This window comes from Argiope bruennichi, chromosome 10 (assembly GCF_947563725.1).
Source record: "Argiope bruennichi chromosome 10, qqArgBrue1.1, whole genome shotgun sequence".
Lineage (NCBI taxonomy): Eukaryota > Metazoa > Arthropoda > Arachnida > Araneae > Araneidae > Argiope > Argiope bruennichi.
The window spans coordinates 113,558,086-113,622,626 of record NC_079160.1 but is presented as its reverse complement, the minus strand read 5'-3'; the positions used below and the strand labels follow the sequence as shown (position 1 = coordinate 113,622,626).

Genomic DNA, 64,541 nt, shown 5'->3' with positions numbered 1-64,541 from the left:
AATTACATGAAAAGAATACGAAGAAGAAAAGAAATGGCGATAGCTCAATTAATACAGTGAAATTTCAACACTTAATGAAATAGAGAGATTAATAGTCGATAGCTAACTTAAATATTTATTAGGTTTTATGGCCGCTTACACCTAATGCTAATAATATCACATGTAACTCCATGTTTCAGGTAATCAACAAGTTCGAAAGGCTTTAGCAAAAATAATCTTTTGTATTCACGATTTAGAATAAATACTATGATATTTACATAAATAATTTACACTTACCAAGTTTCTTGAAATGATGGCACGCGTTTCTCGTTGAATTCCAAAATCCAATACAAGCCAAGTGATTCATGGGAAAGCCCTAAAATATATTCGCATAGCGCCACCTGGGAAAAGCGACTTTCCAGACATCGAGGCGATTATGGGCCGATTAATTGGAACAGGTCGTTTTCACAAAGTCGCCTTGGGAGGTCGCCCCGATGAAAAAGAGTCCTCCAGAGGCGACAGAAAAAAATATGGTCAGAATCCAATGACGAGTCAATGCAAAGGCGGCATTGGCGAAATACGGACGAGTTATAGTCGACTGTTCCGACCAATGGAAAATCATTTGGCGACCACTCTTGCAACTTGGGATTGGACGAAACCACGTTCTGCTAATAATATTAATTAAATTTCTCCGTTTCGAGCGATCTCAGACATTTAAAAAGCTCAGAAATGATTCTTATTTTAATACACGCATTTTAGGAGAAATAATTACATTCTGTTCTCTGTATTCCTACCTCCGCCGTTTCAGCTTTCAAGGCGTTTGATCAATGGTATCTACTGGAGCAGAGTGGCGCCGTAAAAGCTTGCTGGGCCCATAACGCAGAGGTCCGTATATCAAAAAGTCGCTCTGATAATAATTTTTATTAAATCTCTCTGTTTCGTGATATCTCAGATATTTAAATAGCTCAGTATACATTCTTCTTTTATAACATGCATTTTAGGAGAAAAACTTACATTCTGCTTTCTCCACTTCCTCCTTCGCCTTTTCACTTTTCAAGACGCCTGATTGTAAATCGTCTTGAAATTGAATTGTCGGAGTAGAGTGGCGCAGTGGAAGCGTGCTGGGCAAATAGCTCAGACGTCGTGAATCAAAACTAACATCAGCCGACAACTTTTATTAAACGTCTCCATGTCGTGATATCTCAAATATTTAATAACTCAGTATTGATTCTTATTTTATCGCAGGATTTAAGGAGAAAAAATTACATTCCTCTCTCGGTATTCTCGTTTCCTCCTTTTGATCTTTCAAGCCGTTTGGTTATATATTCATTCCAGAGAAGATTGGAGAAGTGGAAGCAAGTTGGACCCCTAGACCAGAGGTCCGTGGATCAAACCAAGTTTTGCTAAAAATTTCTATTAAATATTTCCTTTAAGTGAGATCTCCTACATTTAAATAGCTCAATATTGACACTTATTTTATTACATGCATTTTAGGTGAAAAAATTGCATTCTGCTCTCTGTATTCCAGCCTCCGTCTTTTGATATTTCAAAACGTTTGATTGGCAAGGTCTTCCAGAGCAGAGTGGCGCAGTGGACGCGTGGTGGACACATAGTCAAGAGGTCCGTGGTTCGAAAACATTCTCTCTTAATAGTTTTTAATAAATGTCTCCGTTACCTGAGATCTGAGACATTATCAATAGCTCAGTATTGATTCTTATTTTATAATAACAATTTTTTGAGCAAAAATTGCATCCTTCTTTCTCTAATCCCTCCTTAGATTTTTCAACTTTAAAGACGCTTTATTGTCAATCTCTAACAGAGAAAAGTGACGCACTGGAGGTTTTCTGGGTCCAGAGGTCAGAGGTTCAAAAACCTTCGCTGCGAATAAATTTTATTAAATTTATCCGTTTCGTGCGATCTCAGACATATAAATACCTAAATATTGATTCTTATTTTATTATAACCATTTCAGGAGAAAAATTTGTATTAAGCTCTGTCTAGTCCCGCATTTCGATTTTTCAACTTTCAAAACGCTTGATTGTCAACCTCGTTCCGTGCAGAATGGCGTAGTGGAAGCGTGCTGGGCCCATAACCCAGAGGTCCGTGGATCGAAACCACGCTCTGCTAATTAATTTTATTAATTGTCTCCGTTTCGTGCGATGTCAGAAATTTAAATAACTCGGTATTAATTCTTCCTTCATTATATCCATTTTAGGAGAAAATATTTTAAGGCACTCTCTCTATTCCCGTCTTCGATTTTTCAATTTTCAAGACGCTTGATTGTCAATCGCTTCGCGAGCAGAGTGGCGCAGTGGAAGCGTGCTGGGCCCATAACCCAGAGGTCCGTGGATCGAAACCACGCTCTGCTAATTAATTTTATTAAATGTCTCCGTTTCGTGCGATGTCAGAAATTTAAATAACTCGGTATTAACTCTTCCTTCATTATAACCATTTTAGGAGAAAATGTTGTAATACACTCTCTCTATTCCCGTCTTCGATTTTTCAATTTTCAAGACGCTTGATTGTCAGTCGCTTCGCGAGCAGAGTGGCGCAGTGGAAGCGTGCTGGGCCCATAACCCAGAGGTCCGTGGATCGAAACCACGCTCTGCTAATTAATTTTATTAATTGTCTCCGTTTCGTGCGATGTCAGAAATTTAAATAACTCGGTATTAATTCTTCCTTCATTATATCCATTTTAGGAGAAAATATTTTAAGACACTCTCTCTATTCCCGTCTTCGATTTTTCAATTTTCAAGACGCTTGATTGTCAATCGCTTCGCGAGCAGAGTGGCGCAGTGAAAGCGTGCTAGGCCCATAACCCAGAGGTCCATGGATCGAAACCACGCTCTGCTATTTAATTTTATTAAATGTCTCCGTTTCGTGCGATGTCAGAAATTTAAAAAAACTCGGTATTAATTCTTCCTTCATTATAACCATTTTAGGAGAAAATATTGTAATACACTCTCTCTATTCCCGTCTTCGATTTTTCAATTTTCAAGACGCTTGATTGTCAGTCGCTTCGCGAGCAGAGTGGCGCAGTGGAAGCGTGCTGGGCCCATAACCCAGAGGTCCGTGGATCGAAACCACGCTCTGCTAATTAATTTTATTAATTGTCTCCGTTTCGTGCGATGTCAGAAATTTAAATAACTCGGTATTAATTCTTCCTTCATTATAACCATTTTAGGAGAAAATATTGTAATACACTCTCTCTATTCCCGTCTTCGATTTTTCAATTTTCAAGACGCTTGATTGTCAGTCGCTTCGCGAGCAGAGTGGCGCAGTGGAAGCGTGCTGGGCCCATAACCCAGAGGTCCGTGGATCGAAACCACGCTCTGCTAATTAATTTTCTTAAATGTCTCCGTTTCGTGCGATGTCAGAAATTTAAATAACTCGGTATTAATTCTTCCTTCATTATATCAATTTTAGGAGAAAATATTGTAATACACTCTCTCTATTCCCGTCTTCGATTTTTCAATTTTCAAGACGCTTGATTGTCAATCGCTTCGCGAGCAGAGTGGCGCAGTGGAAGCGTGCTGGGCCCATAACCCAGAGGTCCGTGGATCGAAACCACGCTCTGCTAATTAATTTTATTAAATGTCTCCGTTTTGTGCGATGTCAGAAATTTAAATAACTCGGTATTAATTCTTCGTTCAATATATCCATTTTAGGAGAAAATATTTTAAGACACTCTCTCTATTCCCGTCTTCTATTTTTCAATTTTCAAGACGCTTGATTGTCAATCGCTTCGCGAGCAGAGTGGCGCAGTGGAAGCGTGCTGGGCCCATAACCCAGAGGTCCGTGGATCGAAACCACGCTCTGCTAATTAATTTTATTAAATGTCTCCGTTTCGTGCGATGTCAGAAATTTAAATAACTCGGTATTAACTCTTCCTTCATTATAACCATTTTAGGAGAAAATATTGTAATACACTCTCTATTCCCGTCTTCGATTTTTCAATTTTCAAGACGCTTGATTGTCAATCGCTTCGCGAGCAGAGTGGCGCAGTGGAAGCGTGCTGGGCCCATAACCCAGAGGTCCGTGGATCGAAACCACGCTCTGCTAATTAATTTTATTAAATGTCTCCGTTTCGTGCGATGTCAGAAATTTAAATAACTCGGTATTAATTCTTCCTTCATTATATCCATTTTAGGAGAAAATATTTTAAGACACTCTCTCTATTCCCGTCTTCGATTTTTCAATTTTCAAGACGCTTGATTGTCAATCGCTTCGCGAGCAGAGTGGCGCAGTGGAAGCGTGCTGGGCCCATAACCCAGAGGTCCGTGGATCGAAACCACGCTCTGCTAATTAATTTTATTAATTGTCTCCGTTTCGTGCGATGTCAGAAATTTAAATAACTCGGTATTAATTCTTCCTTCATTATAACCATTTTAGGAGAAAATATTGTAATACACTCTCTCTATTCCCGTCTTCGATTTTTCAATTTTCAAGACGCTTGATTGTCAGTCGCTTCGCGAGCAGAGTGGCGCAGTGGAAGCGTGCTGGGCCCATAACCCAGAGGTCCGTGGATCGAAACCACGCTCTGCTAATTAATTTTCTTAAATGTCTCCGTTTCGTGCGATGTCAGAAATTTAAATAACTCGGTATTAATTCTTCCTTCATTATATCAATTTTAGGAGAAAATATTGTAATACACTCTCTCTATTCCCGTCTTCGATTTTTCAATTTTCAAGACGCTTGATTGTCAATCGCTTCGCGAGCAGAGTGGCGCAGTGGAAGCGTGCTGGGCCCATAACCCAGAGGTCCGTGGATCGAAACCACGCTCTGCTAATTAATTTTATTAAATGTCTCCATTTTGTGCGATGTCAGAAATTTAAATAACTCGGTATTAATTCTTCGTTCAATATATCCATTTTAGGAGAAAATATTTTAAGACACTCTCTCTATTCCCGTCTTCTATTTTTCAATTTTCAAGACGCTTGATTGTCAATCGCTTCGCGAGCAGAGTGGCGCAGTGGAAGCGTGCTGGGCCCATAACCCAGAGGTCCGTGGATCGAAACCACGCTCTGCTAATTAATTTTATTAAATGTCTCCGTTTCGTGCGATGTCAGAAATTTAAATAACTCGGTATTAACTCTTCCTTCATTATAACCATTTTAGGAGAAAATATTGTAATACACTCTCTCTATTCCCGTCTTCGATTTTTCAATTTTCAAGACGCTTGATTGTCAGTCGCTTCGCGAGCAGAGTGGCGCAGTGGAAGCGTGCTGGGCTCTTAACCCAGAGGTCCGTGGATCGAAACCACGCTCTGCTAATTAATTTTATTAATTGTCTCCGTTTCGTGCGATGTCAGAAATTTAAATAACTCGGTATTAATTCTTCCTTCATTATATCCATTTTAGGAGAAAATATTTTAAGACACTCTCTCTATTCCCGTCTTCGATTTTTCAATTTTCAAGACGCTTGATTGTCAATCGCTTCGCGAGCAGAGTGGCGCAGTGAAAGCGTGCTGGGCCCATAACCCAGAGGTCCGTGGATCGAAACCACGCTCTGCTAATTAATTTTATTAAATGTCTCCGTTTCGTGCGATGTCAGAAATTTAAATAACTCGGTATTAACTCTTCCTTCATTATAACCATTTTAGGAGAAAATATTGTAATACACTCTCTCTATTCCCGTCTTCGATTTTTATATTTTCAAGACGCTTGATTGTCAGTCGCTTCGCGAGCAGAGTGGCGCAGTGGAAGCGTGCTGGGCCCATAACCCAGAGGTCCGTGGATCGAAACCACGCTCTGCTAATTAATTTTATTAATTGTCTCCGTTTCGTGCGATGTCAGAAATTTAAATAACTCGGTATTAATTCTTCCTTCATTATATCCATTTTAGGAGAAAATATTTTAAGACACTCTCTCTATTCCCGTCTTCGATTTTTTAATTTTCAAGACGCTTGATTGTCAATCGCTTCGCGAGCAGAGTGGCGCAGTGGAAGCGTGCTGGGCCCATAACCCAGAGGTCCGTGGATCGAAACCACGCTCTGCTAATTAATTTTATTAAATGTCTCCGTTTCGTGCGATGTCAGAAATTTAAATAACTCGGTATTAACTCTTCCTTCATTATAACCATTTTAGGAGAAAATATTGTAATACACTCTCTCTATTCCCGTCTTCGATTTTTCAATTTTCAAGACGCTTGATTGTCAATCGCTTCGCGAGCAGAGTGGCGCAGTGGAAGCGTGATGGGCCCATAACCCTGAGGTCCGTGGATCGAAACCACGCTCTGCTAATTAATTTTATTAATTGTCTCCGTTTCGTGCGATGTCAGAAATTTAAATAACTCGGTATTAATTCTTCCTTCATTATATCCATTTTAGGAGAAAATATTTTAAGGCACTCTCTCTATTCCCGTCTTCGATTTTTCAATTTTCAAGACGCTTGATTGTCAATCGCTTCGCGAGCAGAGTGGCGCAGTGGAAGCGTGCTGGGCCCATAACCCAGAGGTCCGTGGATCGAAACCACGCTCTGCTAATTAATTTTATTAAATGTCTCCGTTTCGTGCGATGTCAGAAATTTAAATAACTCGGTATTAACTCTTCCTTCATTATAACCATTTTAGGAGAAAATATTGTAATACACTCTCTCTATTCCCGTCTTCGATTTTTCAATTTTCAAGACGCTTGATTGTCAGTCGCTTCGCGAGCAGAGTGGCGCAGTGGAAGCGTGCTGGGCCCATAACCCAGAGGTCCGTGGATCGAAACCACGCTCTGCTAATTAATTTTATTAATTGTCTCCGTTTCGTGCGATGTCAGAAATTTAAATAACTCGGTATTAATTCTTAATTCATTATATCCATTTTAGGAGAAAATATTTTAAGACACTCTCTCTATTCCCGTCTTCGATTTTTCAATTTTCAAGACGCTTGATTGTCAATCGCTTCGCGAGCAGAGTGGCGCAGTGAAAGCGTGCTGGGCCCATAACCCAGAGGTCCATGGATCGAAACCACGCTCTGCTATTTAATTTTATTAAATGTCTCCGTTTCGTGCGATGTCAGAAATTTAAAAAAACTCGGTATTAATTCTTCCTTCATTATAACCATTTTAGGAGAAAATATTGTAATACACTCTCTCTATTCCCGTCTTCGATTTTTCAATTTTCAAGACGCTTGATTGTCAGTCGCTTCGCGAGCAGAGTGGCGCTGTGGAAGCGTGCTGGGCCCATAACCCAGAGGTCCGTGGATCGAAACCACGCTCTGCTAATTAATTTTATTAATTGTCTCCGTTTCGTGCGATGCCAGAAATTTAAATAACTCGGTATTAATTCTTCCTTCATTATAACCATTTTAGGAGAAAATATTGTAATACACTCTCTCTATTCCCGTCTTCGATTTTTCAATTTTCAAGACGCTTGATTGTCAGTCGCTTCGCGAGCAGAGTGGCGCAGTGGAAGCGTGCTGGGCCCATAACCCAGAGGTCCGTGGATCGAAACCACGCTCTGCTAATTAATTTTCTTAAATGTCTCCGTTTCGTGCGATGTCAGAAATTTAAATAACTCGGTATTAATTCTTCCTTCATTATATCAATTTTAGGAGAAAATATTGTAATACACTCTCTCTATTCCCGTCTTCGATTTTTCAATTTTCAAGACGCTTGATTGTCAATCGCTTCGCGAGCAGAGTGGCGCAGTGGAAGCGTGCTGGGCCCATAACCCAGAGGTCCGTGGATCGAAACCACGCTCTGCTAATTAATTTTATTAAATGTCTCCGTTTTGTGCGATGTCAGAAATTTAAATAACTCGGTATTAATTCTTCGTTCAATATATCCATTTTAGGAGAAAATATTTTAAGACACTCTCTCTATTCCCGTCTTCTATTTTTCAATTTTCAAGACGCTTGATTGTCAATCGCTTCGCGAGCAGAGTGGCGCAGTGGAAGCGTGCTGGGCCCATAACCCAGAGGTCCGTGGATCGAAACCACGCTCTGCTAATTAATTTTATTAAATGTCTCCGTTTCGTGCGATGTCAGAAATTTAAATAACTCGGTATTAACTCTTCCTTCATTATAACCATTTTAGGAGAAAATATTGTAATACACTCTCTCTATTCCCGTCTTCGATTTTTCAATTTTCAAGACGCTTGATTGTCAGTCGCTTCGCGAGCAGAGTGGCGCAGTGGAAGCGTGCTGGGCCCATAACCCAGAGGTCCGTGGATCGAAACCACGCTCTGCTAATTAATTTTATTAATTGTCTCCGTTTCGTGCGATGTCAGAAATTTAAATAACTCGGTATTAATTCTTCCTTCATTATATCCATTTTAGGAGAAAATATTGTAATACACTCTCTATTCCCGTCTTCGATTTTTCAATTTTCAAGACGCTTGATTGTCAATCGCTTCGCGAGCAGAGTGGCGCAGTGGAAGCGTGCTGGGCCCATAACCCAGAGGTCCGTGGATCGAAACCACGCTCTGCTAATTAATTTTATTAAATGTCTCCGTTTCGTGCGATGTCAGAAATTTAAATAACTCGGTATTAATTCTTCCTTCATTATATCCATTTTAGGAGAAAATATTTTAAGACACTCTCTCTATTCCCGTCTTCGATTTTTCAATTTTCAAGACGCTTGATTGTCAATCGCTTCGCGAGCAGAGTGGCGCAGTGGAAGCGTGCTGGGCCCATAACCCAGAGGTCCGTGGATCGAAACCACGCTCTGCTAATTAATTTTATTAATTGTCTCCGTTTCGTGCGATGTCAGAAATTTAAATAACTCGGTATTAATTCTTCCTTCATTATAACCATTTTAGGAGAAAATATTGTAATACACTCTCTCTATTCCCGTCTTCGATTTTTCAATTTTCAAGACGCTTGATTGTCAGTCGCTTCGCGAGCAGAGTGGCGCAGTGGAAGCGTGCTGGGCCCATAACCCAGAGGTCCGTGGATCGAAACCACGCTCTGCTAATTAATTTTCTTAAATGTCTCCGTTTCGTGCGATGTCAGAAATTTAAATAACTCGGTATTAATTCTTCCTTCATTATATCAATTTTAGGAGAAAATATTGTAATACACTCTCTCTATTCCCGTCTTCGATTTTTCAATTTTCAAGACGCTTGATTGTCAATCGCTTCGCGAGCAGAGTGGCGCAGTGGAAGCGTGCTGGGCCCATAACCCAGAGGTCCGTGGATCGAAACCACGCTCTGCTAATTAATTTTATTAAATGTCTCCGTTTTGTGCGATGTCAGAAATTTAAATAACTCGGTATTAATTCTTCGTTCAATATATCCATTTTAGGAGAAAATATTTTAAGACACTCTCTCTATTCCCGTCTTCTATTTTTCAATTTTCAAGACGCTTGATTGTCAATCGCTTCGCGAGCAGAGTGGCGCAGTGGAAGCGTGCTGGGCCCATAACCCAGAGGTCCGTGGATCGAAACCACGCTCTGCTAATTAATTTTATTAAATGTCTCCGTTTCGTGCGATGTCAGAAATTTAAATAACTCGGTATTAACTCTTCCTTCATTATAACCATTTTAGGAGAAAATATTGTAATACACTCTCTCTATTCCCGTCTTCGATTTTTCAATTTTCAAGACGCTTGATTGTCAGTCGCTTCGCGAGCAGAGTGGCGCAGTGGAAGCGTGCTGGGCCCATAACCCAGAGGTCCGTGGATCGAAACCACGCTCTGCTAATTAATTTTCTTAAATGTCTCCGTTTCGTGCGATGTCAGAAATTTAAATAACTCGGTATTAATTCTTCCTTCATTATATCAATTTTAGGAGAAAATATTGTAATACACTCTCTCTATTCCCGTCTTCGATTTTTCAATTTTCAAGACGCTTGATTGTCAATCGCTTCGCGAGCAGAGTGGCGCAGTGGAAGCGTGCTGGGCCCATAACCCAGAGGTCCGTGGATCGAAACCACGCTCTGCTAATTAATTTTATTAAATGTCTCCGTTTTGTGCGATGTCAGAAATTTAAATAACTCGGTATTAATTCTTCGTTCAATATATCCATTTTAGGAGAAAATATTTTAAGACACTCTCTCTATTCCCGTCTTCTATTTTTCAATTTTCAAGACGCTTGATTGTCAATCGCTTCGCGAGCAGAGTGGCGCAGTGGAAGCGTGCTGGGCCCATAACCCAGAGGTCCGTGGATCGAAACCACGCTCTGCTAATTAATTTTATTAAATGTCTCCGTTTCGTGCGATGTCAGAAATTTAAATAACTCGGTATTAACTCTTCCTTCATTATAACCATTTTAGGAGAAAATATTGTAATACACTCTCTATTCCCGTCTTCTATTTTTCAATTTTCAAGACGCTTGATTGTCAATCGCTTCGCGAGCAGAGTGGCGCAGTGGAAGCGTGCTGGGCCCATAACCCAGAGGTCCGTGGATCGAAACCACGCTCTGCTAATTAATTTTATTAAATGTCTCCGTTTCGTGCGATGTCAGAAATTTAAATAACTCGGTATTAATTCTTCCTTCATTATATCCATTTTAGGAGAAAATATTTTAAGACACTCTCTCTATTCCCGTCTTCGATTTTTCAATTTTCAAGACGCTTGATTGTCAATCGCTTCGCGAGCAGAGTGGCGCAGTGGAAGCGTGCTGGGCCCATAACCCAGAGGTCCGTGGATCGAAACCACGCTCTGCTAATTAATTTTATTAAATGTCTCCATTTTGTGCGATGTCAGAAATTTAAATAACTCGGTATTAATTCTTCGTTCAATATATCCATTTTAGGAGAAAATATTTTAAGACACTCTCTCTATTCCCGTCTTCTATTTTTCAATTTTCAAGACGCTTGATTGTCAATCGCTTCGCGAGCAGAGTGGCGCAGTGGAAGCGTGCTGGGCCCATAACCCAGAGGTCCGTGGATCGAAACCACGCTCTGCTAATTAATTTTATTAAATGTCTCCGTTTTGTGCGATGTCAGAAATTTAAATAACTCGGTATTAATTCTTCGTTCAATATATCCATTTTAGGAGAAAATATTTTAAGACACTCTCTCTATTCCCGTCTTCTATTTTTCAATTTTCAAGACGCTTGATTGTCAATCGCTTCGCGAGCAGAGTGGCGCAGTGGAAGCGTGCTGGGCCCATAACCCAGAGGTCCGTGGATCGAAACCACGCTCTGCTAATTAATTTTATTAAATGTCTCCGTTTCGTGCGATGTCAGAAATTTAAATAACTCGGTATTAACTCTTCCTTCATTATAACCATTTTAGGAGAAAATATTGTAATACACTCTCTCTATTCCCGTCTTCGATTTTTCAATTTTCAAGACGCTTGATTGTCAGTCGCTTCGCGAGCAGAGTGGCGCAGTGGAAGCGTGCTGGGCCCATAACCCAGAGGTCCGTGGATCGAAACCACGCTCTGCTAATTAATTTTATTAATTGTCTCCGTTTCGTGCGATGTCAGAAATTTAAATAACTCGGTATTAATTCTTCCTTCATTATATCCATTTTAGGAGAAAATATTGTAATACACTCTCTATTCCCGTCTTCGATTTTTCAATTTTCAAGACGCTTGATTGTCAATCGCTTCGCGAGCAGAGTGGCGCAGTGGAAGCGTGCTGGGCCCATAACCCAGAGGTCCGTGGATCGAAACCACGCTCTGCTAATTAATTTTATTAAATGTCTCCGTTTCGTGCGATGTCAGAAATTTAAATAACTCGGTATTAATTCTTCCTTCATTATATCCATTTTAGGAGAAAATATTTTAAGACACTCTCTCTATTCCCGTCTTCGATTTTTCAATTTTCAAGACGCTTGATTGTCAATCGCTTCGCGAGCAGAGTGGCGCAGTGGAAGCGTGCTGGGCCCATAACCCAGAGGTCCGTGGATCGAAACCACGCTCTGCTAATTAATTTTATTAATTGTCTCCGTTTCGTGCGATGTCAGAAATTTAAATAACTCGGTATTAATTCTTCCTTCATTATAACCATTTTAGGAGAAAATATTGTAATACACTCTCTCTATTCCCGTCTTCGATTTTTCAATTTTCAAGACGCTTGATTGTCAGTCGCTTCGCGAGCAGAGTGGCGCAGTGGAAGCGTGCTGGGCCCATAACCCAGAGGTCCGTGGATCGAAACCACGCTCTGCTAATTAATTTTCTTAAATGTCTCCGTTTCGTGCGATGTCAGAAATTTAAATAACTCGGTATTAATTCTTCCTTCATTATATCAATTTTAGGAGAAAATATTGTAATACACTCTCTCTATTCCCGTCTTCGATTTTTCAATTTTCAAGACGCTTGATTGTCAATCGCTTCGCGAGCAGAGTGGCGCAGTGGAAGCGTGCTGGGCCCATAACCCAGAGGTCCGTGGATCGAAACCACGCTCTGCTAATTAATTTTATTAAATGTCTCCGTTTTGTGCGATGTCAGAAATTTAAATAACTCGGTATTAATTCTTCGTTCAATATATCCATTTTAGGAGAAAATATTTTAAGACACTCTCTCTATTCCCGTCTTCTATTTTTCAATTTTCAAGACGCTTGATTGTCAATCGCTTCGCGAGCAGAGTGGCGCAGTGGAAGCGTGCTGGGCCCATAACCCAGAGGTCCGTGGATCGAAACCACGCTCTGCTAATTAATTTTATTAAATGTCTCCGTTTCGTGCGATGTCAGAAATTTAAATAACTCGGTATTAACTCTTCCTTCATTATAACCATTTTAGGAGAAAATATTGTAATACACTCTCTCTATTCCCGTCTTCGATTTTTCAATTTTCAAGACGCTTGATTGTCAGTCGCTTCGCGAGCAGAGTGGCGCAGTGGAAGCGTGCTGGGCCCATAACCCAGAGGTCCGTGGATCGAAACCACGCTCTGCTAATTAATTTTCTTAAATGTCTCCGTTTCGTGCGATGTCAGAAATTTAAATAACTCGGTATTAATTCTTCCTTCATTATATCAATTTTAGGAGAAAATATTGTAATACACTCTCTCTATTCCCGTCTTCGATTTTTCAATTTTCAAGACGCTTGATTGTCAATCGCTTCGCGAGCAGAGTGGCGCAGTGGAAGCGTGCTGGGCCCATAACCCAGAGGTCCGTGGATCGAAACCACGCTCTGCTAATTAATTTTATTAAATGTCTCCGTTTTGTGCGATGTCAGAAATTTAAATAACTCGGTATTAATTCTTCGTTCAATATATCCATTTTAGGAGAAAATATTTTAAGACACTCTCTCTATTCCCGTCTTCTATTTTTCAATTTTCAAGACGCTTGATTGTCAATCGCTTCGCGAGCAGAGTGGCGCAGTGGAAGCGTGCTGGGCCCATAACCCAGAGGTCCGTGGATCGAAACCACGCTCTGCTAATTAATTTTATTAAATGTCTCCGTTTCGTGCGATGTCAGAAATTTAAATAACTCGGTATTAACTCTTCCTTCATTATAACCATTTTAGGAGAAAATATTGTAATACACTCTCTATTCCCGTCTTCTATTTTTCAATTTTCAAGACGCTTGATTGTCAATCGCTTCGCGAGCAGAGTGGCGCAGTGGAAGCGTGCTGGGCCCATAACCCAGAGGTCCGTGGATCGAAACCACGCTCTGCTAATTAATTTTATTAAATGTCTCCGTTTCGTGCGATGTCAGAAATTTAAATAACTCGGTATTAATTCTTCCTTCATTATATCCATTTTAGGAGAAAATATTTTAAGACACTCTCTCTATTCCCGTCTTCGATTTTTCAATTTTCAAGACGCTTGATTGTCAATCGCTTCGCGAGCAGAGTGGCGCAGTGGAAGCGTGCTGGGCCCATAACCCAGAGTTCCGTGGATCGAAACCACGCTCTGCTAATTAATTTTATTAATTGTCTCCGTTTCGTGCGATGTCAGAAATTTAAATAACTCGGTATTAATTCTTCCTTCATTATAACCATTTTAGGAGAAAATATTGTAATACACTCTCTCTATTCCCGTCTTCGATTTTTCAATTTTCAAGACGCTTGATTGTCAGTCGCTTCGCGAGCAGAGTGGCGCAGTGGAAGCGTGCTGGGCCCATAACCCAGAGGTCCGTGGATCGAAACCACGCTCTGCTAATTAATTTTCTTAAATGTCTCCGTTTCGTGCGATGTCAGAAATTTAAATAACTCGGTATTAATTCTTCCTTCATTATATCAATTTTAGGAGAAAATATTGTAATACACTCTCTCTATTCCCGTCTTCGATTTTTCAATTTTCAAGACGCTTGATTGTCAATCGCTTCGCGAGCAGAGTGGCGCAGTGGAAGCGTGCTGGGCCCATAACCCAGAGGTCCGTGGATCGAAACCACGCTCTGCTAATTAATTTTATTAAATGTCTCCATTTTGTGCGATGTCAGAAATTTAAATAACTCGGTATTAATTCTTCGTTCAATATATCCATTTTAGGAGAAAATATTTTAAGACACTCTCTCTATTCCCGTCTTCTATTTTTCAATTTTCAAGACGCTTGATTGTCAATCGCTTCGCGAGCAGAGTGGCGCAGTGGAAGCGTGCTGGGCCCATAACCCAGAGGTCCGTGGATCGAAACCACGCTCTGCTAATTAATTTTATTAAATGTCTCCGTTTCGTGCGATGTCAGAAATTTAAATAACTCGGTATTAACTCTTCCTTCATTATAACCATTTTAGGAGAAAATATTGTAATACACTCTCTCTATTCCCGTCTTCGATTTTTCAATTTTCAAGACGCTTGATTGTCAGTCGCTTCGCGAGCAGAGTGGCGCAGTGGAAGCGTGCTGGGCCCATAACCCAGAGGTCCGTGGATCGAAACCACGCTCTGCTAATTAATTTTATTAATTGTCTCCGTTTCGTGCGATGTCAGAAATTTAAATAACTCGGTATTAATTCTTCCTTCATTATATCCATTTTAGGAGAAAATATTTTAAGACACTCTCTCTATTCCCGTCTTCGATTTTTCAATTTTCAAGACGCTTGATTGTCAATCGCTTCGCGAGCAGAGTGGCGCAGTGGAAGCGTGCTGGGCCCATAACCCAGAGGTCCGTGGATCGAAACCACGCTCTGCTTATTAATTTTATTAAATGTCTCCGTTTCGTGCGATGTCAGAAATTTAAATAACTCGGTATTAACTCTTCCTTCATTATAACCATTTTAGCAGAAAATATTGTAATACACTCTCTCTATTCCCGTCTTCGATTTTTATATTTTCAAGACGCTTGATTGTCAGTCGCTTCGCGAGCAGAGTGGCGCAGTGGAAGCGTGCTGGGCCCATAACCCAGAGGTCCGTGGATCGAAACCACGCTCTGCTAATTAATTTTATTAATTGTCTCCGTTTCGTGCGATGTCAGAAATTTAAATAACTCGGTATTAATTCTTCCTTCATTATATCCATTTTAGGAGAAAATATTTTAAGACACTCTCTCTATTCCCGTCTTCGATTTTTTAATTTTCAAGACGCTTGATTGTCAATCGCTTCGCGAGCAGAGTGGCGCAGTGGAAGCGTGCTGGGCCCATAACCCAGAGGTCCGTGGATCGAAACCACGCTCTGCTAATTAATTTTATTAAATGTCTCCGTTTCGTGCGATGTCAGAAATTTAAATAACTCGGTATTAACTCTTCCTTCATTATAACCATTTTAGGAGAAAATATTGTAATACACTCTCTCTATTCCCGTCTTCGATTTTTCAATTTTCAAGACGCTTGATTGTCAATCGCTTCGCGAGCAGAGTGGCGCAGTGGAAGCGTGATGGGCCCATAACCCTGAGGTCCGTGGATCGAAACCACGCTCTGCTAATTAATTTTATTAATTGTCTCCGTTTCGTGCGATGTCAGAAATTTAAATAACTCGGTATTAATTCTTCCTTCATTTTATCCATTTTAGGAGAAAATATTTTAAGGCACTCTCTCTATTCCCGTCTTCGATTTTTCAATTTTCAAGACGCTTGATTGTCAATCGCTTCGCGAGCAGAGTGGCGCAGTGGAAGCGTGCTGGGCCCATAACCCAGAGGTCCGTGGATCGAAACCACGCTCTGCTAATTAATTTTATTAAATGTCTCCGTTTCGTGCGATGTCAGAAATTTAAATAACTCGGTATTAACTCTTCCTTCATTATAACCATTTTAGGAGAAAATATTGTAATACACTCTCTCTATTCCCGTCTTCGATTTTTCAATTTTCAAGACGCTTGATTGTCAGTCGCTTCGCGAGCAGAGTGGCGCAGTGGAAGCGTGCTGGGCCCATAACCCAGAGGTCCGTGGATCGAAACCACGCTCTGCTAATTAATTTTATTAATTGTCTCCGTTTCGTGCGATGTCAGAAATTTAAATAACTCGGTATTAATTCTTAATTCATTATATCCATTTTAGGAGAAAATATTTTAAGACACTCTCTCTATTCCCGTCTTCGATTTTTCAATTTTCAAGACGCTTGATTGTCAATCGCTTCGCGAGCAGAGTGGCGCAGTGAAAGCGTGCTGGGCCCATAACCCAGAGGTCCATGGATCGAAACCACGCTCTGCTATTTAATTTTATTAAATGTCTCCGTTTCGTGCGATGTCAGAAATTTAAAAAAACTCGGTATTAATTCTTCCTTCATTATAACCATTTTAGGAGAAAATATTGTAATACACTCTCTCTATTCCCGTCTTCGATTTTTCAATTTTCAAGACGCTTGATTGTCAGTCGCTTCGCGAGCAGAGTGGCGCAGTGGAAGCGTGCTGGGCCCATAACCCAGAGGTCCGTGGATCGAAACCACGCTCTGCTAATTAATTTTATTAATTGTCTCCGTTTCGTGCGATGTCAGAAATTTAAATAACTCGGTATTAATTCTTCCTTCATTATAACCATTTTAGGAGAAAATATTGTAATACACTCTCTCTATTCCCGTCTTCGATTTTTCAATTTTCAAGACGCTTGATTGTCAGTCGCTTCTCGAGCAGAGTGGCGCAGTGGAAGCGTGCTGGGCCCATAACCCAGAGGTCCGTGGATCGAAACCACGCTCTGCTAATTAATTTTTTTAAATGTCTCCGTTTCGTGCGATGTCAGAAATTTAAATAACTCGGTATTAATTCTTCGTTCATTATATCAATTTTAGGAGAAAATATTGTAATACACTCTCTCTATTCCCGTCTTCGATTTTTCAATTTTCAAGACGCTTGATTGTCAATCGCTTCGCGAGCAGAGTGGCGCAGTGGAAGCGTGCTGGGCCCATAACCCAGAGGTCCGTGGATCGAAACCACGCTCTGCTAATTAATTTTATTAAATGTCTCCGTTTTGTGCGATGTCAGAAATTTAAATAACTCGGTATTAATTCTTCGTTCAATATATCCATTTTAGGAGAAAATATTTTAAGACACTCTCTCTATTCCCGTCTTCTATTTTTCAATTTTCAAGACGCTTGATTGTCAATCGCTTCGCGAGCAGAGTGGCGCAGTGGAAGCGTGCTGGGCCCATAACCCAGAGGTCCGTGGATCGAAACCACGCTCTGCTAATTAATTTTATTAAATGTCTCCGTTTCGTGCGATGTCAGAAATTTAAATAACTCGGTATTAACTCTTCCTTCATTATAACCATTTTAGGAGAAAATATTGTAATACACTCTCTCTATTCCCGTCTTCGATTTTTCAATTTTCAAGACGCTTGATTGTCAATCGCTTCGCGAGCAGAGTGGCGCAGTGGAAGCGTGCTGGGCCCATAACCCAGAGGTCCGTGGATCGAAACCACGCTCTGCTAATTAATTTTATTAAATGTCTCCGTTTCGTGCGATGTCAGAAATTTAAATAACTCGGTATTAATTCTTCCTTCATTATATCCATTTTAGGAGAAAATATTTTAAGACACTCTCTCTATTCCCGTCTTCGATTTTTCAATTTTCAAGACGCTTGATTGTCAATCGCTTCGCGAGCAGAGTGGCGCAGTGGAAGCGTGCTGGGCCCATAACCCAGAGGTCCGTGGATCGAAACCACGCTCTGCTAATTAATTTTATTAATTGTCTCCGTTTCGTGCGATGTCAGAAATTTAAATAACTCGGTATTAATTCTTCCTTCATTATAACCATTTTAGGAGAAAATATTGTAATACACTCTCTCTATTCCCGTCTTCGATTTTTCAATTTTCAAGACTCTTGATTGTCAGTCGTTTCGCGAGCAGAGTGGCGCAGTGGAAGCGTGCTGGGCCCATAACCCAGAGGTCCGTGGATCGAAACCACGCTCTGCTAATTAATTTTCTTAAATGTCTCCGTTTCGTGCGATGTCAGAAATTTAAATAACTCGGTATTAATTCTTCCTTCATTATATCAATTTTAGGAGAAAATATTGTAATACACTCTCTCTATTCCCGTCTTCGATTTTTCAATTTTCAAGACGCTTGATTGTCAATCGCTTCGCGAGCAGAGTGGCGCAGTGGAAGCGTGCTGGGCCCATAACCCAGAGGTCCGTGGATCGAAACCACGCTCTGCTAATTAATTTTATTAAATGTCTCCGTTTTGTGCGATGTCAGAAATTTAAATAACTCGGTATTAATTCTTCGTTCAATATATCCATTTTAGGAGAAAATATTTTAAGACACTCTCTCTATTCCCGTCTTCTATTTTTCAATTTTCAAGACGCTTGATTGTCAATCGCTTCGCGAGCAGAGTGGCGCAGTGGAAGCGTGCTGGGCCCATAACCCAGAGGTCCGTGGATCGAAACCACGCTCTGCTAATTAATTTTATTAAATGTCTCCGTTTCGTGCGATGTCAGAAATTTAAATAACTCGGTATTAACTCTTCCTTCATTATAACCATTTTAGGAGAAAATATTGTAATACACTCTCTCTATTCCCGTCTTCGATTTTTCAATTTTCAAGACGCTTGATTGTCAGTCGCTTCGCGAGCAGAGTGGCGCAGTGGAAGCGTGCTGGGCCCATAACCCAGAGGTCCGTGGATCGAAACCACGCTCTGCTAATTAATTTTATTAATTGTCTCCGTTTCGTGCGATGTCAGAAATTTAAATAACTCGGTATTAATTCTTCCTTCATTATATCCATTTTAGGAGAAAATATTTTAAGACACTCTCTCTATTCCCGTCTTCGATTTTTCAATTTTCAAGACGCTTGATTGTCAATCGCTTCGCGAGCAGAGTGGCGCAGTGGAAGCGTGCTGGGCCCATAACCCAGAGGTCCGTGGATCGAAACCACGCTCTGCTAATTAATTTTATTAAATGTCTCCGTTTCGTGCGATGTCAGAAATTTAAATAACTCGGTATTAACTCTTCCTTCATTATAACCATTTTAGGAGAAAATATTGTAATACACTCTCTCTATTCCCGTCTTCGATTTTTATATTTTCAAGACGCTTGATTGTCAGTCGCTTCGCGAGCAGAGTGGCGCAGTGGAAGCGTGCTGGGCCCATAACCCAGAGGTCCGTGGAACGAAACCACGCTCTACTAATTAATTTTATTAATTGTCTCCGTTTCGTGCGATGTCAGAAATTTAAATAACTCGGTATTAATTCTTCGTTCAATATATCCATTTTAGGAGAAAATATTTTAAGACACTCTCTCTATTCCCGTCTTCTATTTTTCAATTTTCAAGACGCTTGATTGTCAATCGCTTCTCGAGCAGAGTGGCGCAGTGGAAGCGTGCTGGGCCCATAACCCAGAGGTCCGTGGATCGAAACCACGCTCTGCTAATTAATTTTATTAAATGTCTCCGTTTCGTGCGATGTCAGAAATTTAAATAACTCGGTATTAACTCTTCCTTCATTATAACCATTTTAGGAGAAAATATTGTAATACACTCTCTCTATTCCCGTCTTCGATTTTTCAATTTTCAAGACGCTTGATTGTCAATCGCTTCGCGAGCAGAGTGGCGCAGTGGAAGCGTGCTGGGCCCATAACCCAGAGGTCCGTGGATCGAAACCACGCTCTGCTAATTAATTTTATTAAATGTCTCCGTTTCGTGCGATGTCAGAAATTTAAATAACTCGGTATTAACTCTTCCTTCATTATAACCATTTTAGGAGAAAATATTGTAATACACTCTCTCTATTCCCGTCTTCGATTTTTCAATTTTCAAGACGCTTGATTGTCAATCGCTTCGCGAGCAGAGTGGCGCAGTGGAAGCGTGCTGGGCCCATAACCCAGAGGTCCGTGGATCGAAACCACGCTCTGCTAATTAATTTTATTAAATGTCTCCGTTTCGTGCGATGTCAGAAATTTAAATAACTCGGTATTAACTCTTCCTTCATTATAACCATTTTAGGAGAAAATATTGTAATACACTCTCTCTATTCCCGTCTTCGATTTTTATATTTTCAAGACGCTTGATTGTCAGTCGCTTCGCGAGCAGAGTGGCGCAGTGGAAGCGTGCTGGGCCCATAACCCAGAGGTCCGTGGATCGAAACCACGCTCTGCTAATTAATTTTATTAATTGTCTTCGTTTCGTGCGATGTCAGAAATTTAAATAACTCGGTATTAATTCTTCGTTCAATATATCCATTTTAGGAGAAAATATTTTAAGACACTCTCTCTATTCCCGTCTTCTATTTTTCAATTTTCAAGACGCTTGATTGTCAATCGCTTCGCGAGCAGAGTGGCGCAGTGGAAGCGTGCTGGGCCCATAACCCAGAGGTCCGTGGATCGAAACCACGCTCTGCTAATTAATTTTATTAAATGTCTCCGTTTCGTGCGATGTCAGAAATTTAAATAACTCGGTATTAACTCTTCCTTCATTATAACCATTTTAGGAGAAAATATTGTAATACACTCTCTCTATTCCCGTCTTCGATTTTTCAATTTTCAAGACGCTTGATTGTCAGTCGCTTCGCGAGCAGAGTGGCGCAGTGGAAGCGTGCTGGGCCCATAACCCAGAGTTCCGTGGATCGAAACCACGCTCTGCTAATTAATTTTATTAATTGTCTCCGTTTCGTGCGATGTCAGAAATTTAAATAACTCGGTATTAATTCTTCCTTCATTATATCCATTTTAGGAGAAAATATTTTAAGACACTCTCTCTATTCCCGTCTTCGATTTTTCAATTTTCAAGACGCTTGATTGTCAATCGCTTCGCGAGCAGAGTGGCGCAGTGGAAGCGTGCTGGGCCCATAACCCAGAGGTCCGTGGATCGAAACCACGCTCTGCTAATTAATTTTATTAAATGTCTCCGTTTCGTGCGATGTCAGAAATTTAAATAACTCGGTATTAATTCTTCCTTCATTATAACCATTTTAGGAGAAAATATTGTAATACACTCTCTCTATTCCCGTCTTCGATTTTTATATTTTCAAGACGCTTGATTGTCAGTCGCTTCGCGAGCAGAGTGGCGCAGTGGAAGCGTGCTGGGCCCATAACCCAGAGGTCCGTGGATCGAAACCACGCTCTGCTAATTAATTTTATTAATTGTCTCCGTTTCGTGCGATGTCAGAAATTTAAATAACTCGGTATTAATTCTTCCTTCATTATATCCATTTTAGGAGAAAATATTTTAAGACACTCTCTCTATTCCCGTCTTCGATTTTTCAATTTTCAAGACGCTTGATTGTCAATCGCTTCGCGAGCAGAGTGGCGCAGTGGAAGCGTGCTGGGCCCATAACCCAGAGGTCCGTGGATCGAAACCACGCTCTGCTAATTAATTTTATTAAATGTCTCCGTTTCGTGCGATGTCAGAAATTTAAATAACTCGGTATTAACTCTTCCTTCATTATAACCATTTTAGGAGAAAATATTGTAATACACTCTCTCTATTCCCGTCTTCGATTTTTCAATTTTCAAGACGCTTGATTGTCAATCGCTTCGCGAGCAGAGTGGCGCAGTGGAAGCGTGATGGGCCCATAACCCTGAGGTCCGTGGATCGAAACCACGCTCTGCTAATTAATTTTATTAATTGTCTCCGTTTCGTGCGATGTCAGAAATTTAAATAACTCGGTATTAATTCTTACTTCATTATATCCATTTTAGGAGAAAATATTGTAATACACTCTCTCTATTCCCGTCTTCGATTTTTCAATTTTCAAGACGCTTGATTGTCAATCGCTTCGCGAGCAGAGTGGCGCAGTGGAAGCGTGATGGGCCCATAACCCTGAGGTCCGTGGATCGAAACCATGCTCTGCTAATTAATTTTATTAATTGTCTCCGTTTCGTGCGATGTCAGAAATTTAAATAACTCGGTATTAATTCTTCCTTCATTATATCCATTTTAGGAGAAAATATTTTAAGACACTCTCTCTATTCCGGTCTTCGATTTTTCAATTTTCAAGACGCTTGATTGTCAATCGCTTCGCGAGCAGAGTGGCGCAGTGGAAGCGTGCTGGGCCCAAAACCCAGAGGTCCGTGGATCGAAACCACGCTCTGCTAACTAATTTTATTAAATGTCTCCGTTTCGTGCGATGTCAGAAATTTAAATAACTCGGTATTAACTCTTCCTTCATTATAACCATTTTAGGAGAAAATATTGTAATACACTCTCTCTATTCCCGTCTTCGATTTTTCAATTTTCAAGACGCTTGATTGTCAGTCGCTTCGCGAGCAGAGTGGCGCAGTGGAAGCGTGCTGGGCCCATAACCCAGAGGTCCGTGGATCGAAACCACGCTCTGCTAATTAATTTTATTAATTGTCTCCGTTTCGTGCGATGTCAGAAATTTAAATAACTCGGTATTAATTCTTCCTTCATTATATCCATTTTAGGAGAAAATATTTTAAGACACTCTCTCTATTCCCGTCTTCGATTTTTCAATTTTCAAGACGCTTGATTGTCAATCGCTTCGCGAGCAGAGTGGCGCAGTGGAAGCGTGCTGGGCCCATAACGCAGAGGTCCGTGGATCGAAACCACGCTCTGCTAATTAATTTTATTAAATGTCTCCGTTTCGTGCGATGTCAGAAATTTAAATAACTCGGTATTAACTCTTCCTTCATTATAACCATTTTAGGAGAAAATATTGTAATACACTCTCTCTATTCCCGTCTTCGATTTTTCAATTTTCAAGACGCTTGATTGTCAGTCGCTTCGCGAGCAGAGTGGCGCAGTGGAAGCGTGCTGGGCCCATAACCCAGAGGTCCGTGGATCGAAACCACGCTCTGCTAATTAATTTTATTAATTGTCTCCGTTTCGTGCGATGTCAGAAATTTAAATAACTCGGTATTAATTCTTCCTTCATTATATCCATTTTAGGAGAAAATATTTTAAGACACTCTCTCTATTCCCGTCTTCGATTTTTCAATTTTCAAGACGCTTGATTGTCAATCGCTTCGTGAGCAGAGTGGCGCAGTGGAAGCGTGCTTGGCCCATAACCCAGAGGTCCGTGGATCGAAACCACGCTCTGCTAATTAATTTTCTTAAATGTCTCCGTTTCGTGCGATGTCAGAACTTTAAATAACTCGGTATTAACTCTTCCTTCATTATAACCATTTTAGGAGAAAATATTGTAATACACTCTCTCTATTCCCGTCTTCGATTTTTATATTTTCAAGACGCTTGATTGTCAGTCGCTTCGCGAGCAGAGTGGCGCAGTGGAAGCGTGCTGGGCCCATAACCCAGAGGTCCGTGGATCGAAACCATGCTCTGCTAATTAATTTTATTAATTGTCTCCGTTTCGTGCGATGTCAGAAATTTAAATAACTCGGTATTAATTCTTCCTTCATTATATCCATTTTAGGAGAAAATATTTTAAGACACTCTCTCTATTCCCGTCTTCGATTTTTCAATTTTCAAGACGCTTGATTGTCAATCGCTTCGCGAGCAGAGTGGCGCAGTGGAAGCGTGCTGGGCCCATAACCCAGAGGTCCGTGGATCGAAACCACGCTCTGCTAATTAATTTTATTAATTGTCTCCGTTTCGTGCGATGTCAGAAATTTAAATAACTCGGTATTAATTCTTCCTTCATTATATCCATTTTAGGAGAAAATATTTTAAGACACTCTCTCTATTCCCGTCTTCGATTTTTCAATTTTCAAGACGCTTGATTGTCAATCGCTTCGCGAGCAGAGTGGCGCAGTGAAAGCGTGCTGGGCCCATAACCCAGAGGTCAATGGATCGAAACCACGCTCTGCTAATTAATTTTATTAAATGTCTCCGTTTCGTGCGATGTCAGAAATTTAAAAAAACTCGGTATTAATTCTTCCTTCATTATAACCATTTTAGGAGAAAATATTGTAATACACTCTCTCTATTCCCGTCTTCGATTTTTCAATTTTCAAGACGCTTGATTGTCAGTCGCTTCGCGAGCAGAGTGGCGCAGTGGAAGCGTGCTGGGCAAATAACACAGAGGTCCGTGGATCGAAACCACGCTCTGCTAATTAATTTTATTAATTGTCTCCGTTTCGTGCGATGTCAGAAATTTAAATAACTCGGTATTAATTCTTCCTTCATTATAACCATTTTAGGAGAAAATATTGTAATACACTCTCTCTATTCCCGTCTTCGATTTTTCAATTTTCAAGACGCTTGATTGTCAGTCGCTTCGCGAGCAGAGTGGCGCAGTGGAAGCGTGCTGGGCCCATAACCCAGAGGTCCGTGGATCGAAACCACGCTCTGCTAATTAATTTTATTAATTGTCTCCGTTTCGTGCGATGTCAGAAATTTAAATAACTCGGTATTAATTCTTCCTTCATTATATCCATTTTAGGAGAAAATATTTTAAGACACTCTCTCTATTCCGGTCTTCGATTTTTCAATTTTCAAGACGCTTGATTGTCAATCGCTTCGCGAGCAGAGTGGCGCAGTGGAAGCGTGCTGGGCCCAAAACCCAGAGGTCCGTGGATCGAAACCACGCTCTGCTAACTAATTTTATTAAATGTCTCCGTTTCGTGCGATGTCAGAAATTTAAATAACTCGGTATTAACTCTTCCTTCATTATAACCATTTTAGGAGAAAATATTGTAATACACTCTCTCTATTCCCGTCTTCGATTTTTCAATTTTCAAGACGCTTGATTGTCAGTCGCTTCGCGAGCAGAGTGGCGCAGTGGAAGCGTGCTGGGCCCATAACCCAGAGGTCCGTGGATCGAAACCACGCTCTGCTAATTAATTTTATTAATTGTCTCCGTTTCGTGCGATGTCAGAAATTTAAATAACTCGGTATTAATTCTTCCTTCATTATATCCATTTTAGGAGAAAATATTTTAAGACACTCTCTCTATTCCCGTCTTCGATTTTTCAATTTTCAAGACGCTTGATTGTCAATCGCTTCGCGAGCAGAGTGGCGCAGTGGAAGCGTGCTGGGCCCATAACCCAGAGGTCCGTGGATCGAAACCACGCTCTGCTAATTAATTTTATTAAATGTCTCCGTTTCGTGCGATGTCAGAAATTTAAATAACTCGGTATTAACTCTTCCTTCATTATAACCATTTTAGGAGAAAATATTGTAATACACTCTCTCTATTCCCGTCTTCGATTTTTCAATTTTCAAGACGCTTGATTGTCAGTCGCTTCGCGAGCAGAGTGGCGCAGTGGAAGCGTGCTGGGCCCATAACCCAGAGGTCCGTGGATCGAAACCACGCTCTGCTAATTAATTTTATTAAATGTCTCCGTTTCGTGCGATGTCAGAAATTTAAATAACTCGGTATTAACTCTTCCTTCATTATAACCATTTTAGGAGAAAATATTGTAATACACTCTCTCTATTCCCGTCTTCGATTTTTCAATTTTCAAGACGCTTGATTGTCAATCGCTTCGTGAGCAGAGTGGCGCAGTGGAAGCGTGCTGGGCCCATAACCCAGAGGTCCGTGGATCGAAACCACGCTCTGCTAATTAATTTTCTTAAATGTCTCCGTTTCGTGCGATGTCAGAACTTTTAATAACTCGGTATTAACTCTTCCTTCATTATAACCATTTTAGGAGAAAATATTGTAATACACTCTCTCTATTCCCGTCTTCGATTTTTATATTTTCAAGACGCTTGATTGTCAGTCGCTTCGCGAGCAGAGTGGCGCAGTGGAAGCGTGCTGGGCCCATAACCCAGAGGTCCGTGGATCGAAACCATGCTCTGCTAATTAATTTTATTAATTGTCTCCGTTTCGTGCGATGTCAGAAATTTAAATAACTCGGTATTAATTCTTCCTTCATTATATCCATTTTAGGAGAAAATATTTTAAGACACTCTCTCTATTCCCGTCTTCGATTTTTCAATTTTCAAGACGCTTGATTGTCAATCGCTTCGCGAGCAGAGTGGCGCAGTGGAAGCGTGCTGGGCCCTTAACCCAGAGGTCCGTGGATCGAAACCACGCTCTGCTAATTAATTTTATTAATTGTCTCCGTTTCGTGCGATGTCAGAAATTTAAATAACTCGGTATTAATTCTTCCTTCATTATATCCATTTTAGGAGAAAATATTGTAATACACTCTCTCTATTCCCGTCTTCGATTTTTCAATTTTCAAGACGCTTGATTGTCAATCGCTTCGCGAGCAGAGTGGCGCAGTGAAAGCGTGCTGGGCCCATAACCCAGAGGTCAATGGATCGAAACCACGCTCTGCTAATTAATTTTATTAAATGTCTCCGTTTCGTGCGATGTCAGAAATTTAAAAAAACTCGGTATTAATTCTTCCTTCATTATAACCATTTTAGGAGAAAATATTGTAATACACTCTCTCTATTCCCGTCTTCGATTTTTCAATTTTCAAGACGCTTGATTGTCAGTCGCTTCGCGAGCAGAGTGGCGCAGTGGAAGCGTGCTGGGCAAATAACACAGAGGTCCATGGATCGAAACCACGCTCTGCTAATTAATTTTATTAATTGTCTCCGTTTCGTGCGATGTCAGAAATTTAAATAACTCGGTATTAATTCTTCCTTCATTATAACCATTTTAGGAGAAAATATTGTAATACACTCTCTCTATTCCCGTCTTCGATTTTTCAATTTTCAAGACGCTTGATTGTCAGTCGCTTCGCGAGCAGAGTGGCGCAGTGGAAGCGTGCTGGGCCCATACCCCAGAGGTCCGTGGATCGAAACCACGCTCTGCTAATTAATTTTCTTAAATGTCTCCGTTTCGTGCGATGTCAGAAATTTAAATAACTCGGTATTAATTCTTCCTTCATTATATCAATTTTAGGAGAAAATATTGTAATACACTCTCTCTATTCCCGTCTTCGATTTTTCAATTTTCAAGACGCTTGATTGTCAATCGCTTCGCGAGCAGAGTGGCGCAGTGGAAGCGTGCTGGGCCCATAACCCAGAGGTCCGTGGATCGAAACCACGCTCTGCTAATTAATTTTATTAAATGTCTCCGTTTCGTGCGATGTCAGAAATTTAAATAACTCGGTATTAACTCTTCCTTCATTATAACCATTTTAGGAGAAAATATTGTAATACACTCTCTCTATTCCCGTCTTCGATTTTTCAATTTTCAAGACGCTTGATTGTCAGTCGCTTCGCGAGCAGAGTGGCGCAGTGGAAGCGTGCTGGGCCCATAACCCAGAGGTCCGTGGATCGAACCACGCTCTGCTAATTAATTTTATTAATTGTCTCCGTTTCGTGCGATGTCAGAAATTTAAATAACTCGGTATTAATTCTTCCTTCATTATATCCATTTCAGGAGAAAATATTTTAAGACACTCTCTCTATTCCCGTCTTCGATTTTTCAATTTTCAAGACGCTTGATTGTCAATCGCTTCGCGAGCAGAGTGGCGCAGTGGAAGCGTGCTGGGCCCATAACCCAGAGGTCCGTGGATCGAAACCACGCTCTGCTAATTAATTTTATTAAATGTCTCCGTTTCGTGCGATGTCAGAAATTTAAATAACTCGGTATTAATTCTTTCTTCATTATATCCTATTTAGGAGAAAATATTGTAATACACTCTCTCTATTCCCGTCTTCGATTTTTCAATTTTCAAGTCGCTTGATTGTCAATCGCTTCGCGAGCAGAGTGGCGCAGTGGAAGCGTGCTGGGCCCATAACCCAGAGGTCCGTGGATCGAAACCACGCTCTGCTAGTTAATTTTATTAAATGTCTCCGTTTCGTGCTATGTCAGAAATTTAAATAACTCGGTATTAATTCTTCCTTCATTATATCCATTTTAGGAGAAAATATTGTAATACACTCTCTCTATTCCCGTCTTCGATTTTTCAATTTTCAAGACGCTTGATTGTCAATCGCTTCGCGAGCAGAGTGGCGCAGTGGAAGCGTGCTGGGCCCATAACCCAGAGGTCCGTGGATCAAAACCACGCTCTGCTAATTAATTTTATTAAATGTCTCCGTTTCGTGCGATGTCAGAAATTTAAATAACTCGGTATTAATTCTTCCTTCATTATATCAATTTTAGGAGAAAATATTGTAATACACTCTCTCTATTCCCGTCTTCGATTTTTCAATTTTCAAGACGCTTGATTGTCAATCGCTTCGCGAGCAGAGTGGCGCAGTGGAAGCGTGCTGGGCCCATAACCCAGAGGTCCGTGGATCAAATCCACGCTCTGCTAATTAATTTTATTAAATGTCTCCGTTTCGTGCGATGTCAGAAATTTAAATAACTCGGTATTAATTCTTCCTTCATTATATCAATTTTAGGAGAAAATATTGTAATACACTCTCTCTATTCCCGTCTTCGATTTTTCAATTTTCAAGACGCTTGATTGTCAATCGCTTCGCGAGCAGAGTGGCGCAGTGGAAGCGTGCTGGGCCCATAACCCAGAGGTCCGTGGATCGAAACCACGCTCTGCTAATTAATTTTATTAAATGTCTCCGTTTCGTGCGATGTCAGAAATTTAAATAACTCGGTATTAATTCTTCCTTCATTATATCCATTTTAGGAGAAAATATTGTAATACACTCTCTCTATTCCCGTCTTCGATTTTTCAATTTTCAAGACGCTTGATTGTCAATCGCTTCGCGAGCAGAGTGGCGCAGTGGAAGCGTGCTGGGCCCATAACCCAGAGGTCCGTGGATCAAAACCACGCTCTGCTAATTAATTTTATTAAATGTCTCCGTTTCGTGCGATGTCAGAAATTTAAATAACTCGGTATTAATTCTTCCTTCATTATATCAATTTTAGGAGAAAATATTGTAATACACTCTCTCTATTCCCGTCTTCGATTTTTCAATTTTCAAGACGCTTGATTGTCAATCGCTTCGCGAGCAGAGTGGCGCAGTGGAAGCGTGCTGGGCCCATAACCCAGAGGTCCGTGGATCGAAACCACGCTCTGCTAATTAATTTTATTAAATGTCTCCGTTTCGTGCGATGTCAGAAATTTAAATAACTCGGTATTAATTCTTCCTTCATTATATCCATTTTAGGAGAAAATATTGTAATACACTCTCTATTCCCGTCTTCGATTTTTCAATTTTCAAGACGCTTGATTGTCAATCGCTTCGCGAGCAGAGTGGCGCAGTGGAAGCGTGCTGGGCCCATAACCCAGAGGTCCGTGGATCGAAACCACGCTCTGCTAATTAATTTTATTAAATGCCTCCGTTTCGTGCGATGTCAGAAATTTAAATAACTCGGTATTAATTCTTCCTTCATTATAACCATTTTAGGAGAAAATATTGTAATACACTCTCTATTCCCGTCTTCGATTTTTCAATTTTCAAGACGCTTGATTGTCAATCGCTTCGCGAGCAGAGTGGCGCAGTGGAAGCGTGCTGGGCCCATAACCCAGAGGTCCGTGGATCAAAACCACGCTCTGCTAATTAATTTTATTAAATGTCTCCGTTTCGTGCGATGTCAGAAATTTAAATAACTCGGTATTAATTCTTCCTTCATTATATCAATTTTAGGAGAAAATATTGTAATACACTCTCTCTATTCCCGTCTTCGATTTTTCAATTTTCAAGACGCTTGATTGTCAATCGCTTCGCGAGCAGAGTGGCGCAGTGGAAGCGTGCTGGGCCCATAACCCAGAGGTCCGTGGATCGAAACCACGCTCTGCTAATTAATTTTATTAAATGTCTCCGTTTCGTGCGATGTCAGAAATTTAAATAACTCGGTATTAATTCTTCCTTCATTATATCCATTTTAGGAGAAAATATTGTAATACACTCTCTCTATTCCCGTCTTCGATTTTTCAATTTTCAAGACGCTTGATTGTCAATCGCTTCGCGAGCAGAGTGGCGCAGTGGAAGCGTGCTGGGCCCATAACCCAGAGGTCCATGGATCAAAACCACGCTCTGCTAATTACTTTTATTAAATGTCTCCGTTTCGTGCGATGTCAGAAATTTAAATAACTCGGTACTAATTCTTACTTCATTATATCCATTTTAGGAGAAAATATTGTAATACACTCTCTATTCCCGTCTTCGATTTTTCAATTTTCAAGACGCTTGATTGTCAATCGCTTCGCGAGCAGAGTGGCGCAGTGGAAGCGTGCTGGGCCCATAACCCAGAGGTCCGTGGATCGAAACCACGCTCTGCTAATTAATTTTATTAAATGTCTCCGTTTCGTGCGATGTCAGAAATTTAAATAACTCGGTATTAATTCTTCCTTCATTATAACCATTTTAGGAGAAAATATTGTAATACACTCTCTCTATTCCCGTCTTCGATTTTTCAATTTTCAAGACGCTTGATTGTCAATCGCTTCGCGAGCAGAGTTGCGCAGTGGAAGCGTGCTGGGCCCATAACCCAGAGGTCCGTGGATCGAAACCACGCTCTGCTAATTAATTTTATTAAATGTCTCCGTTTCGTGCTATGTCAGAAATTTAAATAACTTGGTATTAATTCTTCCTTCATTATATCCATTTTAGGAGAAAATATTGTAATACACTCTCTCTATTCCCGTCTTCGATTTTTCAATTTTCAAGTCGCTTGATTGTCAATCGCTTCGCGAGCAGAGTGGCGCAGTGGAAGCGTGCTGGGCCCATAACCCAGAGGTCCGTGGATCGAAACCACGCTCTGTTAATTAATTTTATTAAATGTCTCCGTTTCGTGCGATGTCAGAAATTTAAATAACTCGGTATTAATTCTTCCTTCATTATATCAATTTTAGGAGAAAATATTGTAATACACTCTCTCTATTCCCGTCTTCGATTTTTCAATTTTCAAGACGCTTGATTGTCAATCGCTTCGCGAGCAGAGTGGCGCAGTGGAAGCGTGCTGGGCCCATAACCCAGAGGTCCGTGGATCGAAACCACGCTCTGCTAATTAATTTTATTAATTGTCTCCGTTTCGTGCGATGTCAGAAATTTAAATAACTCGGTATTAATTCTTCCTTCATTATATCCATTTTAGGAGAAAATATTGTAATACACTCTCTCTATTCCCGTCTTCGATTTTTCAATTTTCAAGACGCTTGATTGTCAATCGCTTCGCGAGCAGAGTGGTGCAGTGGAAGCGTGCTGGGCCCATAACCCAGAGGTCCGTGGATCGAAACCACGCTCTGCTAATTAATTTTATTAATTGTCTCCGTTTCGTGCGATGTCAGAAATTTAAATAACTCGGTATTAATTCTAACTTCATTATATCCATTTTAGGAGAAAATATTGTAAGACACTCTCTCTATTCCCGTCTTCGATTTTTCAATTTTCAAGACGCTTGATTGTCAATCGCTTCGCGAGCAGAGTGGCGCAGTGGAAGCGTGCTGGGCCCATAACCCAGAGGTCCGTGGATCGAAACCACGCTCTGCTAATTAATTTTCTTAAATGTCTCCGTTTCGTGCGATGTCAGAAATTTAAATAACTCGGTATTAATTCTTCCTTCATTATATCCATTTTAGGAGAAAATATTGTAATACACTCTCTCTATTCCCGTCTTCGATTTTTCAATTTTCAAGACGCTTGATTGTCAATCGCTTCGCAAGCAGAGTGGCGCAGTGGAAGCGTGCTGGGCCCATAACCCAGAGGTCCGTGGATCGAAACCACGCTCTGCTAATTAATTTTATTAAATGTCTCCGTTTCGTGCGATGTCAGAAATTTAAATAACTCGGTATTAATTCTTCCTTCATTATATCCATTTTAGGAGAAAATATTGTAATACACTCTCTCTATTCCCGTCTTCGATTTTTCAATTTTCAAGACGCTTGATTGTCAATCGCTTCGCGAGCAGAGTGGCGCAGTGGAAGCGTGCTGGGCCCATAACCCAGAGGTCCGTGGATCGAAACCACGCTCTGCTAATTAATTTTATTAAATGTCTCCGTTTCGTGCGATGTCAGAAATTTAAATAACTCGGTATTAATTCTTCCTTCATTATATTAATTTTAGGAGAAAATATTGTAATACACTCTCTCTATTCCCGTCTTCGATTTTTCAATTTTCAAGACGCTTGATTGTCAATCGCTTCGCGAGCAGAGTGGCGCAGTGGAAGCGTGCTGGGCCCATAACCCAGAGGTCCATGGATCGAAACCACGCTCTGCTAATTAATTTTATTAAATGTCTCCGTTTCGTGCGATGTCAGAAATTTAAATAACTCGGTACTAATTCTTACTTCATTATATCCATTTTAGGAGAAAATATTGTAATACACTCTCTCTATTCCCGTCTTCGATTTTTCAATTTTCAAGACGCTTGATTGTCAATCGCTTCGCGAGCAAAGTGGCGCAGTGGATGCGTGCTGGGCCCATAACCCAGAGGTCCGTGGATCGAAACCACGCTCTGCTAATTAATTTTATTAATTGTCTCCGTTACGTGCGATGTCAGAAATTTAAATAACTCGGTATTAATTCTTCCTTCATTATATCCATTTTAGGAGAAAATATTGTAAGACACTCTCTCTATTCCCGTCTTCGATTTTTCAATTTTCAAGACGCTTGATTGTCAACCGCTTCGCGAGCAGAGTGGCGCAGTGGAAGCGTGCTGGGCCCATAACCCAGAGGTCCGTGGATCGAAACCACGCTCTGCTAATTAATTTTCTTAAATGTCTCCGTTTCGTGCGATGTCAGAAATTTAAATAACTCGGTATTAACTCTTCCTTCATTATAACCATTTTAGGAGAAAATATTGTAATACACTCTCTCTATTCCCGTCTTCGATTTTTCAATTTTCAAGACGCTTGATTGTCAATCGCTTCGCGAGCAGAGTGGCGCAGTGGAAGCGTGCTGGGCCCATAACCCTGAGGTCCGTGGATCGAAACCACGCTCTGCTAATTAATTTTATTAAATGTCTCCGTTTCGTGCGATGTCAGAAATTTAAAAAACTCGGTATTAATTCTTCCTTCATTATAACCATTTTAGGAGAAAATATTGTAATACACTCTTTTTATTCCCGTCTTCGATTTTTCAATTTTCAAGACGCTTGATTGTCAGTCGCTTCGCGAGCAGAGTGGCGCAGTGGAAGCGTGCTGGGCCCATAACCCAGAGGTCCGTGGATCGAAACCACGCTCTGCTAATTAATTTTATTAATTGTCTCCGTTTCGTGCGATGTCAGAAATTTAAATAACTCGGTATTAATTCTTCCTTCATTATATCCATTTTAGGAGAAAATATTGTAATACACTCTCTCTATTCCCGTCTTCGATTTTTCAATTTTCAAGACGCTTGATTGTCAATCGCTTCGCGAGCAGAGTGGCGCAGTGGAAGCGTGCTGGGCCCATAACCCAGAGGTCCGTGGATCGAAACCACGCTCTGCTAATTACTTTTATTAAATGTCTCCGTTTCGTGCGATGTCAGAAATTTAAATAACTCGGTACTAATTCTTCCTTCATTATATCAATTTTAGGAGAAAATATTGTAATACACTCTCTCTATTCCCGTCTTCGATTTTTCAATTTTCAAGACGCTTGATTGTCAATCGCTTCGCAAGCAGAGAAGGCGCAGTGGAAGCGTGCTGGGCCCATAACCCAGAGGTCCGTGGATCGAAACCACGCTCTGCTAATTAATTTTATTAAATGTCTCCGTTTCGTGCGATGTCAGAAATTTAAATAACTCGGTATTAACTCTTCCTTCATTATAACCATTTTAGGAGAAAATATTGTAATACACTCTCTCTATTCCCGTCTTCGATTTTTCAATTTTCAAGACGCTTGATTGTCAATCGCTTCGCGAGCAGAGTGGCGCAGTGGAAGCGTGCTGGGCCCATAACCCAGAGGTCCGTGGATCGAAACCACGCTCTGCTAGTTAATTTTATTAAATATCTCCGTTTCGTGCTATGTCAGAAATTTAAATAACTCGGTATTAATTCTTCCTTCATTATATCCATTTTAGGAGAAAATATTGTAATACACTCTCTCTATTCCCGTCTTCGATTTTTCAATTTTCAAGACGCTTGATTCTCAGTCGCTTTGCGAGCAGAGTGGCGCAGTGGAAGCGTGCTGGGCCCATAACCCAGAGGTCCGTGGATCGAAACCACGCTCTGCTAATTAATTTTCTTAAATGTCTCCGTTTCGTGCGATGTCAGAAATTTAAATAACTCGGTATTAATTCTTCCTTCATTATATCAATTTTAGGAGAAAATATTGTAATACACTCTCTCTATTCCCGTCTTCGATTTTTCAATTTTCAAGACGCTTGATTGTCAATCGCTTCGCAAGCAGAGTGGCGCAGTGGAAGCGTGCTGGGCCCATAACCCAGAGGTCCGTGGATCGAAACCACGCTCTGCTAATTAATTTTATTAAATGTCTCCGTTTCGTGCGATGTCAGAAATTTAAATAACTCGGTATTAACTCTTCCTTCATTATAACCATTTTAGGAGAAAATATTGTAATACACTCTCTCTATTCCCGTCTTCGATTTTTCAATTTTCAAGACGCTTGATTGTCAATCGCTTCGCGAGCAGAGTGGCGCAGTGGAAGCGTGCTGGGCCCATAACCCAGAGGTCCGTGGATCGAAACCACGCTCTGCTAATTAATTTTATTAAATGTCTCCGTTTCGTGCTATGTCAGAAATTTAAATAACTCGGTATTAATTCTTCCTTCATTATATCCATTTTAGGAGAAAATATTGTAATACACTCTCTCTATTCCCGTCTTCGATTTTTCAATTTTCAAGACGCTTGATTCTCAGCCGCTTCGCGAGCAGAGTGGCGCAGTGGAAGCGTGCTGGGCCCATAACCCAGAGGTCCGTGGATCGAAACCACGCTCTGCTAATTAATTTTATTAAATGTCTCCGTTTCGTGCGATGTCAGAAATTTAAATAACTCGGTATTAATTCTTCGTTCATTATATCAATTTTAGGAGAAAATATTGTAATACACTCTCTCTATTCCCGTCTTCGATTTTTCAATTTTCAAGACGCTTGATTGTCAATCGCTTCGCGAGCAGAGTGGCGCAGTGGAAGCGTGCTGGGCCCATAACCCAGAGGTCCGTGAATCGAAACCACGCTCTGCTAATTAATTTTATTAAATGTCTCCGTTTCGTGCGATGTCAGAAATTTAAATAACTCGGTATTAATTCTTCCTTCATTTTATCCATTTTAGGAGAAAATATTGTAATACACTCTCTCTATTCCCGTCTTCGATTTTTCAATTTTCAAGACGCTTGATTGTCAATCGCTTCGCGAGCAGAGTGGCGCAGTGGAAGCGTGCTGGGCCCATAACCCAGAGGTCCATGGGTCAAAACCACGCTCTGCTAATTACTTTTATTAAATGTCTCCGTTTCGTGCGATGTCAGAAATTTAAATAACTCCTTACTAATTCTTACTTCATTATATCCATTTTAGGAGAAAATATTGTAATACACTCTCTAGTCCCGTCTTCGATTTTTCAATTTTCAAGACGCTTGATTGTCAATCGCTTCGCGAGCAGAGTGGCTCAGTGGAAGCGTGCTGGGCCCATAACCCAGAGGTCCATGGATCGAAACCACGCTCTGCTAATTAATTTTCTTAAATGTCTCCGTTTCGTGCGATGTCAGAAATTTAAATAACTCGGTATTAATTCTTCCTTCATTATATCCATTTTAGGAGAAAATATTGTAATACACTCTCTCTATTCCCGTCTTCGATTTTCCAATTTTCAAGACGCTTGATTGTCAATCGCTTCGCAAGCAGAGTGGCGCAGTGGAAGCGTGCTGGGCCCATAACCCAGAGGTCCGTGGATCGAAACCACGCTCTGCTAATTAATTTTATTAAATGTCTCCGTTTCGTGCGATGTCAGAAATTTAAATAACTCGGTATTAATTCTTCCTTCATTATATCCATTTTAGGAGAAAATATTGTAATACACTCTCTCTATTCCCGTCTTCGATTTTTCAATTTTTAAGACGCTTGATTGTCAATCGCTTCGCGAGCAGAGTGGCGCAGTGGAAGCGTGCTGGGCCCATAACCCAGAGGTCCGTGGATCGAAACCACGCTCTGCTAATTAATTTTATTAAATGTCTCCGTTTCGTGCGATGTCAGAAATTTAAATAACTCGGTATTAATTCTTCCTTCATTATATTAATTTTAGGAGAAAATATTGTAATACACTCTCTCTTCTCCCGTCTTCGATTTTTCAATTTTCAAGACGCTTGATTGTCAATCGCTACGCGAGCAGAGTGGCGCAGTGGAAGCGTGCTGGGCCCATAACCCAGAGGTCCATGGATCGAAACCACGCTCTGCTAATTACTTTTATTAAATGTCTCCGTTTCGTGCGATGTCAGAAATTTAAATAACTCGGTACTAATTCTTACTTCATTATATCCATTTTAGGAGAAAATATTGTAATACACTCTCTCTATTCCCGTCTTCGATTTTTCAATTTTCAAGACGCTTGATTGTCAATCGCTTCGCGAGCAGAGTGGCGCAGTGGAAGCGTGCTGGGCCCATAACCCAGAGGTCCGTGGATCGAAACCACGCTCTGCTAATTAATTTTATTAATTGTCTCCGTTACGTGCGATGTCAGAAATTTAAATAACTCGGTATTAATTCTTCCTTCATTATATCCATTTTAGGAGAAAATATTGTAAGACACTCTCTCTATTCCCGTCTTCGATTTTTCAATTTTCAAGACGCTTGATTGTCAACCGCTTCGCGAGCAGAGTGGCGCAGTGGAAGCGTGCTGGGCCCATAACCCAGAGGTCCGTGGATCGAAACCACGCTCTGCTAATTAATTTTCTTAAATGTCTCCGTTTCGTGCGATGTCAGAAATTTAAATAACTCGGTATTAATTCTTCCTTCATTATATCCATTTTAGGAGAAAATTTTGTAATACACTCTCTCTATTCCCGTCTTCGATTTTTCAATTTTCAAGACGCTTGATTGTCAATCGCTTCGCGAGCAGAGTGGCGCAGTGGAAGCGTGCTGGGCCCATAACCCAGAGGTCCGTGGATCGAAACCACGCTCTGCTAATTAATTTTATTAAATGTCTCCGTTTCGTGCGATGTCAGAAATTTAAATAACTCGGTATTAACTCTTCCTTCATTATAACCATTTTAGGAGAAAATATTGTAATACACTCTCTCTATTCCCGTCTTCGATTTTTCAATTTTCAAGACGCTTGATTGTCAATCGCTTCGCGAGCAGAGTGGCGCAGTGGAAGCGTGCTGGGCCCATAACCCTGAGGTCCGTGGATCGAAACCACGCTCTGCTAATTAATTTTATTAAATGTCTCCGTTTCGTGCGATGTCAGAAATTTAAAAAACTCGGTATTAATTCTTCCTTCATTATAACCATTTTAGGAGAAAATATTGTAATACACTCTCTCTATTCCCGTCTTCGATTTTTCAATTTTCAAGACGCTTGATTGTCAGTCGCTTCGCGAACAGAGTGGCGCAGTGGAAGCGTGCTGGGACCATAACCCAGAGGTCCGTGGATCGAAACCACGCTCTGCTAATTAATTTTATTAATTGTCTCCGTTTCGTGCGATGTCAGAAATTTAAATAACTCGGTATTAATTCTTCCTTCATTATATCCATTTTAGGAGAAAATATTGTAAGACACTCTCTCTATTCCCGTCTTCGATTTTTCAATTTTCAAGACGCTTGATTGTCAATAGCTTCGCGAGCAGAGTGGCGCAGTGGAAGCGTGCTGGGCCCATAACCCAGAGGTCCGTGGATCGAAACCACGCTCTGCTAATTAATTTTATTAAATGTCTCCGTTTCGTGCGAAGTCAGAAATTTAAATAACTCGGTATTAATTCTTCCTTCATTATATCCATTTTAGGAGAAAATATTGTAATACACTCTCTCTATTCCCGTCTTCGATTTTTCAATTTTCAAGACGCTTGATTGTCAATAGCTTCGCGAGCAGAGTGGCGCAGTGGAAGCGTGCTGGGCCCCTAACCCAGAGGTCCGTGGATCGAAACCACGCTCTGCTAATTAATTTTATTAAATGTCTCCGTTTCGTGCGATGTCAGAAATTTAAATAACTCGGTATTAATTCTTCCTTCATTACATCAATTTTAGGAGAAAATATTGTAATACACTATCTCTATTCCCGTCTTCGATTTTTCAATTTTCAAGACGCTTGATTGTCAATCGCTTCGCAAGCAGAGTGGCGCAGTGGAAGCGTGCTGGGCCCATAACCCAGAGGTCCGTGGATCGAAACCACGCTCTGCTAATTAATTTTATTAAATGTCTCCGTTTCGTGCGATGTCAGAAATTTAAATAACTCGGTATTAATTCTTACTTCATTATATCTATTTTAGGAGAAAATATTGTAATACACTCTCTCTATTCCCGTCTTCGATTTTTCAATTTTCAGGACGCTTGATTGTCATTCGCTTCGCGAGCAGAGTGGCGCAGTGGAAGCGTGCTGGGCCCATAACCCAGAGGTCCGTGGATCGAAACCACGCTCTGCTAATTAATTTTATTAAATGTCCCCGTTTCGTGCGATGTCAGAAATTTAAATAACTCGGTATTAATTTTTACTTTATTATAACCAATTTAGGAGAAAATATTGTAATACACTCTCTCTATTCCCGTCTTCGATTTTTCAATTTTCAAGACGCTTGATTGTCAATCGCTTCGCGAGCAGAGTGGCGCAGTGGAAGCGTGCTGAGCCCATAACCCAGAGGTCCGTGGATCGAAACCACGCTCTGCTAATTAATTTTATTAAATGTCTCCGTTTCGTGCGATGTCAGAAATTTAAATAACTCGGTATTAATTCTTCCTTCATTACATCAATTTTAGGAGAAAATATTGTAATACACTCTCTCTATTCCCGTCTTCGATTTTTCAATTTTCAAGACGCTTGATTGTCAATCGCTTCGCAAGCAGAGTGGCGCAGTGGAAGCGTGCTGGGCCCATAACCCAGAGGTCCGTGGATCGAAACCACGCTCTGCTAATTAATTTTATTAAATGTCTCCGTTTCGTGCGATGTCAGAAATTTAAATAACTCGGTATTAACTCTTCCTTCATTATAACCATTTTAGGAGAAAATATTGTAATACACTCTCTCTATTCCCGTCTTCGATTTTTCAATTTTCAAGACGCTTGATTGTCAATCGCTTCGCGAGCAGAGTGGCGCAGTGGAAGCGTGCTGGGCCCATAACCCAGAGGTCCGTGGATCGAAACCACGCTCTGCTAATTAATTTTATTAAATGTCTCCGTTTCGTGCTATGTCAGAAATTTAAATAACTCGGTATTAATTCTTCCTTCATTATATCCATTTTAGGAGAAAATATTGTAATACACTCTCTCTATTCCAGTCTTCGATTTTTCAATTTTCAAGACGCTTGATTCTCAGTCGCTTCGCGAGCAGAGTGGCGCAGTGGAAGCGTGCTGGGCCCATAACCCAGAGGTCCGTGGATCGAAACCACGCTCTGCTAATTAACTTTATTAAATGTCTACGTTTCGTGCGATGTCAGAAATTTAAATAACTCGGTATTAATTCTTCCTTAATTATATCCATTTTAGGAGAAAATATCGTAATACACTTTCTCTATTCCCGTCTTCGATTTGTCAATTTTCAAGACGCTTGATTGTCAATCGCTTCGCGAGCAGAGTGGCGCAGTGGAAGCGTGCTGGGTCCATAACCCAGAGGTGAGTGGATCGACACCACGCTCTGCTAATTAATTTTATTAAATGTCTCCGTTTCGTGCGATGTCAGAAATTTAAATAACTCGGTATTAATTCTTCCTTCATTATATCCATTTTAGGAGAAAATATTGTAATACACTCTCTCTATTCCCGTCTTCGATTTTTCAATTTTCAAGACGCTTGATTCTCAATCGCTTCGCGAGCAGAGTGGCGCAGTGGAAGCGTGCTGGGCAAATAACCCAGAGGTCCGTGGATCGAAACCACGCTCTGCTAATTAATTTTATTTAATGTCTCCGTTTCGTGCGATGTCAGAAATTTAAATAACTCGGTATTAATTCTTCCTTCATTATATCCATTTTAGGAGAAAATATTGTGATACACTCTCTCTATTCCCGTCTTCGATTTTTCAATTTTCAAGACTCTTGATTGTCAATCGCTTCGCGAGCAGAGTGGCGCAGTGGAAGCGCGCTGGGCCCATAACCCAGAGGTCCGTGGATCGAAACCACGCTCTGCTAATTAATTTTATTAAATGTCTCCGTTTCGTGCGATGTCAGAAATTTAAATAACTCGGTATTAATTCTTCCTTCATTATATCTATTTTAGGAGAAAATATTGTAATACACTCTCTCTATTCCCGTCTTCGATTTTTCAATTTTCAAGACGCTTGATTGTCAATCGCTTCGCGAGCAGAGTGGCGCAGTGGAAGCGTGCTGGGCCCATAACCCAGAGGTGAGTGGATCGAAGCCACGCTCTGCTAATTAATTTTATTAAATGTCTCCATTTCGTGCGATGTCAGAAATTTAAATAACTCGGTATTAATTCTTACTTCATTGTAACCAATTTAGGAGAAAATATTGTAATACACTCTCTCTATTCCCGTCTTCGATTTTTCAATTTTCAAGACCCTTGATTGTCAATCGCTTCGCGAGCAGAGTAGCGCAGTGGAAGCGTGCTGGGCCCATAACCCAGAGGTCCGTGGATCGAAATAACGCTCTGCTAATTAATTTTATTAAATGTCTCCGTTTCGTGCGATGTCAGAAATTTAAATAACTCGGTATTAATTCTTACTTCATTATATCCATTTTAGGAGAAAATATTGTAATACACTCTCTCTATTCCCGTCTTCGATTTTTCAATTTTCAAGACGCTTGATTGTCGATCGCTTCGCGAGCAGAGTGGCGCAGTGGAAGCGTGCTGGGCCCATAACCCAGAGGTCCGTGGATCGAAACCACGCTCTGCTAATTAATTTTATTAAATGTCTCCGTTTCGTGCGATGTCAGAAATTTAAATAACTCGGTATTAATTCTTCCTTCATTATATCCATTTTAGGAGAAAATATTGTAATACACTCTCTCTATTCCCGTCTTCGATTTTTCAATTTTCAAGACGCTTGATTGTCAATCGCTTCGCGAGCAGAGTGGCGCAGTGGAATCGTGCTGGGCCCATAACCCAGAGGTCCGTGGATCGAAACCACGCTCTGCTAATTAATTTTATTAAATGTCTCCGTTTCGTGCGATGTCAGAAATTTAAATAACTCGGTATTAATTCTTACTTCATTGTAACCAATTTAGGAGAAAATATTGTAATACACTCTCTCTATTCCCGTCTTCGATTTTTCAATTTTCAAGACGCTTGATTGTCAATCGCTTCGCGAGCAGAGTGGCGCAGTGGAAGCGTGCTGGGCCCATAACCCAGAGGTGAGTGGATCGAAACCACGCTCTGCTAATTAATTTTATTAAATGTCTCCGTTTCGTGCGATGTCAGAAATTTAAATAACTTGGTATTAATTCTTACTTCATTATATCCATTTTAGGAGAAAATATTTTAATACACTCTCTCTATTCCCGTCTTCGATTTTTCAATTTTCAAGGCGCATGATTGTCAATCGCTTCGCGAGCAGAGTAGCGCAGTGGAAGCGTGCTGGGCCCATAACCCAGAGGTCCGTGGATCGAAACCACGCTCTGCTAATTAATTTTATTAAATGTCTCCGTTTCGTGCGATGTCAGAAATTTAAATAACTCGGTATTAATTCTTACTTCATTATATCCATTTTAGGAGAAAATATTGTAATACACTCTCTCTATTCCCGTCTTCGATTTTTCAATTTTCAAGACGCTTGATTGTCAATAGCTTCGCGAGCAGAGTGGCGCAGTGGAAGCGTGCTGGGCCCATAACCCAGAGGTCCGTGGATCGAAACCACGATCTGCTAATTAATTTTATTAAATGTCTCCGTTTCGTGCGATGTCAGAAATTTAAATAACTCGGTATTAATTCTTCCTTCATTATATCCATTTTAGGAGAAAATATTGTAATACACTCTCTCTATTCCCGTCTTCGATTTTTCAATTTTCAAGACGCTTGATTGTCAATCGCTTCGCGAGCAGAGTGGCGCAGTGGAAGCGTGCTGGGCTCATAACCCAGAGGTCCGTGGATCGAAACCACGCTCTGCTAATTAATTTTATTAAATGTCTCCGTTTCGTGCGATGTCAGAAATTTAAATAACTCGGTATTAATTCTTACTTCATTATATCCATTTTAGGAGAAAATATTGTAATACACTCTCTCTATTCCCGTCTTCGATTTTTCAATTTTCAAGACCCTTGATTGTCAATCGCTTCGCGAGCAGAGTGGCGCACTGGAAGCGTGCTGGGCCCATAACCCAGAGGTCCGTGTATCGAAACCACGCTCTGCTAATTAATTTTATTAAATGTCTCCGTTTCGTGCGATGTCAGAAATTTAAATAACTCGGTATTAATTTTTACTTTATTATAACCAATTTAGGAGAAAATATTGTAATACACTCTCTCTATTCCCGTCTTTGATTTTTCAATTTTCAAGACGCTTGATTGTCAATCGCTTCGCGAGCAGAGTGGCGCAGTGGAAGCGTGCTGAGCCCATAACCCAGAGGTCCGTGGATCGAAACCACGCTTTGCTAATTAATTTTATTAAATGTCTCCGTTTCGTGCGATGTCAGAAATTTAAATAACTCGGTATTAATTCTTCCTTCATTATATCCATTTTAGGAGAAAATATTGTAATACACTCTCTCTATTCCCGTCTTCGATTTTTCAATTTTCAAGACGCTTGATTGTCAATCGCTTCGCGAGCAGAGTGGCGCAGTGGAAGCGTGCTGGGCCCATAACCCAGAGGTCCGTGGATCGAAACCACGCTCTGCTAATTAATTTTATTAAATGTCTCCGTTTCGTGCGATGTCAGAAATTTAAATAACTCGGTATTAATTCTTACTTCATTATATCCATTTTAGGAGAAAATATTGTAATACACTCTCTCTATTCCCGTCTTCGATTTTTCAATTTTCAAGACGCTTGATTGTCAATCGCTTCGCGAGCAGAGTGGCGCAGTGGAAGCGTGCTGGGCCCATAACCCTGAGGTCCGTGGATCGAAACCACGCTCTGCTAATTAATTTTATTAAATGTCTCCGTTTCGTGCGATGTCAGAAATTTAAATAACTCGGTATTAATTCTTCCTTCATTATATCCATTTTAGGAGAAAATATTGTAATACACTATCTCTATTCCCGTCTTCGATTTTTCAATTTTCAAGACGCTTGATTGTCAATCGCTTCGCGAGCAGAGTGGCGCAGTGGAATCGTGCTGGGCCCATAACCCAGAGGTCCGTGGATCGAAACCACGCTCTGCTAATTAATTTTATTAAATGTCTCCGTTTCGTGCGATGTCAGAAATTTAAATAACTCGGTATTAATTCTTACTTCATTGTAACCAATTTAGGAGAAAATATTGTAATACACTCTCTCTATTCCCGTCTTCGATTTTTCAATTTTCAAGACGCTTGATTGTCAATCGCTTCGCGAGCAGAGTGGCGCAGTGGAAGCGTGCTGGGCCCATAACCCAGAGGTGAGTGGATCGAAACCACGCTCTGCTAATTAATTTTATTAAATGTCTCCGTTTCGTGCGATGTCAGAAATTTAAATAACTCGGTATTAATTCTTACTTCATTATATCCATTTTAGCAGAAAATATTTTAATACACTCTCTCTATTCCCGTCTTCGATTTTTCAATTTTCAAGGCGCATGATTGTCAATCGCTTCGCGAGCAGAGTAGCGCAGTGGAAGCGTGCTGGGCCCATAACCCAGAGGTCCGTGGATCGAAACCACGCTCTGCTAATTAATTTTATTAAATGTCTCCGTTTCGTGCGATGTCAGAAATTTAAATAACTCGGTATTAATTCTTACTTCATTATATCCATTTTAGGAGAAAATATTGTAATACACTCTCTCTATTCCCGTCTTCGATTTTTCAATTTTCAAGACGCTTGATTGTCAATCGCTTCGCGAGCAGAGTGGCGCAGTGGAAGCGTGCTGGGCCCATAACCCAGAGGTCCGTGGATCGAAACCACGCTCTGCTAATTAATTTTATTAAATGTCTCCGTTTCGTGCGATGTCAGAAATTTAAATAACTCGGTATTAATTCTTCCTTCATTATATCCATTTTAGGAGAAAATATTGTAATACACTCTCTCTATTCCCGTCTTCGATTTTTCAATTTTCAAGACGCTTGATTGTCAATCGCTTCGCGAGCAGAGTGGCGCAGTGGAATCGTGCTGGGCCCATAACCCAGAGGTCCGTGGATCGAAACCACGCTCTGCTAATTAATTTTATTAAATGTCTCCGTTTCGTGCGATGTCAGAAATTTAAATAACTCGGTATTAATTCTTACTTCATTGTAACCAATTTAGGAGAAAATATTGTAATACACTCTCTCTATTCCCGTCTTCGATTTTTCAATTTTCAAGACGCTTGATTGTCAATCGCTTCGCGAGCAGAGTGGCGCAGTGGAAGCGTGCTGGGCTCATAACCCAGAGGTCCGTGGATCGAAACCACGCTCTGCTAATTAATTTTATTAAATGTCTCCGTTTCGTGCGATGTCAGAAATTTAAATAACTCGGTATTAATTCTTACTTCATTATATCCATTTTAGGAGAAAATATTGTAATACACTCTCTCTATTCCCGTCTTCGATTTTTCAATTTTCAAGACCCTTGATTGTCAATCGCTTCGCGAGCAGAGTGGCGCACTGGAAGCGTGCTGGGCCCATAACCCAGAGGTCCGTGTATCGAAACCACGCTCTGCTAATTAATTTTATTAAATGTCTCCGTTTCGTGCGATGTCAGAAATTTAAATAACTCGGTATTAATTTTTACTTTATTATGACCAATTTAGGAGAAAATATTGTAATACACTCTCTCTATTCCCGTCTTTGATTTTTCAATTTTCAAGACGCTTGATTGTCAATCGCTTCGCGAGCAGAGTGGCGCAGTGGAAGCGTGCTGAGCCCATAACCCAGAGGTCCGTGGATCGAAACCACGCTTTGCTAATTAATTTTATTAAATGTCTCCGTTTCGTGCGATGTCAGAAATTTAAATAACTCGGTATTAATTCTTCCTTCATTATATCCATTTTAGGAGAAAATATTGTAATACACTCTCTCTATTCCCGTCTTCGATTTTTCAATTTTCAAGACGCTTGATTGTCAATCGCTTCGCGAGCAGAGTGGCGCAGTGGAAGCGTGCTGGGCCCATAACCCAGAGGTCCGTGGATCGAAACCACGCTCTGCTAATTAATTTTATTAAATGTCTCCGTTTCGTGCGATGTCAGAAATTTAAATAACTCGGTATTAATTCTGCCTTCATTATATCCATTTTAGGAGAAAATATTGTAATACACTCTCTCTATTCCCGTCTTCGATTTTTCAATTTTCAAGACGCTTGATTGTCAATCGCTTCGCGAGCAGAGTGGCGCAGTGGAAGCGTGCTGGGCCCATAACCCAGAGGTCCGTGGATCGAAACCACGCTCTGCTAATTAATTTTATTAAATGTCTCCGTTTCGTGCGATGTCAGAAATTTAAATAACTCGGTATTAATTCTTCCTTCATTATATCCATTTTAGGAGAAAATATTGTAATACACTCTCTCTATTCCCGTCTTCGATTTTTCAATTTTCAAGACGCTTGATTGTCAATCGCTTCGCGAGCAGAGTGGCGCAGTGGAATCGTGCTGGGCCCATAACCCAGAGGTCCGTGGATCGAAACCACGCTCTGCTAATTAATTTTATTAAATGTCTCCGTTTCGTGCGATGTCAGAAATTTAAATAACTCGGTATTAATTCTTACTTCATTGTAACCAATTTAGGAGAAAATATTGTAATACACTCTCTCTATTCCCGTCTTCGATTTTTCAATTTTCAAGACGCTTGATTGTCAATCGCTTCGCGAGCAGAGTGGCGCAGTGGAAGCGTGCTGGGCTCATAACCCAGAGGTCCGTGGATCGAAACCACGCTCTGCTAATTAATTTTATTAAATGTCTCCGTTTCGTGCGATGTCAGAAATTTAAATAACTCGGTATTAATTCTTACTTCATTATATCCATTTTAGGAGAAAATATTGTAATACACTCTCTCTATTCCCGTCTTCGATTTTTCAATTTTCAAGACCCTTGATTGTCAATCGCTTCGCGAGCAGAGTGGCGCAGTGGAAGCGTGCTGGGCCCATAACCCAGAGGTCCGTGTATCGAAACCACGCTCTGCTAATTAATTTTATTAAATGTCTCCGTTTCGTGCGATGTCAGAAATTTAAATAACTCGGTATTAATTTTTACTTTATTATAACCAATTTAGGAGAAAATATTGTAATACACTCTCTCTATTCCCGTCTTTGATTTTTCAATTTTCAAGACGCTTGATTGTCAATCGCTTCGCGAGCAGAGTGGCGCAGTGGAAGCGTGCTGAGCCCATAACCCAGAGGTCCGTGGATCGAAACCACGCTTTGCTAATTAATTTTATTAAATGTCTCCGTTTCGTGCGATGTCAGAAATTTAAATAACTCGGTATTAATTCTTCCTTCATTATATCCATTTTAGGAGAAAATATTGTAATACACTCTCTCTATTCCCGTCTTCGATTTTTCAATTTTCAAGACGCTTGATTGTCAATCGCTTCGCGAGCAGAGTGGCGCAGTGGAAGCGTGCTGGGCCCATAACCCAGAGGTCCGTGGATCGAAACCACGCTCTGCTAATTAATTTTATTAAATGTCTCCGTTTCGTGCGATGTCAGAAATTTAAATAACTCGGTATTAATTCTTACTTCATTATATCCATTTTAGGAGAAAATATTTTAATACACTCTCTCTATTCCCGTCTTCGATTTTTCAATTTTCAAGTCGCTTGATTGTCAATCGCTTCGCGAGCAGAGTGGCGCAGTGGAAGCGTGCTGGGCCCATAACCCAGAGGTCCGTGGATCGAAACCACGCTCTGCTAATTAATTTTATTAAATGTCTCCGTTTCGTGCGATGTCAGAAATTTAAATAACTCGGTATTAATTCTTACTTCATTATAAACAATTTAGGAGAAAATATTGTAATACACTCTCTCTATTCCCGTCTTCGATTTTTCAATTTTCAAGACGCTTGATTGTCAATCGCTTCGCGAGCAGAGTGGCGCAGTGGAAGCGTTCTGGGCCCATAACCCAGAGGTGAGTGGATCGAAACCCGCTCTGCTAATTAATTTTATTAAATGTCTCCGTTTCGTGCGATGTCAGAAATTTAAATAACTCGGTATTAATTCTTACTTCATTATATCCATTTTAGGAGAAAATATTTTAATACACTCTCTCTATTCCCGTCTTCGATTTTTCAATTTTCAAGACGCTTGATTGTCAATCGCTTCGCGAGCAGAGTGGCGCAGTGGAAGCGTGCTGGGCCCATAACCCAGAGGTCCGCGTATCGAAACCACGCTCTGCTAATTAATTTTATTAAATGTCTCCGTTTCGTGCGATGTCAGAAATTTAAATAACTCGGTATTAATTCTTCCTTCATTATATCCATTTTAGGAGAAAATATTGTAATACACTCTCTCTATTCCCGTCTTCGATTTTTCAATTTTCAAGACGCTTGATTGTCAATCGCTTCGCGAGCAGAGTGGCGCAGTGGAAGCGTGCTGGGCCCATAACCCAGAGGTGAGTGGATCGAAGCCACGCTCTGCTAATTAATTTTATTAAATGTCTCCATTTCGTGCGATGTCAGAAATTTAAATAACTCGGTATTAATTCTTACTTCATTGTAACCAATTTAGGAGAAAATATTGTAATACACTCTCTCTATTCCCGTCTTCGATTTTTCAATTTTCAAGACCCTTGATTGTCAAACGCTTCGCGAGCAGAGTGGCGCAGTGGAAGCGTGCTGGGCCCATAACCCAGAGGTGAGTGGATCGAAACCACGCTCTGCTAATTAATTTTATTAAATGTCTCCGTTTCGTGCGATGTCAGAAATTTAAATAACTCGGTATTAATTCTTACTTCATTATATCCATTTTAGGAGAAAATATTGTAATACACTCTCTCTATTCCCGTCTTCGATTTTTCAATTTTCAAGACGCTTGATTGTCAATCGCTTCGCGAGCAGAGTGGCGCAGTGGAAGCGTGCTGGGCCCATAACCCAGAGGTCCGTGGATCGAAACCACGCTCTGCTAATTAATTTTATTAAATGTCTCCGTTTCGTGCGATGTCAGAAATTTAAATAACTCGGTATTAATTCTTACTTCATTATATCCATTTTAGGAGAAAATATTGTAATACACTCTCTCTATTCCCGTCTTCGATTTTTCAATTTTCAAGACGCTTGATTGTCAATCGCTTCGCGAGCAGAGTGGCGCAGTGGAAGCGTGCTGGGCCCATAACCCAGAGGTCCGTGGATCGAAACCACGCTCTGCTAATTAATTTTATTAAATGTCTCCGTTTCGTGCGATGTCAGAAATTTAAATAACTCGGTATTAATTCTTACTTCATTGTAACCAATTTAGGAGAAAATATTGTAATACACTCTCTCTATTCCCGTCTTCGATTTTTCAATTTTCAAGACGCTTGATTGTCAATCGCTTCGCGAGCAGAGTGCCGCAGTGGATGCGTGCTGGGCCCATAACCCAGAGGTCCGTGGATCGAAACCACGCTCTGCTAATTAATTTTATTAAATGTCTCCGTTTCGTGCGATGTCAGAAATTTAAATAACTCGGTATTAATTCTTCCTTCATTATATCCATTTTAGGAGAAAATATTGTAATACACTCTCTCTATTCCCGTCTTCGATTTTTCAATTTTCAAGACGCTTGATTGTCAATCGCTTCGCGAGCAGAGTGGCGCAGTGGAAGCGTGCTGGGCCCATAACCCAGAGGTGAGTGGATCGAAACCACGCTCTGCTAATTAATTTTATTAAATGTCTCCGTTTCGTGCGATGTCAGAAATTTAAATAACTCGGTATTAATTCTTCCTTCATTATATCCATTTTAGGAGAAAATATTGTAATATACTCTCTCTATTCCCGTCTTCGATTTTTATATTTTCAAGACGCTTGATTGTGAATCGCTTCGCGAGCAGCGTGGCGCAGTGGAAGCGTGCTGGGCCCATAACCCAGAGGTCCGTGGATCGAAACCACGCTCTGCTAATAAATTTTATTAAATGTCTCCGTTTCGTGCGATGTCAGAAATTTAAATAACTCGGTATTAATTCTTCCTTCATTATATCCATTTTAGGAGAAAATATTGTAATACACTCTCTCTATTCCCGTCTTCGATTTTTCAATTTTCAAGACGCTTGATTGTCAATCGCTTCGCGAGCAGAGTGGCGCAGTGGAAGCGTGCTGGGCCCATAACCCAGAGGTCCGTGGATCGAAACCACGCTCTGCTAATTAATTTTATTAAATGTCTACGTTTCGGGCGATGTCAGAAATTTAAATAACTCGGTATTAATTCTTCCTTCATTATATCCATTTTAGGAGAAAATATTGTAATATACTCTCTCTATTCCCGTCTTCGATTTTTCAATTTTCAAGACGCTTGATTGTCAATCGCTTCGCGAGCAGAGTGGCGCAGTGGAAGCGTGCTGGGCCCATAACCCAGAGGTGAGTGGATCGAAACCACGCTCTGCTAATTAATTTTATTAAATGTCTCCGTTTCGTGCGATGTCAGAAATTTAAATAACTCGGTATTAATTCTTCCTTCATTATATCCATTTTAGGAGAAAATATTGTAATACACTCTCTCTATTCCCGTCTTCGATTTTTCAATTTTCAAGACGCTTGATTGTCAATCGCTTCGCGAGCAGAGTGGCGCAGTGGAAGCGTGCTGGGCCCATAACCCAGAGGTCCGTGGATCGAAACCACGCTCTGCTAATTAATTTTATTAAATGTCTCCGTTTCGTGCGATGTCAGAAATTTAAATAACTCGGTATTAATTCTTCCTTCATTATATCCATTTTAGGAGAAAATATTGTAATACACTCTCTCTATTCCCGTCTTCGATTTTTCAATTTTCAAGACGCTTGATTGTCAATCGCTTCGCGAGCAGAGTGGCGCAGTGGAAGCGTGCTGGGCCCATAACCCAGAGGTCCGTGGATCGAAACCACGCTCTGCTAATTAATTTTATTAAATGTCTCCGTTTCGTGCGATGTCAGAAATTTAAATAACTCGGTATTAATTCTTACTTCATTGTAACCAATTTAGGAGAAAATATTGTAATACACTCTCTCTATTCCCGTCTTCGATTTTTCAATTTTCAAGACGCTTGATTGTCAATCGCTTCGCGAGCAGAGTAGCGCAGTGGAAGCGTGCTGGGCCCATAACCCAGAGGTGAGTGGATCGAAACCACGCTCTGCTAATTAATTTTATTAAATGTCTCCGTTTCGTGCGATGTCAGAAATTTAAATAACTCGGTATTAATTCTTCCTTCATTATATCCATTTTAGGAGAAAATATTGTAATATACTCTCTCTATTCCCGTCTTCGATTTTTCAATTTTCAAGACGCTTGATTGTCAATCGCTTCGCGAGCAGAGTGGCGCAGTGGAAGCGTGCTGGGCCCATAACCCAGAGGACCGTGGATCGAAACCACGCTCTGCTAATTAATTTTATTAAATGTCTCCGTTTCGTGCGATGTCAGAAATTTAAATAACTGGGTATTAATTCTTCCTTCATTATATCCATTTTAGGAGAAAATATTGTAATACACTCTCTCTATTCCCGTCTTCGATTTTTCAATTTTCAAGACGCTTGATTGTCAATCGCTTCGCGAGCAGAGTGGCGCAGTGGAAGCGTGCTGGGCCCATAACCCAGAGGTCCGTGGATCGAAACCACGCTCTGCTAATTAATTTTATTAAATGTCTCCGTTTCGTGCGATGTCAGAAATTTAAATAACTCGGTATTAATTCTTACTTCATTATATCCATTTTAGGAGAAAATATTTTAATACACTCTCTCTATTCCCGTCTTCGATTTTTCAATTTTCAAGACGCTTGATTGTCAATCGCTTCGCGAGCAGAGTGGCGCAGTGGAAGCGTGCTGGGCCCATAACCCAGAGGTCCGTGGATCGAAACCACGCTCTGCTAATTAATTTTATTAAATGTCTCCGTTTCGTGCGATGTCAGAAATTTAAATAACTCGGTATTAATTCTTACTTCATTATAACCAATTTAGGAGAAAATATTGTAATACACTCTCTCTATTCCCGTCTTCGATTTTTCAATTTTCAAGACGCTTGATTGTCAATCGCTTCGCGAGCAGAGTGGCGCAGTGGAAGCGTGCTGGGCCCATAACCCAGAGGTGAGTGGATCGAAACCACGCTCTGCTAATTAATTTTATTAAATGTCTCCGTTTCGTGCGAAGTCAGAAATTTAAATAACTCGGTATTAATTCTTACTTCATTATATCCATTTTAGGAGAAAATATTTTAATACACTCTCTCTATTCCCGTCTTCGATTTTTCAATTTTCAAGACGCTTGATTGTCAATCGCTTCGCGAGCAGAGTGCCGCAGTGGATGCGTGCTGGGCCCATAACCCAGAGGTCCGTGGATCGAAACCACGCTCTGCTAATTAATTTTATTAAATGTCTCCGTTTCGTGCGATGTCAGAAATTTAAATAACTCGGTATTAATTCTTCCTTCATTATATCCATTTTAGGAGAAAATATTGTAATACACTCTCTCTATTCCCGTCTTCGATTTTTCAATTTTCAAGACGCTTGATTGTCAATCGCTTCGCGAGCAGAGTGGCGCAGTGGAAGCCTGCTGGGCCCATAACCCAGAGGTGAGTGGATCGAAACCACGCTCTGCTAATTAATTTTATTAAATGTCTCCGTTTCGTGCGATGTCAGAAATTTAAATAACTCGGTATTAATTCTTCCTTCATTATATCCATTTTAGGAGAAAATATTGTAATATACTCTCTCTATTCCCGTCTTCGATTTTTCAATTTTCAAGACGCTTGATTGTCAATCGCTTCGCGAGCAGCGTGGCGCAGTGGAAGCGTGCTGGGCCCATAACCCAGAGGTCCGTGGATCGAAACCACGCTCTGCTAATAAATTTTATTAAATGTCTCCGTTTCGTGCGATGTCAGAAATTTAAATAACTCGGTATTAATTCTTCCTCCATTATATCCATTTTAGGAGAAAATATTGTAATACACTCTCTCTATTCCCGTCTTCGATTTTTCAATTTTCAAGAAGCTTGATTGTCAATCGCTTCGCGAGCAGAGTGGCGCAGTGGAAGAGTGCTGGGCCCATAACCCAGAGGTCCGTGGATCGAAACCACGCTCTGCTAATTATTTTTATTAAATGTCTCCGTTTCGGGCGATGTCAGAAATTTAAATAACTCGGTATTAATTCTTCCTTCATTATATCCATTTTAGGAGAAAATATTGTAATATACTCTCTCTATTCCCGTCTTCGATTTTTCAATTTTCAAGACGCTTGATTGTCAATCGCTTCGCGAGCAGAGTGGCGCAGTGGAAGCGTGCTGGGCCCATAACCCAGAGGTGAGTGGATCGAAACCACGCTCTGCTAATTAATTTTATTAAATGTCTCCGTTTCGTGCGATGTCAGAAATTTAAATAATTCGGTATTAATTCTTCCTTCATTATATCCATTTTAGGAGAAAATATTGTAATACACTCTCTCTATTCCCGTCTTCGATTTTTCAATTTTCAAGACGCTTGATTGTCAATCGCTTCGCGAGCAGAGTGGCGCAGTGGAAGCGTGCTGGGCCCATAACCCAGAGGTCCGTGGATCGAAACCACGCTCTGCTAATTAATTTTATTAAATGTCTCCGTTTCGTGCGATGTCAGAAATTTAAATAACTCGGTATTAATTCTTCCTTCATTATATCCATTTTAGGAGAAAATATTGTAATACACTCTCTCTATTCCCGTCTTCGATTTTTCAATTTTCAAGACGCTTGATTGTCAATCGCTTCGCGAGCAGAGTGGCGCAGTGGAAGCGTGCTGGGCCCATAACCCAGAGGTGAGTGGATCGAAACCACGCTCTGCTAATTAATTTTATTAAATGTCTCCGTTTCGTGCGATGTCAGAAATTTAAATAACTCGGTATTAATTCTTCCTTCATTATATCCATTTTAGGAGAAAATATTGTAATACACTCTCTCTATTCCCGTCTTCGATTTTTCAATTTTCAAGACGCTTGATTGTCAATCGCTTCGCGAGCAGAGTGGCGCAGTGGAAGCGTGCTGGGCCCATAACCCAGAGGTCCGTGGATCGAAACCACGCTCTGCTAATTAATTTTATTAAATGTCTCCGTTTCGTGCGATGTCAGAAATTTAAATAACTCGGTATTAATTCTTCCTTCATTATATCCATTTTAGGAGAAAATATTGTAATACACTCTCTCTATTCCCGTCTTCGATTTTTCAATTTTCAAGACGCTTGATTGTCAATCGCTTCGCGAGCAGAGTGGCGCAGTGGAAGCGTGCTGGGCCCATAACCCAGAGGTCCGTGGATCGAAACCACGCTCTGCTAATTAATTTTATTAAATGTCTCCGTTTCGTGCGATGTCAGAAATTTAAATAACTCGGTATTAATTCTTACTTCATTATATCCATTTTAGGAGAAAATATTGTAATACACTCTCTCTATTCCCGTCTTCGATTTTTCAATTTTCAAGACGCTTGATTGACAATCGCTTCGCGAGCAGAGTGACGCAGTGGAAGCGTGCTGGGCCCATAACCCAGAGGTCCGTGGATCTAAACCACGCTCTGCTAATTAATTTTATTAAATGTCTCTGTTTCGTGCGATGTCAGAAATTTAAATAACTCGGTATTAATTCTTCCTTCATTATATCCATTTTAGGAGAAAATATTGTAATACACTCTCTCTATTCCCGTCTTCGATTTTTCAATTTTCAAGACGCTTGATTGTCAATCGCTGCGCGAGCAGAGTGGCGCAGTGGAATCGTGCTGGGCCCATAACACAGAGGTCCGTGGATCGAAACCACGCTCTGCTAATTAATTTTATTAAATGTCTCCGTTTCGTGCGATGTCAGAAATTTAAATAACTCGGTATTAATTCTCCCTTCATTATATCCATTTTAGGAGAAAATATTGTAATACACTCTCTCTATTCCCGTCTTCGATTTTTCAATTTTCAAGACGCTTGATTGTCAATCGCTTCGCGAGCAGAGTGGCGCAGTGGAAGCGTGCTGGGCCCATAACCCAGAGGTCCGTGGATCGAAACCACGCTCTGCTAATTAATTTATTAAATGTCTCCGTTTCGTGCGATGTCAGAAATTTAAATAACTCGGTATTAATTCTTCCTTCATTATATCCATTTTAGGAGAAAATATTGTAATACACTCTCTCTATTCCCGTCTTCGATTTTTCAATTTTCAAGACGCTTGATTGTCAATCGCTTCGCGAGCAGAGTGGCGCAGTGGAAGCGTGCTGGGCCCATAACCCAGAGGTCCGTGGATCGAAACCACGCTCTGCTAATTAATTTTATTAAATGTCTCCGTTTCGTGCGATGTCAGAAATTTAAATAACTCGGTATTAATTCTTACTTCATTATATCCATTTTAGGAGAAAATATTGTAATACACTCTCTCTATTCCCGTCTTCGATTTTTCAATTTTCAAGACGCTTGATTGACAATCGCTTCGCGAGCAGAGTGACGCAGTGGAAGCGTGCTGGGCCCATAACCCAGAGGTCCGTGGATCTAAACCACGCTCTGCTAATTAATTTTATTAAATGTCTCTGTTTCGTGCGATGTCAGAAATTTAAATAACTCGGTATTAATTCTTCCTTCATTATATCCATTTTAGGAGAAAATATTGTAATACACTCTCTCTATTCCCGTCTTCGATTTTTCAATTTTCAAGACGCTTGATTGTCAATCGCTGCGCGAGCAGAGTGGCGCAGTGGAATCGTGCTGGGCCCATAACACAGAGGTCCGTGGATCGAAACCACGCTCTGCTAATTAATTTTATTAAATGTCTCCGTTTCGTGCGATGTCAGAAATTTAAATAACTCGGTATTAATTCTTCCTTCATTATATCCATTTTAGGAGAAAATATTGTAATACACTCTCTCTATTCCCGTCTTCGATTTTTCAATTTTCAAGACGCTTGATTGTCAATCGCTTCGCGAGCAGAGTGGCGCAGTGGAAGCGTGCTGGGCCCATAACCCAGAGGTCCGTGGATCGAAACCACGCTCTGCTAATTAATTTATTAAATGTCTCCGTTTCGTGCGATGTCAGAAATTTAAATAACTCGGTATTAATTCTTCCTTCATTATATCCATTTTAGGAGAAAATATTGTAATACACTCTCTCTATTCCCGTCTTCGATTTTTCAATTTTCAAGACGCTTGATTGTCAATCGCTTCGCGAGCAGAGTGGCGCAGTGGAAGCGTGCTGGGCCCATAACCCAGAGGTCCGTGGATCGAAACCACGCTCTGCTAATTAATTTTATTAAATGTCTCCGTTTCGTGCGATGTCAGAAATTTAAATAACTCGGTATTAATTCTTCCTTCATTATATCCATTTTAGGAGAAAATATTGTAATACACTCTCTCTATTCCCGTCTTCGATTTTTCAATTTTCAAGACGCTTGATTGTCAATCGCTTCGCGAGCAGAGTGGCGAAGTGGAAGCGTGCTGGGCCCATAACCCAGAGGTCCGTGGATCGAAACCACGCTCTGCTAATTAATTTTATTAAATGTCTCCGTTTCGTGCGATGTCAGAAATTTAAATAACTCGGTATTAATTCTTCCTTCATTATATCCATTTTAGGAGAAAATATTGTAATACACTCTCTCTATTCCCGTCTTCGATTTTTCAATTTTCAAGACGCTTGATTGTCAATCGCTTCGCGAGCAGAGTGGCGCAGTGGAAGCGTGCTGGGCCCATAACCCAGAGGTCCGTGGATCGAAACCACGCTCTGCTAATTAATTTTATTAAATGTCTCCGTTTCGTGCGATGTCAGAAATTTAAATAACTCGGTATTAATTCTTACTTCATTATAACCAATTTAGGAGAAATTATTGTAATACACTCTCTCTATTCCCGTCTTCGATTTTTCAATTTTCAAGACGCTTGATTGTCAATCGCTTCGCGAGCAGAGTGGCGCAGTGGAAGCGTTCTGGGCCCATAACCCAGAGGTCCGTGGATCGAAACCACGCTCTGCTAATTAATTTTATTAAATGTCTCCGTTTCGTGCGATGTCAGAAATTTAAATAACTCGGTATTAATTCTTCCTTCATTATATCCATTTTAGAAGAAAATATTTTAATACACTCTCTCTATTCCCGTCTTCGATTTTTCAATTTTCAAGACGCTTGATTGTCAATCGCTTCGCGAGCAGAGTGGCGCAGTGGAAGCGTGCTGTGCCCATAACCCAGAGGTCCGTGGATCGAAACCACGCTCTGCTAATTAATTTTATTAAATGTCTCCGTTTCGTGCGATGTCAGAAATTTAAATAACTCGGTATTAATTCTTCCTTCATTATATCCATTTTAGGAGAAAATATTGTAATACACTCTCTCTATTCCCGTCTTCGATTTTTCAATTTTCAAGACGCTTGATTGTCAATCGCTGCGCGAGCAGAGTGGCGCAGTGGAAGCGTGCTGGGCCCATAACACAGAGGTCCGTGGATCGAAACCACGCTCTGCTAATTAATTTTATTAAATATCTCCGTTTCGTGCGATGTCAGAAATTTAAATAACTCGGTATTAATTCTTCCTTCATTATATCCATTTTAGGAGAAAATATTGTAATACACTCTCTCTATTCCCGTCTTCGATTTTTCAATTTTCAAGACGCTTGATTGTCAATCGCTTCGCGAGCAGAGTGGCGCAGTGGAAGCGTGCTGGGCCCATAACCCAGAGGTCCGTGGATCGAAACCACGCTCTGCTAATTAATTTTATTAAATGTCTCCGTTTCGTGCGATGTCAGAAATTTAAATAACTCGGTATTAATTCTTCCTTTATTATATCCATTTTAGGAGAAAATATTGTAATACACTCTCTCTATTCCCGTCTTCGATTTTTCAATTTTCAAGACGCTTGATTGTCAATCGCTTCGCGAGCAGAGTGGCGCAGTGGAAGCGTGCTGGGCCCATAACCCAGAGGTCCGTGGATCGAAACCACGCTCTGCTAATTAATTTTATTAAATGTCTCCGTTTCGTGCGATGTCAGAAATTTAAATAACTCGGTATTAATTCTTCCTTCATTATATCCATTTTAGGAGAAAATATTGTAATACACTCTCTCTATTCCCGTCTTCGATTTTTCAATTTTCAAGACGCTTGATTGTCAATCGCTTCGCGAGCAGAGTGGCGCAGTGGAAGCGTGCTGGGCCCATAACCCAGAGGTGAGTGGATCGAAACCACGCTCTGCTAATTAATTTTATTAAATGTCTCCGTTTCGTGCGATGTCAGAAATTTAAATAACTCGGTATTAATTCTTCCTTCATTATATCCATTTTAGGAGAAAATATTGTAATATACTCTCTCTATTCCCGTCTTCGATTTTTCAATTTTCAAGACGCTTGATTGTCAATCGCTTCGCGAGCAGAGTGGCGCAGTGGAAGCGTGCTGGGCCCATAACCCAGAGGTCCGTGGATCGAAACCACGCTCTGCTAATAAATTTTATTAAATGTCTCCGTTTCGTGCGATGTCAGAAATTTAAATAACTCGGTATTAATTCTTCCTTCATTATATCCATTTTAGGAGAAAATATTGTAATAAACTCTCTCTATTCCCGTCTTCGATTTTTCAATTTTCAAGACGCTTGATTGTCAATCGCTTCGCGAGCAGAGTGGCGCAGTGGAAGCGTGCTGGGCCCATAACCCAGAGGTCCGTGGATCGAAACCACGCTCTGCTAATTAATTTTATTAAATGTCTCCGTTTCGGGCGATGTCAGAAATTTAAATAACTCGGTATTAATTCTTCCTTCATTATATCCATTTTAGGAGAAAATATTGTAATATACTCTCTCTATTCCCGTCTTCGATTTTTCAATTTTCAAGACGCTTGATTGTCAATCGCTTCGCGAGCAGAGTGGCGCAGTGGAAGCGTGCTGGGCCCATAACCCAGAGGTGAGTGGATCGAAACCACGCTCTGCTAATTAATTTTATTAAATGTCTCCGTTTCGTGCGATGTCAGAAATTTAAATAATTCGGTATTAATTCTTCCTTCATTATATCCATTTTAGGAGAAAATATTGTAATACACTCTCTCTATTCCCGTCTTCGATTTTTCAATTTTCAAGACGCTTGATTGTCAATCGCTTCGCGAGCAGAGTGGCGCAGTGGAAGCGTGCTGGGCCCATAACCCAGAGGTCCGTGGATCGAAACCACGCTCTGCTAATTAATTTTATTAAATGTCTCCGTTTCGTGCGATGTCAGAAATTTAAATAACTCGGTATTAATTCTTCCTTCATTATATCCATTTTAGGAGAAAATATTGTAATACACTCTCTCTATTCCCGTCTTCGATTTTTCAATTTTCAAGACGCTTGATTGTCAATCGCTTCGCGAGCAGAGTGGCGCAGTGGAAGCGTGCTGGGCCCATAACCCAGAGGTGAGTGGATCGAAACCACGCTCTGCTAATTAATTTTATTAAATGTCTCCGTTTCGTGCGATGTCAGAAATTTAAATAACTCGGTATTAATTCTTCCTTCATTATATCCATTTTAGGAGAAAATATTGTAATACACTCTCTCTATTCCCGTCTTCGATTTTTCAATTTTCAAGACGCTTGATTGTCAATCGCTTCGCGAGCAGAGTGGCGCAGTGGAAGCGTGCTGGGCCCATAACCCAGAGGTCCGTGGATCGAAACCACGCTCTGCTAATTAATTTTATTAAATGTCTCCGTTTCGTGCGATGTCAGAAATTTAAATAACTCGGTATTAATTCTTACTTCATTATATCCATTTTAGGAGAAAATATTGTAATACACTCTCTCTATTCCCGTCTTCGATTTTTCAATTTTCAAGACGCTTGATTGACAATCGCTTCGCGAGCAGAGTGACGCAGTGGAAGCGTGCTGGGCCCATAACCCAGAGGTCCGTGGATCTAAACCACGCTCTGCTAATTAATTTTATTAAATGTCTCTGTTTCGTGCGATGTCAGAAATTTAAATAACTCGGTATTAATTCTTCCTTCATTATATCCATTTTAGGAGAAAATATTGTAATACACTCTCTCTATTCCCGTCTTCGATTTTTCAATTTTCAAGACGCTTGATTGTCAATCGCTGCGCGAGCAGAGTGGCGCAGTGGAAGCGTGCAGGGCCCATAACACAGAGGTCCGTGGATCGAAACCACGCTCTGCTAATTAATTTTATTAAATGTCTCCGTTTCGTGCGATGTCAGAAATTTAAATAACTCGGTATTAATTCTTCCTTCATTATATCCATTTTAGGAGAAAATATTGTAATACACTCTCTCTATTCCCGTCTTCGATTTTTCAATTTTCAAGACGCTTGATTGTCAATCGCTTCGCGAGCAGAGTGGCGCAGTGGAAGCGTGCTGGGCCCATAACCCAGAGGTCCGTGGATCGAAACCACGCTCTGCTAATTAATTTTATTAAATGTCTCCGTTTCGTGCAATGTCAGAAATTTAAATAACTCGGTATTAATTCTTCCTTCAATATATATCCATTTTAGGAGAAAATATTGTAATACACTCTCTCTATTCCCGTCTTCGATTTTTCAATTTTCAAGACGCTTGATTGTCAATCGCTTCGCGAGCAGAGTGGCGCAGTGGAAGCGTGCTGGGCCCATAACCCAGAGGTCCGTGGATCGAAACCACGCTCTGCTAATTAATTTTATTAAATGTCTCCGTTTCGTGCGATGTCAGAAATTTAAATAACTCGGTATTAATTCTTCCTTCATTATATCCATTTTAGGAGAAAATATTGTAATACACTCTCTCTATTCCCGTCTTCGATTTTTCAATTTTCAAGACGCTTGATTGTCAATCGCTTCGCGAGCAGAGTGGCGCAGTGGAAGCGTGCTGGGCCCATAACCCAGAGGTCCGTGGATCGAAACCACGCTCTGCTAATTAATTTTATTAAATGTCTCCGTTTCGTGCGATGTCAGAAATTTAAATAACTCGGTATTAATTCTTCCTTCATTATATCCATTTTAGGAGAAAATATTGTAATACACTCTCTCTATTCCCGTCTTCGATTTTTCAATTTTCAAGACGCTTGATTGTCAATCGCTTCGCGAGCAGAGTGGCGCAGTGGAAGCGTGCTGGGCCCATAACCCAGAGGTCCGTGGATCGAAACCACGCTCTGCTAATTATTTTTATTAAATGTCTCCGTTTCGTGCGATGTCAGAAATTTAAATAACTCGGTATTAATTCTTACTTCATTATAACCAATTTAGGAGAAATTATTGTAATACACTCTCTCTATTCCCGTCTTCGATTTTTCAATTTTCAAGACGCTTGATTGTCAATCGCTTCGCGAGCAGAGTGGCGCAGTGGAAGCGTGCTGGGCCCATAACCCAGAGGTCCGTGGATCGAAACCACGCTCTGCTAATTAATTTTATTAAATGTCTCCGTTTCGTGCGATGTCAGAAATTTAAATAACTCGGTATTAATTCTTACTTCATTATATCCATTTTAGGAGAAAATATTGTAATACACTCTATCTATTCCCGTCTTCGATTTTTCAATTTTCAAGACGCTTGATTGTCAATCGCTTCGCGAGCAGAGTGGCGCAGTGGAAGCGTGCTGGGCCCATAACCCAGAGGTGAGTGGATCGAAACCACGCTCTGCTAATTAATTTTATTAAATGTCTCCGTTTCGTGCGATGTCAGAAATTTAAATAACTCGGTATTAATTCTTACTTCATTATATCCATTTTAGAAGAAAATATTTTAATACACTCTCTCTATTCCCGTCTTCGATTTTTCAATTTTCAAGACGCTTGATTGTCAATCGCTTCGCGAGCAGAGTGGCGCAGTGGAAGCGTGCTGTGCCCATAACCCAGAGGTCCGTGGATCGAAACCACGCTCTGCTAATTAATTTTATTAAATGTCTCCGTTTCGTGCGATGTCAGAAATTTAAATAACTCGGTATTAATTCTTCCTTCATTATATCCATTTTAGGAGAAAATATTGTAATACACTCTCTCTATTCCCGTCTTCGATTTTTCAATTTTCAAGACGCTTGATTGTCAATCGCTGCGCGAGCAGAGTGGCGCAGTGGAAGCGTGCTGGGCCCATAACACAGAGGTCCGTGGATCGAAACCACGCTCTGCTAATTAATTTTATTAAATGTCTCCGTTTCGTGCGATGTCAGAAATTTAAATAACTCGGTATTAATTCTTCCTTCATTATATCCATTTTAGGAGAAAATATTGTAATACACTCTCTCTATTCCCGTCTTCGATTTTTCAATTTTCAAGACGCTTGATTGTCAATCGCTTCGCGAGCAGAGTGGCGCAGTGGAAGCGTGCTGGGCCCATAACCCAGAGGTCCGTGGATCGAAACCACGCTCTGCTAATTAATTTTATTAAATGTCTCCGTTTCGTGCGATGTCAGAAATTTAAATAACTCGGTATTAATTCTTCCTTCATTATATCCATTTTAGGAGAAAATATTGTAATACACTCTCTCTATTCCCGTCTTCGATTTTTCAATTTTCAAGACGCTTGATTGTCAATCGCTTCGCGAGCAGAGTGGCGCAGTGGAAGCGTGCTGGGCCCATAACCCAGAGGTCCGTGGATCGAAACCACGCTCTGCTAATTAATTTTATTAAATGTCTCCGTTTCGTGCGATGTCAGAAATTTAAATAACTCGGTATTAATTCTTACTTCATTATATCCATTTTAGGAGAAAATATTGTAATACACTCTCTCTATTCCCGTCTTCGATTTTTCAATTTTCAAGACGCTTGATTGACAATCGCTTCGCGAGCAGAGTGACGCAGTGGAAGCGTGCTGGGCCCATAACCCAGAGGTCCGTGGATCTAAACCACGCTCTGCTAATTAATTTTATTAAATGTCTCTGTTTCGTGCGATGTCAGAAATTTAAATAACTCGGTATTAATTCTTCCTTCATTATATCCATTTTAGGAGAAAATATTGTAATACACTCTCTCTATTCCCGTCTTCGATTTTTCAATTTTCAAGACGCTTGATTGTCAATCGCTGCGCGAGCAGAGTGGCGCAGTGGAAGCGTGCAGGGCCCATAACACAGAGGTCCGTGGATCGAAACCACGCTCTGCTAATTAATTTTATTAAATGTCTCCGTTTCGTGCGATGTCAGAAATTTAAATAACTCGGTATTAATTCTTCCTTCATTATATCCATTTTAGGAGAAAATATTGTAATACACTCTCTCTATTCCCGTCTTCGATTTTTCAATTTTCAAGACGCTTGATTGTCAATCGCTTCGCGAGCAGAGTGGCGCAGTGGAAGCGTGCTGGGCCCATAACCCAGAGGTCCGTGGATCGAAACCACGCTCTGCTAATTAATTTTATTAAATGTCTCCGTTTCGTGCAATGTCAGAAATTTAAATAACTCGGTATTAATTCTTCCTTCATTATATCCATTTTAGGAGAAAATATTGTAATACACTCTCTCTATTCCCGTCTTCGATTTTTCAATTTTCAAGACGCTTGATTGTCAATCGCTTCGCGAGCAGAGTGGCGCAGTGGAAGCGTGCTGGGCCCATAACCCAGAGGTCCGTGGATCGAAACCACGCTCTGCTAATTAATTTTATTAAATGTCTCCGTTTCGTGCGATGTCAGAAATTTAAATAACTCGGTATTAATTCTTCCTTCATTATATCCATTTTAGGAGAAAATATTGTAATACACTCTCTCTATTCCCGTCTTCGATTTTTCAATTTTCAAGACGCTTGATTGTCAATCGCTTCGCGAGCAGAGTGGCGCAGTGGAAGCGTGCTGGGCCCATAACCCAGAGGTCCGTGGATCGAAACCACGCTCTGCTAATTAATTTTATTAAATGTCTCCGTTTCGTGCGATGTCAGAAATTTAAATAACTCGGTATTAATTCTTCCTTCATTATATCCATTTTAGGAGAAAATATTGTAATACACTCTCTCTATTCCCGTCTTCGATTTTTCAATTTTCAAGACGCTTGATTGTCAATCGCTTCGCGAGCAGAGTGGCGCAGTGGAAGCGTGCTGGGCCCATAACCCAGAGGTCCGTGGATCGAAACCACGCTCTGCTAATTATTTTTATTAAATGTCTCCGTTTCGTGCGATGTCAGAAATTTAAATAACTCGGTATTAATTCTTACTTCATTATAACCAATTTAGGAGAAATTATTGTAATACACTCTCTCTATTCCCGTCTTCGATTTTTCAATTTTCAAGACGCTTGATTGTCAATCGCTTCGCGAGCAGAGTGGCGCAGTGGAAGCGTGCTGGGCCCATAACCCAGAGGTCCGTGGATCGAAACCACGCTCTGCTAATTAATTTTATTAAATGTCTCCGTTTCGTGCGATGTCAGAAATTTAAATAACTCGGTATTAATTCTTACTTCATTATATCCATTTTAGGAGAAAATATTGTAATACACTCTATCTATTCCCGTCTTCGATTTTTCAATTTTCAAGACGCTTGATTGTCAATCGCTTCGCGAGCAGAGTGGCGCAGTGGAAGCGTGCTGGGCCCATAACCCAGAGGTGAGTGGATCGAAACCACGCTCTGCTAATTAATTTTATTAAATGTCTCCGTTTCGTGCGATGTCAGAAATTTAAATAACTCGGTATTAATTCTTACTTCATTATATCCATTTTAGAAGAAAATATTTTAATACACTCTCTCTATTCCCGTCTTCGATTTTTCAATTTTCAAGACGCTTGATTGTCAATCGCTTCGCGAGCAGAGTGGCGCAGTGGAAGCGTGCTGTGCCCATAACCCAGAGGTCCGTGGATCGAAACCACGCTCTGCTAATTAATTTTATTAAATGTCTCCGTTTCGTGCGATGTCAGAAATTTAAATAACTCGGTATTAATTCTTCCTTCATTATATCCATTTTAGGAGAAAATATTGTAATACACTCTCTCTATTCCCGTCTTCGATTTTTCAATTTTCAAGACGCTTGATTGTCAATCGCTGCGCGAGCAGAGTGGCGCAGTGGAAGCGTGCTGGGCCCATAACACAGAGGTCCGTGGATCGAAACCACGCTCTGCTAATTAATTTTATTAAATGTCTCCGTTTCGTGCGATGTCAGAAATTTAAATAACTCGGTATTAATTCTTCCTTCATTATATCCATTTTAGGAGAAAATATTGTAATACACTCTCTCTATTCCCGTCTTCGATTTTTCAATTTTCAAGACGCTTGATTGTCAATCGCTTCGCGAGCAGAGTGGCGCAGTGGAAGCGTGCTGGGCCCATAACCCAGAGGTCCGTGGATCGAAACCACGCTCTGCTAATTAATTTTATTAAATGTCTCCGTTTCGTGCGATGTCAGAAATTTAAATAACTCGGTATTAATTCTTCCTTCATTATATCCATTTTAGAAGAAAATATTGTAATACACTCTCTCTATTCCCGTCTTCGATTTTTCAATTTTCAAGACGCTTGATTGTCAATCGCTTCGCGAGCAGAGTGGCGCAGTGGAAGCGTGCTGGGCCCATAACCCAGAGGTCCGTGGATCGAAACCACGCTCTGCTAATTAATTTTATTA

General features: G+C 40.6%; 11 non-coding genes across 11 annotated transcripts; all 11 read left to right on the top strand.

Moving 5' to 3' along the window:
• The first annotated feature begins 5,179 nt into the window (after positions 1–5,179).
• On the top strand, positions 5,180–5,251 carry Trnak-cuu (transfer RNA lysine (anticodon CUU)). The gene has a single exon. It is a non-coding gene; the product is annotated as a tRNA-Lys (tRNA).
• Positions 5,252–22,113: 16,862 nt separating this feature from the next.
• Trnal-caa (transfer RNA leucine (anticodon CAA)) lies at positions 22,114–22,185 on the top strand. The gene has a single exon. It is a non-coding gene; the product is annotated as a tRNA-Leu (tRNA).
• A 2,349-nt stretch (positions 22,186–24,534) lies between these two features.
• Trnal-caa (transfer RNA leucine (anticodon CAA)) lies at positions 24,535–24,606 on the top strand. The gene has a single exon. It is a non-coding gene; the product is annotated as a tRNA-Leu (tRNA).
• Positions 24,607–25,986: 1,380 nt separating this feature from the next.
• Trnak-cuu (transfer RNA lysine (anticodon CUU)) lies at positions 25,987–26,058 on the top strand. Its single transcript has one exon. It is a non-coding gene; the product is annotated as a tRNA-Lys (tRNA).
• Positions 26,059–28,164: 2,106 nt separating this feature from the next.
• Positions 28,165–28,236, top strand: Trnam-cau (transfer RNA methionine (anticodon CAU)). The gene has a single exon. It is a non-coding gene; the product is annotated as a tRNA-Met (tRNA).
• Positions 28,237–37,837: 9,601 nt separating this feature from the next.
• On the top strand, positions 37,838–37,909 carry Trnar-ccu (transfer RNA arginine (anticodon CCU)). The gene has a single exon. It is a non-coding gene; the product is annotated as a tRNA-Arg (tRNA).
• Positions 37,910–39,773: 1,864 nt separating this feature from the next.
• Positions 39,774–39,845, top strand: Trnai-aau (transfer RNA isoleucine (anticodon AAU)). Its single transcript has one exon. It is a non-coding gene; the product is annotated as a tRNA-Ile (tRNA).
• A 170-nt stretch (positions 39,846–40,015) lies between these two features.
• Trnam-cau (transfer RNA methionine (anticodon CAU)) lies at positions 40,016–40,087 on the top strand. Its single transcript has one exon. It is a non-coding gene; the product is annotated as a tRNA-Met (tRNA).
• A 1,864-nt stretch (positions 40,088–41,951) lies between these two features.
• Positions 41,952–42,023, top strand: Trnam-cau (transfer RNA methionine (anticodon CAU)). Its single transcript has one exon. It is a non-coding gene; the product is annotated as a tRNA-Met (tRNA).
• Positions 42,024–44,371: 2,348 nt separating this feature from the next.
• Positions 44,372–44,443, top strand: Trnam-cau (transfer RNA methionine (anticodon CAU)). The gene has a single exon. It is a non-coding gene; the product is annotated as a tRNA-Met (tRNA).
• A 1,380-nt stretch (positions 44,444–45,823) lies between these two features.
• Positions 45,824–45,895, top strand: Trnam-cau (transfer RNA methionine (anticodon CAU)). The gene has a single exon. It is a non-coding gene; the product is annotated as a tRNA-Met (tRNA).
• Positions 45,896–64,541: the final 18,646 nt, after the last annotated feature.